Source organism: Macadamia integrifolia, unplaced genomic scaffold, assembly GCF_013358625.1.
Source record: "Macadamia integrifolia cultivar HAES 741 unplaced genomic scaffold, SCU_Mint_v3 scaffold812, whole genome shotgun sequence".
NCBI lineage: Eukaryota > Viridiplantae > Streptophyta > Magnoliopsida > Proteales > Proteaceae > Macadamia > Macadamia integrifolia.
In genome coordinates this window covers 231086-295405 of record NW_024870544.1, presented here as the reverse complement: position 1 = coordinate 295405, position 64320 = coordinate 231086, and the positions used below count along the sequence as shown (strand labels likewise).

At 41.4% G+C, this 64320-nt stretch overlaps 3 protein-coding genes across 3 annotated transcripts; all 3 read right to left on the bottom strand.

Moving 5' to 3' along the window:
* Window positions 1–7069: 7069 nt before the first annotated feature.
* Window positions 7070–7719, bottom strand: LOC122070043 (pentatricopeptide repeat-containing protein At2g13600-like). Its single transcript, XM_042634141.1, has 2 exons — window positions 7383–7719; window positions 7070–7311 (listed from the first exon to the last, which is right to left on the bottom strand). Exons 1-2 carry the CDS (start codon window positions 7717–7719, stop codon window positions 7070–7072), a joined length of 579 nt encoding a protein of 192 aa, XP_042490075.1.
* A 5451-nt stretch (window positions 7720–13170) lies between these two features.
* Window positions 13171–13629, bottom strand: LOC122070042 (proline-rich extensin-like protein EPR1). The gene has a single exon (XM_042634140.1). The coding sequence runs from the start codon at window positions 13627–13629 to the stop codon at window positions 13171–13173; it is 459 nt and encodes a 152-aa protein (XP_042490074.1).
* Window positions 13630–29358: 15729 nt separating this feature from the next.
* Window positions 29359–30811, bottom strand: LOC122070041. The gene is made up of 3 exons (XM_042634139.1): window positions 30491–30811; window positions 29612–29886; window positions 29359–29503 (listed from the first exon to the last, which is right to left on the bottom strand). The coding sequence occupies exons 1-3, from the start codon at window positions 30809–30811 to the stop codon at window positions 29359–29361; spliced, it is 741 nt and encodes a 246-aa protein (XP_042490073.1).
* Window positions 30812–64320: the final 33509 nt, after the last annotated feature.

Sequence of the window (64320 nt, the reverse complement as noted above, 5' to 3'; positions counted from 1 at the left end):
TTTTTTTTTTCAAAGAAAGCTTACTTTTCACTATTACACTTGGCAAATAATCAATGCTTGTTGAAAATACCAAGGTAAATTATGTGAGATATAAACTGGCCATTGGGAAAAAGAGGGAAAAAGAAGCCTGAAAGGCAGTGTGGTACATGTTAGGGATATGCCCACACTCCAATAGTTGGTTTTGGTTTTGGTTTTGATGATAACAAACATATGAAGGTATTTCACAATTTGCCTTCAAGTATTATTTTGTAGAGACTTTATGTCATAGATCAAATTTGATGAATAAAATGAAGAAATAAAGATTGAAGTCATCAAATGAAGAGTATCAACAAGTTGGTATCAATGCTTGAAGAAGGTATCAGAAGAATTCAAGCTTCAAGATGTCAAGATATGAAGCTCAAAGACATGGAATTTCAAACAAGAAGAATGAAAGAAGAAGTGCCATGAGTGGAAGTAAAGATAAAGACTTCAAGGTTCAAGAGGAGAAGAAGACTTCTAGGATAGAATGGTTGTTTATATGTAATCTGTAAACTTTCATATATACACGCACGCACCTCATGCATTGCATAATATCATACTAGAATGACCTTAGGATATACCTTGAGCAAGTATGAAAGTCCTTATGTGGTATGGAACATACTAGGAAAAATGTGTTCTAGTAATATTCTGTGAAAACCATAATGATCTGACTCAAGTGCATTTTGGATAACCATAGAGTTAGTATCAGGAGATGGACCATCATTAAAGTTATAGAAAGTCGAATCACAATTCCGACGCAATTGGCTTTGGATCAATCCAAGGTCGGACAAAAAAATTATGGTCAAAACACTAATGACTGGTCAGTATGATAGTATTTTGTCAAAACAGAGTCTGTCATGTTGGCGATCGATCGGCTGGAAGCCCTGGTCGACTGGCACTGTCTGAGACCATATCCAGTCGACCGGATGGAAGTCCCAATTGACTGCTGACTGATTGGAAGTGCCCCAAAGGCTATATTTTTCTTCAACAGCTCTTGGCAGTCAATCGACTATTGATGGTGATGGACCGGTGGACCAAGAATATGACCTTTTTGAGTGAGATTTACTGCATAAAATGACCACCTAATTTCATCTATAAATACCTCTAATGCTATTCATTAATTAAAAATTAATCTCAACTTTGAAAGAGCATTAGAAGTAAGAATTGGTCTATACCATCTATTGAGTTCAAGTTCTTCATTTTCCATTCAAGAGGAACTCAAGGCCATTTTACAAGTCTTCATTTACATCTTGGCATTTGTATTGCAAGTATTAAGAAGACTTCAAAGGTGCATTATATCATCATTGCATATTTCATTTGCACTACACCGGAGGTAATCCTTTATTATTCCACTTCTTTTATTTCTCTATTTTTACATTGAGTCTAGACTATACTTAGGCTTTTGTAAAGGATTGCTTTTGTAAAGGATTCTCTTATCCTTAAAGGAGATTGTAAGGTGTCTCTCTATCTGTAAAGGGGATTGTACAGATACTCTTATCCTTAAAAGATTGTAAAGGTTTTCCTCCCTACCTACTGTACTGAAAGGGAAGAGTTAGTGGAATACCTTACAAGAGAATCTTGTAGGGAGTGGACTAGACTCGGATTGAGTCGAACCACTATAAATCTTAGTGTTATGTGATTGTGTTTATTTTACTTATTTCACAATATTTTAATTTGCAACCACATTTGGGGATATTATTTCGAAAAAATTAAATTTCCACTAGCATAACCTATTCACCCCCTCTAGGTTATTTCAGTACCTGCATCAAGACACAAGTAGGGGGTGTGGGGAAGAAATAACTACCTCATCCCTTATGAAACACAGAAATCTACCCCTATTGATGTTTCTGAGTGTGTTTTCATTGGCCCTTGTGCTAGAGTAGGAGCCACACTGCCTTTCAAGGAACGCTCTACCAAAAAAAAAAAATATTAGGATGGGACATTATAGTTGCTTTGGTGCTTCATGCCTCCCTTGTCAAAGGTTGACCTTAGGTTGTGGTCTCGAGTTCAAGATCCCCACCATATGTAATTGTGGTGGTGTTGCACTTTTGGTCCCACTTTTCTTTTGCTGTGAATAAGTGTGGTCCTTTGTGGGTCTCACCTGGCCCCTATATGGGTTGTTGTCTTGACCCCTTGGTGGGTCTCTCTTTGGCCCCATTGTGCGTCTTCTGTGACCCCTCAACGTGCCCCCTTCCCTTGCACACACACACACACACACACACACACACACACACACACACACACACATATATATATCAATTTTTGATTAATAAAATTTTCTTCTGCTTGCTTATTGTCAATGTGTGGATTCACTGGGTTGTTGTGAGGTGGATTCCCATTGATTTTTAAATTATTGTTTTCTATATAGTATATTCAGGAGCTTCACAGGTTGCAACATCTATTAAATTATTTAAAACATATCAGTTTTATGGGAGAGGGATAGGTATGCTAGTGCAGTACCTAGGAATTAGGAATGCTAGCAAGATTTTGACCGTAGTATTTGATCAACTTGAATTAAACCATTGGATGAAGAGAAGATATACAAACCTCCAATCCACTGCTGCAACACCTTTCCTCTCCCTCTTTCTCTCTCTTCCCTTTCTTCTCTCTCTCTCTCTCTCTGGGTCAGAAAAATAATTCGTTTTACCAGATCCAGCCGGAGAAAGTGAACTCCTGTGGGATCTCCACACAAAATGCATGCGAGATGCCCTGTTGCTTCAAAGAGAATACAAATCAGTTGAACTTAAAGTCGGTAAGAAAATCACGAAATCGATCATTAATCGGAGTTAATTGGACGGATTCTAGTGAATTGTCTTATTCCCAAGTTGCGTAATAAATTAGTATTAATTAGTTGTCTACAACTCCATCTTCCTCCCATGTTCATCTTAAAGTCTGAAGACTAAGGGCCCGTTTGATAACGTTTCAAGAAACGCGTTTCTGCCGTTTCTGGAGACAGGAACGGTAGAAATGGAACAAAATGCGTTTGATAAAACTATTTCATTTCACTTGTTTTCAGAAATAGAAATTGAAATTTCTACCTATTTATGGTTCAAGAAACGACCCAGGCAAAACAAGTTCTACTTGTTTCGCCATTTCTGGAAAAGACTCGTGGCCATTCTTTTGCTAGTTACTATCGATTTCCAGAAACATAACTCATCAAACACCTTCAATTCTGTTTCTGCTTCTAGAAACGGAAATTTATGTACAGAAACGGCAGAAACATTATCAAATGGGCCCTAAGTACTTCTTTCTTCCTTCCTCGTGAAACCCTTTACACAACTTTGAATTTTAGGTGAAAATTTGTCGTTTTTCCCGATTCACCAATTTTTTAAACCCTGATCTCGATGGAGAGGGTTTCGGAGGTTTGGTGATGTCCAGGTGGTGCGAGCTCTGAAATATCGGATATGTTGGCTGGAGCATAGTGATGTGCACGATTTACTGGTGTGCAGCCAATCTTTTGTGAGTAATCAAAAGGCCAGGTTTGTCCCGAAGCTCAGAAATAATTTCATGGAGTTGAATCTAAAAGTCGTTAGTGGAGAGGCTCCAATCTCTTTAAGTCTTTCCATCGTTCAAGAATAATGAGGCTTCTGGTGACTGACTAGGGTCGCTCATGCAAAAAGTTTTGAAGGTCCAAAGCATGTTGATGTTGGGTATTCCAAGCAGTGATTAAGGCTTCACATATCGCTTGCTAGAATAAACCAGATTTCTGGGGAGTAGAATAGAGTATTTTTTTGACTCCCTACTTTAATGCAATTGAATCCTAAGAAGAGCTTTTCCTTTGTCTCCAAATCCCTGACTACAACCATAGCTATAGAATTTTAATCTTTATACTTTATATTTTTGTCCAAAGGGAGATGGAATCCCAACAGTGAACTAGAAATCAGTTCTAAATCTGGTCTTTTGTCTTCTCTGTTCAAAGGATTAGTCCGGGTTGCGGGGAAAGAGAGAGGGGGGGTTGCAGAGGAAAGGAGATGTCACGCTTGAATGGAAGCCATTGCGAGAACGTTCGAGCTCCTCTGCGGTGTGCTCTAGCCCCGACCGGCTTCCCTACATTGAATTTGGCAAGTGAGAAAGTCTGAGCTTTCTTCTTATTGGACTTGGGGGCGTCAGCGGCAGCGGCTGCGAGGGATGGGAATTCGCCAGAGATAGTAAGGGAGAAGAAGAGTGACGGTAGAGCATCGGGGCTGGGTAGGTTATTTATGACAACAAGTACCCAATGGAATCGATGTAATTTATCTAATCCAACGGTATACATTTGCTAGCAAACCCAATTTCTGGGTAACTTGCTAGCATTCTTGTCCTTTTCCCCAAGTTTTATACCTTCTTTCATAACTTACAGAGACTTTGTTCTGAGCTTCAACTTCAATCTCCATGTTTAGTCCATACCTCTTAAATCAAAGTCCTGTTTATTCTCAATTTTTATATCCCACAAAATATTTCTCCTCTAATGTTTGTTAATATCTCTATCTTGCTATCATGCTCTGCTTCTGTTAGAGGCCAAACAAAGCCTATCAAACCCCTTGTGGCTGAGAGATTTCAGTCACATTAAAACCATTATTAGAACTATCTGAAAGGGCAACTCAATTTGAGTTAACCATATTTGACCACTACAGTTACAAGTAGGGGTGAAACAGGGTCGGGATGGGCCAAGTTTCTTAAGACCCTAACCCAATCCTATGTCCTCAAAATTCAACCCAGGCCCAATCCAACCTTGCCGAGTTCATACCAACCCAACCCTGGCCTAATTGACCTTATCAAGGCCGGGTTGGGTTGACCTTGGCTTCTATAATTGTTGGATTAACCTTGATTGACATGTTTTTTCCATTCATTTCTCATTTATTAAAAAATTATAGAAAAATAAAATACCTATTGGAGCCTTGATTTCTATTATAAAGATGCAAGGTTAAATTTCGGGCTGGGTTGGGCAGGGTTGAGGGCCTCAACCCTGACCTAGGGTTGGGGTTTTTTAACCCTAACCCGCCCTCAGGGTCAAAAAACTTGGCCCAAACCCTGTTCGGGGTCAGGGCAGGTCAGGGCGGGTTCAGGTTGTCAGGGCCAAACTTTCACCCCTAGTTACAAGTATAAATTCTATCTTATTTTTTCCTATTGAGTTTGCTCTAATCTAATTGCCATAATCCCTCTCTTGAGCCTCTTTGTCTGAAATTAGGGTTGGGATATCTTGTATTGCATAAAAAAATCTAACAAGATGATGTGCATCAATCAAGACTAGGAGCCCAAGCATGCTCATAGGTTAAGAACATTACTTGAAGTTACATAAACAACAAAAACAATGAGCACTCTGAGTGCATTAAAAAAGAAGGCAAAATGTTTTCTGGTGGAGTGTGGTCCCTGTGCCCAGACACATGGACGCTTATGAATGCTTCATTGTGTGCTACCATTGGTCCTCGCGCATGTGCAGGAATGACACTACCCCACAGAAAACACTTCCTCTAAAAAAGAGGGACAGGTTTTTGTTCGAAAGTGGCCCATGTGCCATAGACACAGGGGGAGCACAATGTGCCTCTTCTAGGGGTAGGAGCCCCTATATCAAGGTGCAAGAGCCGCTCTCGAACAAAAAGCACTTGCCCCTAAAAAAAATTAGTAAACCAAATTTGTAAGATATATATGTTCAAAATTAGTTCTAAGGGTAAACAATTCTAACATAGTCCAGGTAGTGGTGGTCAAAAGGGTCCATGATGAATAAGGAAATTATAATCCTGCATTTTCTCATTTGTATAGTTCTTTCACTAATACCGCTGCAGAACTTTTCACTTCTAGAGATTGCTTGCAATTGGGTCATTCCCTTGCATGAAACAAATCGATGTTGAACCAGTTTTATAATCTATATGTTTTTTGGAATCCCTTATCTTCTAAGGAATGTATTTATGAGAGATTCTGTTATGAACTGACTAGGTAGATAGCTGCTATGTTTGCCAAGAAAGCAATGAAATGTCATATCCCATTGCAACTAAGGCCCCTTTATTTCAAGCATCTAAGGAATTCCTTAGAGATTGTCTTTCTCATAAGAAGTTAGAATTATTTGATTCTTTTCTAATTTTTTAGGGGATTTCCGGCTTCTATTATTTACTTTACTATCTTGTAGATGGTTCCACACTGATGCTATTAGATCTTCACATGTTTCTTTTGCTAGTCATCAACATTCCCTTGTTTTCAAGATGATCTTTGAAGAACAAAAGTACAGTAAGCACAATGTATGTAACCAAAAAAAGAAAATTGCGTTAGATGACAAAAAAAAAATGGAACCTCACTTATGCATTAATTCTCTGCAACTTGTTATATAATACTAATATACATTTTCTCTTATCTATTCATAGTTAAGAGAAATTTTCTGTTAAGTTTATCTCGAATTCTTGACCCGTTTTGCAGAATGACCCACTTCGTCATACTTTGGTGGTGACCTTAATGAGATTTTTTTCTGAGATTTGTAATGGTAGCAGAGGGGGTCTGGAGCCCAGCATTGATCTCGGTATGGTTCGACTTGACTGACCGCGACCCAATGGACCGACTCGAGATTTGAAGGAGTACATAATATACTATTGTCTTGTCGAGCAATTATTGTAATTTGGGGGGTTTTCGAGCTGGGGTTTCTAGTAGAGTTTTGTTGCCATAGTTTGGGTGTATTTGAGTGATCTCCATTGTAACCTCTCTTCCATAGTAAGAAACATCTTCTTCTTTTCCCGAGGATGTAGCACAGCACATCGGTGTGTGAACCTCGTTAAATCTGTGTTGTATGTGAATCTGTCTCTATTTTTATTCGTATTTGTTGGTGTTTTCTCTAACATTTTCTGTAGGGAAATCTATGGGCCTGTTACTATACTGTATTCTCTGGATATATATGGATTTGCTTCAGAGTCATAGAATTATGCAGCACCAAGCTGTACATAGTTTTGGATACCCCCAAACTCACCAGGAATGGTACCTTCTCTCCTCCGTTTCTCTCTTTGTATGCTTTATCCCACAAACCCGCAGCAGCATAAACATTAGAAAGTGTAATGTAGGTTGAAGATGCTTGTTGTTTCTTCTCTAGCATCTACTGGGCTACCTTGCTTCCCATTTCCACATCTCCATGCAACCTGCAAGCCCCCAGAAATGCACCCAAAATTGTTTCACCAGATGAATCATCACTAATGACTCCATCCCCAACTTCATCCAATAAATTCCTTGCTTCAGTGAGCCTCCCATCTCTTTCCAACAAATCAACCACACAAGTATAATGATCAACTATTGGGAATATCCCATATTTGTCCCTCTTTTGTTTGAAGTATCCCATCCCTTTTTCAACAAAATCACAATGGATGCATTCTGTTAAAACTAAACAAATGCGACTTCATTCGGTTTCACACCTGTTTCCAACATTTGCCGGAAAATCTCAAGGGCCTGTGAACCAATACCATGAATGGCATAGCCAGTTATCATCAATGTCCATGCGATTACATTCTTTTCCAACATCCGGTCAAATACTCTTTGTGCATAGTTTAAACTACCAGACTTCGAGTACATGTTGATCAGAGCTGTCCCAACAACCACATTGTTGATATCAATATTGACTCTCGACCGAATCAATTTAACATGTACTTGTTTTCCCAGCCCCAATGCTGACAAAAGAGTACATGCTTCAAGAGCAGTGGCAAAATTGAAGCAGTTACCTTCCATCATAACCCCATCTTCATTGTTGTACATCTTAGTTAATAGACTTGGCCCCCACTAAGGCAACCCATGCTGAACATATTCTAAAATCATTGTTGTCCATGAAATTAGATCTCTCTCAGGCAATTCTGCAAAACAACTCCTAGCATCATCTAGCGAACCTGCATATATATATATATATATATACTGAGATCATTGCATTCCAATGAGAAATATGCTCGGCAGGGTGAAACCGTTCAAAAACTTGTTGAGCTTTTTTGACACGAGCAATTGTAGTACATGTCAATTAGATTACTTCTAATCATTACAACATCTTCCTCATCTAAAATCCAATTCAGTTGGGAACCAATGAAAGTAATGATAAGACCATGCACCTGCTTTCCAACTCCAAGCAACGAGTGATTTACGCTTGCAGTGAGGATGAAGACAATCCCACTATGATCTATTGCTGCAATTTTGATGAAATTACTGTTCTGTAGAACATGCATTATCGCATCATATTATGTTACGATCCCATATCAGCTTATGGGGGCTGATCTCACATCGGTTTCCTATAGGAATTGATGTGGGTTGATATGGTATTGGGTACCCTCACCTTGTAAGCCGGTTTATGGGGTTGAGTTCTCCCAGGATCATAACAGTGGTATCGGAGCAGTTGCCAGAGTGAGAGCCACAAGGAAAGGGCTACCTGGAGCAGAGTGAGAGCCGCCTAGAAAGGGCTACCTGACCAGTAGTGGGCCGCTGTGGACGTTGGGTTTAGAGCTGATCCCACATTGGTTTCCTATGGGAATTGATGTGAGTTAATATGGTCTTGGGTCCCCTCACCTTGTAAGCCGGTTTATGAGGTTGAGTTCCTCCAAGATCAAAACATATTATCTGCCATTTCATCGAACACTTTAAGAGAGAACTCGATGACACCACATTTGGCATATATATCCAAGAAAACTGTTTCAAAGACGAAACTAGGTAGAAACCCAAATTTTATCACACGGGCATAAACGCATTTGCTTAATTGAAGGTAGTGCCCCAGCAGCAGAACCACATGGTCAAGCGACGAAAGGATTGGATTGAATTGAGGGAATTGAAGGTTCATTTGAGAGAGTTGGAGAGTTTTGTGGCGATTGCCAGCTCGAGTGTAGGCTGAGATAATGGAAGTCCATAGCACAATATCTTTGGAAGGAACCAGATCGAACAACTGGTGGGCGTGTCATAATGCGTTTCAAGATGGACAAGATGTGTACGCGTTGAGAAGTGAGGTTGCAACTATCGTGTTCGTGTGGAGACCAAGCTTGATGAACCGGTCGTGCGAATTCATACATGCTCTCTCTCTCTCTCTCTTAAATGTTTCCAACTATTTCAATGTATTCACAATGCATTTTGGTGATAGGAACCGTAGATCTTTCACTCTTTGTAATGATATTGAAATTAAGGTTTCGCTTAGGGTAACCATGGTTTCAAGTATCAGTATTCTACCGGTTATATCGGCCATATTGTATTGATATCGGTTGAGATTGATGTTAATACCTGATCAATCCTAATCGATTACCTATATTGTTTTAGGGGTGAAACAGTAAAAAAATTTACCTTTGTTAAAAAACAAGAGGCGTATCAATACCTAAATCCATGTAGGTAACTCCTATTTGAACAATGAGGCAAGATTTTTATAAATGAAATGGGATCCACTAGATTGGTCACTTCCATTTGTCAATTTGTGATCCAATTGAATGAAATTTTATCTAAACATATGGTTTTAAAAATCTACCATATGATAGATCAGGATATCACATTATATAGTAATGAAAAAAAATCCAACAGTGCATAGTAGTGATTGAAGTGTCATAGGTACCTGAAAAGCAAGCGACGGAATACATGATATCATACCCCTAATATTAAATTTGCACTAAATTACATATAAGGTTAAAAATCAAGAACTGGGATTTGGATTGGTCATGGCTGACTTCGATTCAGATCATATTAAAATTATCCAAAATGAGTGCACAAAATTGATGGAGATTGGTTAGAAAAATCCTAAGCTTTAGTTTTCATACATGATCAATCTATATGAATTGATCAGAACTAGGGTCTGTCGATCAACTTTTTCAAACCCTTCTACATTTACACACTTTAGAGAAACCTCAGAGTGTAAGATGAGGTAAGCATTATAATAGCTCTGAAGCTTATATAGATGGTAACTCTTCTTGGGACCTAACTATCATCAGGTAAACAAAAGAACATGTTAGGAGAGGGAGAAATCAGTAGTTCATGAATTCCGCTAGCGTACGTCTTGAATTTACAATATCCAGAATTATTATATTAAAGGCTTTAGAACTTATTGGTCTATATCAATATTTGACTTTGATTCTCCCCAGCTTTAGCACCTACGTTTTCCCGTCAAAATAAAAGCAAATGTAGAGGCAAAATTATTTGAGTTTGAAAGCAAAGGTTTGGACTTAATTAATTTGGCTCTAGTGAGTCTTCATTTCTCCATTGAATGTGGATGGGGTCAGATTAATTTGGGTCCCATACGTTGAAACTTATGTTAAGCCACCTTAACCGCAAATTACGGGGTAGACCATTCATTGGTCAGGTGACACAAATAACACATCGATAAGCTAGATCTTCTCCTACTTTTGTTTTTTATGGTGTTGGCTGTTAATTTATTTGTAAAAGTTAATTAATTTTTTGATAAACATTGTTTTATTATTTGTTGTGGCAAGAAATCGTTCTAGTCTTCTTGTGTGACCTATAAAGAGAAACAGACAGAGGAGAATGAACATCGGGCTAATCTAGTGGGGGACTCTTCATTGCCTAAATTAGATCAGATCTCTACGCAAACAGTGTAGTTCAAGAATAATGAAAAAGTATCGATCCCTTTGAAGGGGGTTTACCTAAGTATTAATAGTTGTGGCAAGGTTGTTGTTGTGGAAAGTCCAAACTTGGTAGCTGCCCTAGGATTAATAGGAATCCAGTTATGGTAGGAGTCCATATATGGTTAGGGTCCAAATATAATTGGAATCGTGTTTGGAATGTGTGTGGATAGGTGGTATCCCTGTTGGTGAGGGATTCACTTTCCTCCTAAGGACTCCTTGGAGTCGGGTGATTCTTTATTGTTGGGGAAAGATCTGCTCCTTGCTTGGAGGTTACGTATTTGATTAGGAATGAGCTTCCTTATAGTGAGCAAGTTTCATTTGTCTATGAATTCTTCAAGTAACGACAACTTAGTAGCTCAATTAACGAGCTGCAGATGTGGATTCCCTTTAGATCTTTAGCTAGAGTTCTCCCGAGCATCCTTGAGCAGCTTGGTCTCTTGGTTACACCTATGAGTAGCTCGGTCACGTGGTAGCCAAGCTAGGTATCCGATGATCTGGGGATAATTGATCTTTAGGCTACTTCTGGTCCAACTTTCCTGATCTCTGACTCCAGTCCAATGATTTGGGTCCAACAACTCGACCTGCTCTATACGGTTCGGACCTTGATTCCATATGTGGAGATGTCACTGATGCGTATATTTTCACCATAACACTGTTGTTGACATGTATTACACATGAATTCTTAATTACAGCCTTCAAGAAGCCATGAAGTGGAAAGATGTCGATCAATCCTACATGTTATGAACCAGGCTTTCCTGTAAGGGAATCAACCAATTTATTTTCCACCCTTGGAACAAAAGCAAAGGACAATGATTCTAAATAAGATGTAATCTGAATGATATCTTGGTAAATTTGACATTCCCACAACTTTGTTATAAAGCTAGAGACATAACAGTTCTCCAATGGAGGTTGGTCAACAAGCACAAAGGGCTTTATTTAAGTTCAGTGATGCCTTTGTCCTGCCCCACCAACCAAATAATGTACAACCAACATCACTGTAGCAGAGGGACGTGCATTCCCAATAGACACTTCCACTAGAAAGGCATCTTAAATTAAATTATCATGCATTTCTACTTTTGGACAACAGTGTGGCTACCGCCTTGCCTGCTTTAGCCCCTCCTTCAGCCCAATGTCCCAAAACAAACTCTTCTAATGTTTTGCCATGTTTTCATGTCAAATCATTGGGGTGTTCTGTTTCTTTTTGTTTACTTTTGTACTTTGGCTTGTTCATTGTCCACTTGTAAACTCTTCATAGATAGTATTACTTTTTGGTTCTTTTGATAAAAAAAAGGTCCTTGGTTTCAATTTTTTAGAGAAGTATAACGTTTCCCTATTCACCATTTGACAGTATATGGGTTAGTCCACTTAATAGAGAATGCACCTCACATACTTTTCAGTACCCAAATTTTAGTCCAAATTAAGCAAGGAAAATTTTTAGAACTCTAATTCAAAGTTTTAGTAAAATAACCAAATTTTTAGAACTCTAATATATAATATAAGGGCAAGATTGTCTTGTCTGCTTGTACCCACTTTGCCAACACACAGGACTCAATGGGAGGAAGTGTGGAGGCATATGGGGGGAAACATTGTCTTTTTGCATCCGCCTATGTTTGAGTATAGACACGTAAATGGACAAGATTCTTTTTTCAAAAATATAAATGACAACTTTTATAATTTTAGTTATAAATTGCAATTGTGCTGATGAAATAATTCACGAATCATTTACATACCAAAAGACAAGAAAAGAAAATCAAAAAGCCTTGGTATCCCACAAACCTTGCATACTATTATAGCTTTACCGTATGGTTCTGACTTTGCCACATGTGTTCTAAATATTGGATTTTCAATTTTGACTCAGGTCGATCTAACCAATTCAGTCCGACTTTGAAATGATTCAAATCAAAATCAAATTGGAATGGATGGAAACCTTTGGTTTGGTGCAACCTAATCTAATTAAGTGCTTTACCACCTAACCTCTGCTTTCACATTCAAACCTACCGGTTTCCACTTTCCATCTGGCAAAACTAGAGAGTACATGCTTGTTGGTCTAGAGAAAATTAATTCCAAATCGCTGTTTCTGTAGTTTCATATATTTCTTAACCAGAAAGAAAATGCTATCCGTGGTACGATCCCAAACAGAGATTCAAATCTTGGGTATCGGATTGGTATCAGTGTCAGTTGATATTAATTTGATATTGATTATGATTGGTCTGTATCGATTTGGATCGGCCAATTTTACCATTTTTTTAACGATTTAAACCCTGATCCGATATTGATACGCAATCCAAGATTGGCCAGTATCAGTATTGACCGATACAGATACGAATTAGCCGACACAACTTAGAAGATACGAAAATGCAGATTTCATATAAAAACTTGGGCTCCACTGGTTTACATTACGTACAAGGCACATGACATTTCTCAGCTCCATTGTCACATACAAATAGAACATTATTCCTCCACACACTACAGTAAGCAGTGGAAGTTTCAACTCGATAATATATTCACCTCTCATGTTAGAAACCAAAGGTAACACCTCTTATTCATATCTAATACCTCTCTACGACCGATCTATCTATGATTACCCATGTCAAGTAACCTAGTAACAATTCACTTAGTTGGGGTGGCCAGAGGGTGGAGGCTTGTAGTATGGAGGGTGACCATATGGAGGACCTGCCTTAGGTGGTGGTGGTTTCTCCCCCTTGGGTGGTGGTGGTTTCTCCAACTTGGGCGGAGTGTAAACAGGAGTTGGTGGTGGTTTCTCCCCCTTGGGTGGTGTGTACACAGGACTTGGTGGTGGTTTTTCTCCCTTGGGTGGTGAGTACAAAGGAGTCGGTGGCTTGTACTTTGGTGGTGGTGGTTTCTCCCCCTTGGGCGGTGAGTACACAGGAGTTGGTGGTGGCTTCTCTTTCTCCGGTGGACTATAAACTGGAGTGGGTGGCTTCTCTACTGGAGGAGGCTTGTGCAAAGGTGTTGGTGGCTTTGCATAGTAGGGAGGCTTATGGTAATCGGCCAAGGTAGTGGGGGTGGTGAGAGTCACCACTCCAAGGAGGAGCAACACTAGGAAAGACATCTTTCTGTTTTTTCACTGCATAAACTATAGATAAAGAGGGCATACCTAGGATATCAGTGATTTTGGCATTCTTCAACCAGCGATCTTGCCAAAATTGAATGGAACTGCTATCCCCTATAATCCAGCATTCAGATTCACCAATAAAGTCCCATATTTTACGAAGACCAGGAAGAATTAATGAAGATATAGCATTCTTTAAAGTCCCCTTCTTAGTAACCAAGCGGCCTCTGAGAAATTTTCCAAATAAAGATTAGTTAGTCTTTATAAACCATCCCAACTTTGCTAACAAGGAAAAATTGATATCCTTAAGCCGTCTAACTCCCAATCCTCCTTCCTTTTTAGGTTTGTACAGAAAATCCCATTTGACAGTTATTGCTTTGGTGGTAGAAGCCTCTCCAGTCCATATAAAAGTAAATTTCCGTTTGATTTCCTTGGATGCTTTGAGACCAGAGGCCCGGGAGAAATGGAATTTAAGCCAAGGAGTGACAACGCATCCTCTGGGAAAGGGTTTTTTTATTTTTTCAGTTCCAGTGCAAGGGAGATAAGGTAGTGGTGTGGATGAGAACCCCTCTTAGGGTTGGAGAACAAGTGATTCGCTTCCAACTTTGGAAGCCTGATTTTAATATCCACGAAAAGCAATCTTTCACAAAGTTGGTCTAAATCCGTTTCCCTGATCTGCCATTGGAATATTGGCATGAACACATTCTTCTATCTATTGCAGAGACAGTGGGGCACCCGGTTGCCTTAGATAGGAGGACGAGACAAGGTCTTCTTGGTTACTTTGCAAGGGTGCTGGTCGAGATCGATATATCTGATTCGGCAGTGAGGGTGGATGAAGTTCAAGTTGAAAGGTTTGAACCTGGTACAACCCAAGTTTTTGGGTTCTGTCAGAAGGTGGTTTATGAAGCTAATGTGGAATGGTGTGGTTATTGTAAGCGAGTAGGACATCAGGTCTCTAATTGCAGGCAGCGTAAGTTCGATGATGAGAAGCAATGTGAGGTTGAAAAATCTGCAAAGGTACCAGGGGCGTTTATGTTGAAGATGGAGTTGACTCAGTAAGAGCTAACTCAGTTGAGGAAAGTCCTGTTAGGGGGCAATCTGCCACATCAGCCGATAGTATCTGAATTCCTATCATAATCAAATCTTCCAAATTTAAACTTGCCAAATGTTGAGGGAGGAATTCGAGTTGAATTGGAATCTTCCATTCATAGTCCGATTGGGTTAGGCAAGGACAGTTATGGTTTTTATTTATGTCATCTAAAAATGGAAAGTGAGGTAGATGGGTCGGATGAGGGGTCAGTTGATGGGTTTTTCCCACATCCATGTGAAAACCTGACCTAGGGGAATATCCAAGAAACGCAAGGGTAGGAGGAAACCAGTTCAAGGCCGACTGTTGTAGGCGTGGCTATTCAAGAGTCGAGGTACCCTTCCCAAAGATTGGGTAGGGGTAGAGGTGGAATTTGTGGAAGCTCTTAACGTGACCATGTCAACACTGGGGAGGAGCACATGGTGTTCTCTATGCCAGAGGTTCAATGCACAGGGGGAGCAGTTTCTATCATCCACTCAAAGGTTCTAGCTGTGGATAGGGCGGCAACAATGAAGGAAAAGGATCTTAGAGGTTTGGTGGTGGGAGGAAAGCAGAAGAAGAAAAAAGCAGGATAAGCCAAAAAGTTTGACAAAAATTATTCATCTAATCTGTGATCCATGAGGGTCATATATTGGAATATTCGAGAACATGCTTAATTTAGAGTGTCTGGAGATTTGGGGGAGATATTGGTGGTTGAGGAGGAGGAGGATGATGGTGGTGGAACAGAAGCCCTGGATTCTGTTCCTGCGTTCCAAGCCCCTATTAGGGAATCAGAAGCTATTGCACCAAAGTGCTCTTATGCGAAGGCTATGGGAATTTCCAATTGGCCGGCTATTGATTCCCTTCCTGAACCTATTCAGACTGGGAACATCCGTCGTATTGTTGTTCCACAGAAAGGCTATGAATCAAAGAGGAAAAACTTCCGATTTGCCTTAATCGGTAGGGTGGATTTTCGTCGGATTTCCTTGGACGCTTTGAGAAAGGAGGCTCGGGAGAAAAGGAATCTTAGCCAAGGAGTAACAATGCATCCCTTGGGAAAGGGTTTTGTTATCTTTCAGTTCCAGTGTGAGGGGGACAAGGCAACGGTATGGAGGAGGAGCCCGCTCAGGGTAGGAGAGCAGCTGATCCGTTTTCAGCACTGGAAGCCAGACTTCAACATTCATGAGAAGTAGTCTTTTACAAAGTTGATTTGGGTTCGTTTCCAGACTTGCCGCTCGAGTACTGGCATGAGAACGTATTGCTTTCAATAGCAAAGGCAGTGGGACGCCCTGTGGCATTAGACAAGCACACAAGGCAAGGCCTCCTAGGGTATTTTGCTAGGATTCTAGTGGAGATTGATATCTCCGACATGGCTGAGGGTTGACGAAGTCTAGGTAGAGAGGCTTGAACCAGGTACGACCCAGGAGTATGGCTTTCGTCAAAAAGTCTTATATGAAGATAGTGTGAGTCGCTGTGGCTATTGCAAGCGATATGGTCATCAGGTTTCTGCTTGTAGGCAGAAAAAATTGGATGATGCAAGGCAGAGCGCTAAGGATAATGCTGCTAAGGTTCCTGGGGTGGTGTACGAGGAAGAGAGAGAGTTAACTCAGACGGGGAGAACTCGGTGGGTGGAGCTCAATTGGAGGGGCAAAATCTGCCACATCAACTAAATATGGAAGTTACCAACCGTGGTGTAATCTCTCGAACTTCAAGTTTAAATTCTATTAGAGGACAGCAATATAAGGAAGTTTCCAACCGTGGTGCAAACTCTCAATCTTCAAATTCAAATTCTATTGAGAGGCGTCCTTTGCCACATCAGCAGAATTTAGTAGTTACCAAAAGTGCTACTAATTCTCCTATCCCAAATTTTCAAAACGGTTTGGTGGAACGGAGCAGAATCCATATAGTTTTGGAACCTGCCGTTATGAATTCCTCTTGTTTAGGAAAGGAAAAGGTGGGTGCTGATAGGTCTCCATGTAATATAGTGGACAGTGAGGAATAGGTTGGTTCGGATGAGGGCTCTGAAAAGGGGTCTGACCCAAACCCGGAGGAGCCCATGGTCCGGCCAGTGGATCTCTCTGACCCGTCTGAGGCCCATTTGGTGGAGGGGACGTCCAGGTTGGAGGTTGAAGACGAGGGCAGTCCTGTAATTTCAGAGCCTCGGTACCCTTCCCGCTCAACAAGGAGATTGGGTGTGGGACAAGGTCGAGGTCGTGGGGGAGGCTCTCTGCGCCTTAGGTTGTCTAAATTAAGGGAGGAGCATAGTCTCTTCATTACCTATGGTGGAGTGCACAAGGGGCATGGTTTCAGTTGTTCACTCCGAAGTCTCTATGGTGGATAAGGCGGTATCGGTAAGGAAAAAGCAGGGAGGCAGTATGGTGGTGGGTGCCAAGATGAAGAATAAGGCAGTAGGTCAGACCAAGAAGTCTGACAAAGGTTTTTCATCAAATAAGTGATCAATGCATGTTCTGTATTGGAACATAAGGGGTGTAAGGAAGTTGGCTGGAACTGAAGCTTTAAAGTCGATGTTGAAGGAGCATCTTCCAGACGTGTTGTGCTTGGCTGAACCTATGGTCAAGGTATGTAGTTTTCTTCATTATATTTTAGTAAGTTGGGGTATGCAGTGGATTTTATTTATAATGAAAGACAGGATAAAGTCCACAATTTATGGATTATTTGGAAGTTTGGGATCCAAAGACCTGTAGTCACAGCAATGTCCGATCAACACATCTCTCTTGTGTTCGATTGGGCAGGAAGTAAGGTGGGAATGTCGTTTGTGCATGCTAGCTCATTCAAAATTTTTCGTCGTCAATTGTGGTTGGATTTAGAGATGCATGTGTCTGCGGTGATCCCTTGGGCAGTGATTGGGGATTTTAATGCGACCCTGTTCTCTCATGAAAAGAGAGGTCCTGGTGCTTTTAATCTGGGCTCGGCTGCTGAATTTCAGGCCATGGTTGATGCTTGTTCCTTGCTTCCTGTTCCCTCTCAGGGAAAGAATTATACTTGGACGAATAATAGAAGAAGGGGTCATGTGGCAGCAGTATTGGATCATAGTTTTTGAAATGAAAAATGGTTGGATATTTTCAAGAATATTCAGCAACGTGTTTTGTTGTCCATGGCTTCGGACTATGCGCCTTTGTTAGTTGTGTTTGATTCAGTCCGTAAGCCAAAAAATATCCCTTTTAGACTTCATGGGTTCTGGATGGAAAATTCTAATTTTTAGTCAATTGCGGAGGAGGCTTGGATTGCTTAGGTTAGGGGTGACCCCATTTTTGTTCTTGCTCAGAAGTTAAAGCGGGTCAAGGAAAAGCTTAAGGTTTGGTCGAGAGCTACTTTCCCAAATATGAGGTTGAAAAGGCAAAGATGGAGCTCGAAAAGGTGTAAGATGAGATAGAGGTGGCTGGTATGTCTGATGAATTGTTTGGAAAAGAAGCTGATGTGAAGATAATATTATTGAAGGCTACTCAGATGCAAGAAAAACTTTGGTCTGAGAAAGCTAAATTGAGGTGGATTAAGAATTGTGACTGTAACTCTAAGTTCTTTCATCTTTCAGTAAAGTTGAGAAGGGCTAAAAACCAGATTTCATCTATGAAAAAAGAGGACGGTTCCTGGGTCTCTGATCATTAGGGTTTTCTTTCCTATGTGTTTGAATGCTTTCAAAAGTTTCATGAAGCTTCTCCTATCTCTGTTCACAATGATTTTTTGGAGTGTATTCCAAGGGCGTTAGTGGATGAGGATGTGGAAGCTTTGGAGGTTGTCCCAGGTTGGGAAGAAATAAAAAAGGCAGCTTGGGACCCGGACCTTGCGAGCTTGCCAAGTCTTGATGGTTTTTCAGGTAGTTTTTTTAGGAACTGTTGGGAGATTATTGAAGGTGATTTCTACATAGCTGTGAAAAAGCTTTTTTGTTTCAGGGTATCTGCCTAAAGGGATAAACAATTGCTTTATCTCCTTGATTCCTAAGGTGGAGGGTGCCTCCTCTTTAAATAGGTTATGGCCTATCTGTATGGGAAATTTCTACTGTAAAGTTTTAACAAAAATCACGTCTTCAAGGCTTCTTTCCTTGCTGCCTAGGTTGATTTCAGAAGAACACGGTGCCTTCAAGAAGGGGAAGGTTATTTCAACAAACATCAGTTTAGCTTCTGAGTTGTCAAACCTGATGCACGCAACGGTCAGGGGTAGTGGTATGAAGCTGGATGTTCAGAAAGCTTACGGCTCCCTAAAGTGGGACTTTTTATTTGCTACCCTAGAAAATTTTGGCTTTTCAACAGTGTGGATTTCTTAGATTCACCATCTTTTTATTTCATCTAGAATCTCAGTGTTGGTGAATGGAGGGCCAATGGGATTTTTTGAGGTTGGTAGAAGGCTGCGGCAAGGTGACCCCTTATCTCCTATATTGTTAATTTTGGTGGAAGAGGTGTTGTGCAGAGGTTTAAGATGTATGGTGTGTGACAGGCTAATTAAGCCGCTTCTTGGTCCTCGAGGTGTGTCTACTCCTTCCCACTTACTGTTTTCCAATGTTATTTTTATTTTTATGAATGCCTCTGTGAAGTATGGAAAAATCTTCAGACCTTTCTTGCTAAATATCAGGCTTTCTCAGGCCAAAAATTTAGCTTAGAAAAAAGTAGTTTATCTTTTGGGAGTGTGGCCCCCCATAGGAAGCATTTTATAAGCGACTATTTGGGTATCCAGTCTGCGAGGCTGCCTACAAAATATTTGGTGTGAAGCTATTTAAAGGGAGAGTAAAGAAAGACCATTTGTTACCTCTACTGGATAAAATAAAGAAAAGACTCTCAGGTTGGAAGGGGAGGCTTCTCTCTATAGCTGGTAGAGTGGAGCTTGTGAGGTCGGTGATTTATAGTATCCCTATCCATAATTTTGGGATTTATTGGTGGCCAAGGAGCTCTATTAAAGTGGTGGAAAAGTAGATGCATAATTTCATTTGGTCAGGTGATTTGGAGAGAGGCAAGAAGATTGTGGTGAAGTGGGAAGAAGCTTGTAAACCTTTGAAGGAGGGCGGTTTAGGTATCAAAAGGCTACGTCATGTGAATTTTTCCTATTTAGCCAAATTAGTATGGCAGATAAAGCATGAAAATTCTTTAGAGAACAATTTCCTTCGTGCTTGTTTTTTAAAGCCTGATGAGTCGCTGAAAACTAGCCACATTCCCTCATCGATTTGGCTAAGCCTTAAGAAGGTTTGGCGATGGATGGAGTCTCATGAGTAGTGGACTATTGGGAATGGTCGGAAGATTAACTTTTGGAGGGATAGCTGGTTGGGAAGTAATTCTATTGAAGTCCTTTCAGATTTGTAGTTGGACCAACTTGGATGCAAGCAAAATTCTCGGATTTTATCTCTCAAGGTGAGTGGAACTTTCCCATGGTGGAGTCACTTTTTATGAATAATATTTTTCAGCAGGAAAAAAGGGGGCCAACCTCTTTTGGAGTGTTTACCATTAAATCATCTTGGGAAAGTGTGAGATGGGAGTTTTCTAAGGTGGGGTGGTTCTCCTTGACTTGGAAAGCTCAACTCCAACCTAGGCAATCTGTTTTTTGCTGGCAAATAATGAAAAATAAATTTCCTACGGATGACAATGTTAAAAAACGAGGGGTTACAGTCCATTCACGATGTGTTTTGTGTGATCGCTCTGAGGAATCTAAGAATCACTCTTTTTATGAGTGTTCTTTTGCGATTTCCTTGTGGTAGATATTCTGTGGTTGTTTTTGTTTACATTGGCCAATATTTGATGGGGTTGATAGGTTAACTACTTAGTGGAAGGCTCAGGCGAAGAAGACGTCTTTCAAAGGGGTTTGGATGAAGGGTTTTATTCTGATTCCATATTTTATCTAGCTGGAGAGGAATGGAAAAAAGTATGATGACCCTATTCATTTAGTTGATCAGTGTTTTGGTTCTTCGAGAAACGAAATAAGCTCTCAATCTCTAATTCTCACAGGTTCGCTCATCTCGGTATTGGATCTACTGAGTGCTAGAGGATTGGGTTTTTCAGGGGTGAGGGGAAGACCTCAAGAAATTTTTGAAATTTTTTGGTGTCCTCCTCAGGCTGGCTGGTTAAAGCTGAATATAGATGGATGCACATTTGGTAAGCCAGGGAAGTTTGGAGTAGGTGGTTTGCTCAGGAACGAAAAAGCAGAGGTGGTTGCTGATTTCATAAATTTCCTAGGCATTAAATCAAATTTTGAGGTGGAGTTCTTTGCACTTATGATTGGGTGTAGGCCCGACCAAGCCTGACGCGTTTATGACCCGACCTAGACCGGCCCGATTAATAAACGTGTCGGGTTCAAGCCCGACCCCTTTAATATTAGTTCTATGTTTTTTTAAATACTATTTGTATTTAGTTCTAAGGGTATGCAATATGTACAATTGAGATGGTGGTAATTGTTATATGAACATTCATCTTTTTTATGCATAGTTTAATTGATTTGAACTTACTAAACTTGCGTTATATAGGTATAGTTTAATTGATTTGAGTTTCGTGGATTAAAGATCGAGAACTTTAGTAATTTAGTTACTTTGCGCATCTTTGGCTTAATTCATTTTAACTATTGGATCTTTTTCTTTGCTATGCCCATCTTTGCCTCATTTTTTTGGTATTCCTCTTCAAACACATTTAATGGACCAATTTTAAAGAGGACTCGTTTAAAGCCCGTTTAAAGTTAAAAAGGTCTATAGCCCAATTAAGGCCCGTTGAAGGATTCCCTTTCCCACTAGGGATGCCTTGGAGTCCTGTTGGGTGATTCTTTCCTGTTTGGGAAAAATCTGCTCCTAGCTTAAGGTTACATATTTGATTAAGAGTGAGCTTCCTTACAATAAGCAAGTTTCATGTGTCTATGGATTCTCTGAGTAACGGTGGCTCAATTGCTCGATTTATGAGCTACGGATGTAGATTCCCTTTTGATCTTTAGCTGGAGGTCTCCTGAGCTCCCTCGAGTAGCTTGGTCGCTTCGTTACTACTATAAGTGGCTCGGTCACGCTATAGCTGAGCGATGGATCCAATGATCTGGGGATAAGCGATCTACAAGTTACTCTTGGTCCAACTTTCTTGATCACTAACTCTGGTCCAATGGTTTGGGTCCAGCAACTTGGCACTATCCCGTACGGTTTGGACCTTGGTTCCACATGTCGAGATGTCAATGTTGTATATATTTTCACCATAACACTGTTGATGACATGTATTACACATGGATTATTAATTGCAGGCTTCAAGAAGCCATGAAGTGGAAAGAGGTCAATCAATCTTACACGTTACTAACCGGGCCTACCTGGCAAGAGAGTCTATCAATTTGTTTTCCTCCTTTGGAACAAAAGTAAAAGAAAATGATTCTAGATAAGATGCAATGTGGATATCTTGGTATATTTGGCATGCCTGCAACGACTTTGTTATAAAGCTAGAGACATAACAGTTCTCCAATGGAGGTTGTTCAAGAAGCTCAAGGGGCTTTATTTAAGTTCAGTGGTGCCTTTGTCCTACCCCACCAACTAAATAATGTGCAACCGACATCACTGTAGCAGTGGGAGGAGCATTCCAATGGACACTTCCACTAGAAGGGCATCTTAAATTAAATTGTCATGCAATTCTACTTTGGGATGCCAATGTGTCTACTGCCTTGCCTCCTTCAGCACCACCTACAGCCCAATGTCCCAAAACAAACTCTTGTTGCAATCATGTCAACTTGGGATTGGGAGCATTGACTGGTTGGCTAGTGTTGCCAATCGGCCTGGGCAAGGCATAAACCGCGTTGGCCCCTTTTCTGGATGCAAACTAGGATCTCAAGCAAGCAATGATAAGCGAGATAGTGGGAACGATTATTGCTAGTCATATGCTCTCTAAGGGCCCGTTTGATAACGTTTCTGCCGTTTCTGTTTCAAGAAACGGCAAAAACATAAATTTCCATTTCTAGAAACAGAAACAGAATTGAAGGTGTTTGATAAGTCATGTTTCTAGAAGTCCATAGTGACCACGAGTAGTTTCCAGAAATGGAAAAACAAGTAGATGGGTCGTTTCTTGAACCATAAATAGGTAGAAATTTCAATTTCTATTTCTGAAAACAAGTGAAACGAAACAGTTTTATCAAATGTTTTTTGTTCCGTTTCTGTCGTTTCTTGCCACAGAAACGGAAAAAACGCGTTTCTTGAAGTGTTATCAAATGGGCCCTAATGTTTTGCCATATTTTCATATCTATTTATTGAGGTGTTCAGTTTCTTTTAGTTTGCTTTCAGTTTGCTTTCATACTCTGGCTTGTTCATGGTTCATTTGTAAATTCTTCATAAATAATATTACTTTCCGTTTCTTTTGACAAAAAAATAGGTCCTTTTTTTTTTTAAGTGAAGTATAACGTTTCATTTTCCACCACTTGACAATACATGGGTTAGTCAAGGTAATAGAAGAGCTCACATACTTTCAATAGCCAAATTTTAGTCCAAAGTAAGCAAGGAAAATTTGTCTCACTCGAATTCGAAGTTTTAGTAAAATTACAAATATACCATCAATGAAGATGAATATAAGATATAAGGGTGAGAAAATCTTGTCCGCATGTATCCACTACGTTAGCAAATAGGTCAATGGGGGACGTGCAGAGGCACATGGGGGTAAAGCCATCTATTTGCATCCACCTATCTTTGGGTCTAGAGACACATAAGTAGGCAGGATTTTTTTCTCAAAAATATAAAATAGTATCTTTCATAATTTTTAGTTACTTGCCCTAGTCATTTTATGTTCGAATTGTGCTAATAAAATAATTCTCCAGTCCTTTACATAGCAAAAGGCAACAAAAGAAAATAAAAAAGCCTTGGTATCCCACATACCTTACATACTATTATAGCTTTACTGTATGGTTCTGACTTTGCCACATGTGTTCTACATATTGGATTTTCAATTTTGACTCAGGTCGATCTAACCAATTCCATACGACTTTGAAATGACTCAAGTCAAAATAAAATTGGAATGGATGGAAACTTTTGGGTTGGTGCAACCTCTACTCTAAAGTCTAAACCAAAGAATGGCTTAGAAATCATTCGAGCTTGAAGCTTCAAAACTAGACACAAACTCCACTTAATTAAGTGCTTTACCACCTTAGCTCTGCTTTCACAGTCAAGCCTACCGGTTTCCATTTTCCATGTGGCAAAACTAGAGAGTACATGCTTTTTGGTTTAGAGAAAATTAATTCCAAATCGCTGTGTGTAGATTATTCATATATTTCTTAACCAGAAAGAAAATGCTATCCGTGATACGATCCCAAACAGGGATTCAAAGCTTGGGTATCGGATTGGTATTGATCTCAGTTGATATCGATTTGATACTGATTTTAATTGGTCTGTATCGATTTGAATCGACCAATTTTATCATTTTTTTTTTTAATAATTTTAACCCTGATCCGATATTGATACCCAATCCAAGATTGGCGAGTATCAATATTGACCGATATCAATACGAGCTGATACAACATAGAAGATACGAAAATGCAGATTTGATATAAAAACTGGAGCTCCACTGGTTTACATTACATACATGGCACATGACATTTCTCAGCTCCATTGTCACATACAAATAGAACATTATTCCTCCACACACTACAGTAAGCAGTGGAAGTTTCAACTCGATAATATATTCACCTCTCATGTAAGAAACCTCTTATTCATATCTAGTACCTCTATACGACCGATCTATCTATGATTACCCATTTCAAGTAACCTACTAACAAATCACTTAGTTGGGGTGGCCAGGGGGTGGAGACTTGTAGTATGGAGGGTGACCATATGGAGGACCTGCCTTAGGTGGTGGTGGTTTCTCCCCCTTGGGTGGTTTGTACACAGGATTTGGTGGTGGCTTCTCCCCCTTGGGTGGTGGTGGTTTCTCCAACTTGGGCGGAGTGTAAACAGGAGTTGGTGGTGGTTTCTCCCCGTACACAGGACTTGGTGGTGGTTTCTCTCCCTTGGGTGGTGTGTACACAGGAGTCGGTGGCTTGTACTTTGGTGGTGGCGGTTTCTCCCCCTTGGGTGGTGAGTACATAGGAGTTGGTGGTGGCTTCTCTTTCTCCGGTGGACTATAAACTGGAGTGGGTGGCTTCTCTACTGGAGGAGGCTTGTGCAAAGGTGTTGGTGGCTTTGCATAGTAGGGAGGCTTGTGGTAATCGGCCAAGGTAGTGGGGGTGGTGAGAGTCACCACTCCAAGGAGGAGAAACACTAGGAGGGACATCTTTCTGTTTTTTTCCTGCATAAACTATGAGGACCGGGGGTGCCCATTTATATAGATAATGGGGCTGTATCAGACTGACACGTGTCAATCAGATATGCATAATTCTTTGTTTCAGACCTATGTAATTTGAAGCCAAAGCTTAGCGAATGTGGGTGGGGCCCATTTTGGCACCATATGTTGAAACTTGGGCTATGCCACCTTAAGCGTAAATCATGGGGTCGGCATATGTTGAATCATGGGCTATGCCACCTAAAGCGTAAATTATGGGGTCGGCAGCCATGGATTACCATCACACCTTTGACATACATGTTCTTCTCCGACTTTGTTTACTTATGTTATCAAATGTTTATTTGCAAGAAATTTTTATATACTGTTCATAGAGTAGTTATGAATGATTCATTTGAAAATAATCTAAGAGAAATAAGTTCTCTGACCTGTCTGGGAAGGGTACCCTAGTATTCTCTCTTTATATCTCTCATTTTGGTATGAAAAGATCTTCATACCATTTTATTTATGCAATCGTTTTGCATCCTATTGATGCACTCCTTCTATGTCGCTTGCTCAAAAAGTCATTTTTATCAATTTTATATTTTTTAAAGTTTCATTTTAGTGCCTTGCCAATTGCAATTTATTTAAACTTGACATGTGAATACCAAACACTTTTAATTTCCTAATTTCTAGAAAATTCAGCCCTAAACAAACTTGTTTTATGCTACAAATAGGTGAGCCATCCATATGTACACAATATTAGGTTTCTCCTGACGTTGAAAAAGATAGACCCAAATGTTGTTCATTCTCACCTTTTTTCTTATAGAAAAAGAAAAGTAAGAAGCAGTGGGTTCTTGTGTGGAACCATTTCTTTCTCTTGTTCAGGTTTTCATGGGAATGAATAGGATTTTTCCACGATTGTTTGTGAGAACTTGATTTCTCCTTTTTTGTTGAATGAGCTTGAATAGATAGGAAAAGATAAAGGAAATGTGCTTTCTTATACTTCTCTCGTATGTGATTGTAGTGTGAGGATGTTCTCCTTGTCAAAGAAAGAAGGTAAGGTGATGTAGATAGAATAGTAATACCTAATCTATGAAATTAATTTTGCGTAGATAATTATTCCATGGCTGCCAATCAACTCTAACTTAATGTACTCTCTTTTTTTTTCCCCGTTGCTTATTGATGTAATTGTATACATCCACAATTGATCAAATATAAGCAGCTGCACTAAAGTACCAAATCTAACCACTACTTGAAAATTGTATTTCCAATCGATGATTTTCAATTAAACTTGAACATCAGTTGCTAATGACAACTTATATTTTTTCAATAAAGATAGATTAATTTTTTTTTTCTTCTTCTTCTTCTAAAGATCAACAAATTATTGTAAAGAAAAATCTAAATCTGATGTACATGATTATAGCTGGGGCATACCTGGATTGAGAAAAAATGGAAAACCCAAAATTTGGAAAGAAGTCCACCTTTGTCATCGCCATTAGTAGACACTCTAACCCAAAAACACAAATAATTGCTTTCCTGCACTACATAAACATGTATCTATGCCTATCTTGGGCATCCCAATTGATTTTGAAGAATATAAAAATTAGAGAATTAGGCCAAACGGTGGACATATGAGAAGCTGCCCCCTTTTAGGCCAAACGGTGTCATCCTATTATCCTAATACCTCTTGTCACTCTTCTCCGCACCAATTGGCCCAGCCATTCCACTGCCTACTTTTTTTTTGCTAACAACCGATTTCTAGGCCTTCGGCCTGACTAGTCCCGTGGGTCCACACTGATCCCACAACCGAATGGATAGGGTCATACCTGGGTTGAATGAAAACCATTTAAATTTCACTGAAAGCAGTGAAAAGCACTAAACACCCCCATGTGAGTGGCCCAAGGTGTGCCTATTGGGAATCAAACTTAGGAAGTTTGAGTTTACGGCTCGTACCAAGTTCGTAGCTCACCAACTGCTACCCCTCACACCTTTTCTCCTTCATTCCCTGGGTTCATGTGGAATGTTTCCTATTATTATTTTCCTGCTTATTTCCTCTCACCTGTTTGCCTTGCAGGGTGATTTTTGGAGTCGCCATCTAGGATTTAGGGCCTAGAACCTTGTTGTGGAGCCCAATTCCGGTTAGGGGATTGAGCTCAGATTGGGGGTTTGATTCCAATTGAAGGATCGAACCACCGAGTTTGACTTCATATGGTCTGCTATCAGGGAGATAGGTCCATATCAAGTTACGAGAGTGGCGGGAAGGTGATAGGCATCCACCTTGCCCGATAAATCAATTTGTCTACCAGCTACTTGGATTTCGAATATTCTCCCCCGAGAATTTTAACAACTAAGCCAATATGGAAGCTTTGTCACATGAGATAATGTAACACATGTATACTATTGCACGAAATAATTGCAAAACTATTAAGACATCACATGGAATAATACATAACCTATATTGAAACCACATAAAATGATAAGTACAAAATTCAAATTAAAATCATATATGATAATGATAAATTATTATTTTTTTTTTCGCTAGAAAATCATTATATTAAAATGAAGAAAAATGGGAAAAATTAACAGAGTTACATCCAACTGAAAAAATTGATTGAAGCAAAAATAAAATCGGTTCCCTGACCCCCACCTTCGGCATTGCCATCAGCAGAGGAAAGAGAAGCGCACTAATCAAATCTGTAGTTTGGCCTGCCCTCGGCATCTCTTCTTATAAGATCCTTAATGTGGGCAGGGAAATCGATATTTGTGGTTGATATCCCTGTCTTCGCCTCATCTCTAGCCAGGTGGTCGGCAATTGAGTTCGCTTCTCTGAAGTTGTGAGTTATTTTCCATGTGATACTCTCCAAATATGGTTGCAAAAAGATCCATCTCTGCAATGCAAACCATGGAATTTTCTTTTGCTGGATAGAGATTGCAACAACACTAGAATCCGTCTCTACCCACAGACATGTAATGCCTAGCTCCCGAGCTCGCATCAGCCCCACCATAAGGCCTTCGACTTCAGCTTCGAAGACTTCCAAGACTCCCATAAAAATTTTATAGGATTGAAGAACGCCTCCCTTGTGATCACGAAAAATCCCGCCTGCACCTGCGCGACCTGGGTTCCCCCTTGAGCTTCCGTCAAAATTCAATTTAATCCAATTTACCTCGGGCCTGCACCAGAAAACCTCTAAGATCGATTGAGGGGGAGAACACTGAATCGGAATACCAAGCTTCCTGCAGCAAATGAGATCAGTCGTTGTCTTAACTTCATCTTTGGTGCGAGGCTTAGCAGACTGTATATCCTCTAGAATCATCTGCTTCAGGTATCTTGCCGGTCTTGCCTTGCCATCATGCCTTCTACTATTTCTTTCGCACCAAATATGATCAGCCACTGTTAGTAACCCCATGATCCACGCCTCTTTGCAGCAAACAGATATCTGTTTTCTTCTCCACCATTTGAGGAAATCGGCCATGGTTTCAGCTTTCTTCCATGGCACATTGAAGCACTCACAAAAAAAGAGCCATATATCCTCTGAGTAGGAGCATTGAAGGAAAACATGAGTCGATGTCTCAGCCTCCATTCCACATAAGCTGCATTTAGAGACAAGGGCTATGCCCCTCTTCTGAACAGCGTCATCTGTAGGGAGCTTGTCGTGCACCATTCTCCAACCAAAGATAGACACCCTGGGCTACACCTTTTTGCCCCAAATCAGAGAGAACCATGGCACTTTCGGGTTACGGATCCTAATATCTTCCTAGGCAGAATTAGAGTTGAAAATCCCATCAGAAGATAGACTCCACAGGCACATATCTTCACAGGTATAAGAGGGAATTTTAATAGTTCGAATTTTCTCAAAAATATCATGCAGCAAAGGGGAAATAACATTTGGCAATTTCCATTTGAAATTGTCAATGAAGTCACTGACCTTTCCCTTGCAGTGAAGACTCGACTCTCCCTCCAGGCCAACTAGCTCTAGGATGGACTTTCCGCCCAACCATTTATCCGACCAGAAATTAATGTTTTTCCCATTTCCAATCGTCCAGGCTTCTTTGGAGGCCACGAACTCCCACATCTTCCTAAAGCTAGGCCAAATCGAAGAAGGCTTATAGGACTTTTTGAAGGAACCATCACCCCTCAGAAAATCTCGCCCTTAAAAAATTGCATGCTATGGATTTCTCAAGCTTGACCCTCCAGACCATATTACAGAGCATGGCTTTGTTTATGTCTCTGAGCCTTCGCAGCCCCAACCCACCTTCATCCTTAGGCCTACAACACAGATCCCATCTGACTGATATTTTTTTTGCAGTATCAATCTCACCTGTCCAGATGAAATTCCTCATCCACCTCTCCATTGTTGCAATAAGGGATGAAGGCCACCAATATACGGCTGAACTATGGTTCATCATTCCCAAGATCACAGAGCGGGCCAATTCCACTCATCCAGCCATGGACAAAATCTTCCCTTTTCATCCTGCTAGCCGTCCTTTAACTTTATCCATAATGGGGATTAGCGACTCCTTTTTCACCCTTCCCTTAAAGATCTCGACCCCCAAATAGCGGGTGGGGAAGTGACAAATGGAGATACCAAGCTCTTCTGCAATGGCTTGCTTTCTAGGGGCATGAACAGATCCCAAGAAAAGCTTGCTTTTGTCTAAATTTATTTTTTGGCCGAAGAAGCTCTGGTATTTAGAGAGAAAAATATGGAGATTTTTAACATACCTGATGGATGCATTTGAGAAGATAAATACGTCATCGGCAAATAGAATATGTGTAGGGATAATAGCACCACGGGGACTCGATAGAGCTTTAATGCTATTATTGGCTAGGAGCTCAGATAAGCCTCTACAAAGAACCTCTTCAGCAATTATAAACAGCATCGACGAGATCGGATCTCCTTGTCTCAGACCCTTCTCCACACCAAAGTATCCAACAGGGCCACCATTTAGCAGAACTGATATTCTGGCAGAAGTAAGGATTTGATGGATCCAAGAGATCTATTTTTCAGAGAAGCCCAATCTCCTCAGAACATGGAAAATAAAATTCCAAGAGATGGTGTCGAACGCCTTCTGGATATCAATTTTTAAACCCATACCTCCTCCTCTTGTGGATGCAAACATCATGTTGGCCAGCTCCGAGGCCAAAGATATGTTAGAATGAATGATCTTCCCTTTCTGGAAGGCCCCTTGCTCCTCAGAAATAATTTTTGGAAGAACACACGATAATCGTATAGCCAGAACCTTTGATATTATTTTGCAAAAAAAAATTTCCCATGCACAATGGCCTGAATTTGTCCAGGGATAGTGCTCCTTCAAATTTAGGAATCAAGACCAGAAAATTATTATTAATTCCGTAAGGCATGAAACCGGTTCTGAAAAACCATCTGATAGCCTTGCACATCTGAAGATATGATGTCCCAACATGATTTATAAAAAGCTCCAGGAAATCCATCTGGACCAGGCACACTATCTGGATCAAGATCCCACACCGCACCCTTGATCTCAGTGTCAGATGGAATACCATCTAATCGACCTCTATCCCATTCTTCCAAAACATTTGGAATGCATTGCAATAAATCCATGTGATTGGTCAGGGGAATACCTTTGTGAAAAAGCTCATAATATCCGTGACGTATTCCTTGATCTGCGCTTTATCAGAGATCAGGGTCCCATCATCCATCTTCAGAGATTTAATAGAGTTCTTCATTCGCTGCATCTTCACTGAGATGTGAAAAAGTTTTGAGCATCTATCTCCTTGATCCCTCCATCTAGAACGAGATTTTTCAGCCCACAATTTCTCATAATTTTGCATGGCCTTCAGGTTTCTGGTCTTTGCATCAACTTCTTTTGCATAAATTGAGTCGCTTATCCGATCTCTGTCAATTTCAGCCTGGATCTCCTCCATGCATTTTTTTGCCTCCATCATCTCCAAATTAAAAGTTCATCTTGGTAGCCATTGATTATTTCACCAAGTGGGTAGAAGCTCAAACCTATGCGGTCCTCACATTTGCTAAGATGGCTGACTTCATTCAAGAAAACATCATTATTTAGTATGGAGTGCCTCAAGAATTAATATCAGATTAGGGATCCCATTTCTGGGGCAAGACCGATAAAATCTGTATAAAGTTCGGTATCAGAAGGCACCGCTCTACCGCTTAAAGGCCACAGACCAATGGGGCAATAGAAGCAGCCAACAAAAACATCAAAGTCATTCTACAAAAAATGGAGGAAACACACAAGGATTGGGCTGATAAGTTACACCATGCCTTATAGGCATACCAGACTTCTGTACGATCCTCGACAGGGGTAACCCCTTTCTCTTTGTTATGTGGGGTTGAGGCGGTGCTACCCATGGAAATCCTAGTACCATCCCTAAGGGTGCTTCTTGATAGTCAGCTACCTGAAGAAGAGTGGGTGAAAGCTAAAAATGACGAGCTAAATTTTCTCGATGAAAAGCGCATGAAAGCTATGGATAATCTGAAAAAATATTAACTGAGAATGGCCAAGGCCTTTAACAAGAATGTGAAGCACTGCCACATAGAAGAGTGTGAACTTGTTCTTTGAGAACAAAGAGCCCCAATTCATGACCCAAGAGGAAAATTTTTGCCCAATTGGAGTGGCCCTTTCATTGTCAAAGAGATTTTACTAGGCAAAGCTGTGTAACTCATAGACCACAATGGCAAAGAAATACCCAGACTGGTCAACATGGATCAACTCAAGAAATATTATGTCTAAAAGGGTGAATAGCCCAAACTACATCAGATTTGATTCCTTTTGAGGGATATGTAGGCAACTTGACATGTGCAAGTGCGGTCTCAACCATCTAAAGGCAATAAATTGGTTCTTAGATTAATAATTTAAGTATCTTATACGATCAACATAGTTTGTGTCCCCCAAGAATCGCCATTTGGCATGCAAGGCCATTAGATATCTATCATTCACCGATGGTCCGTCAAACGCTTATCCCAGATTCCATCCCCTAAAGGAAAATCGCCACCCGGCACCAGTTTATCAAGGCCAGTTTATTCCCCATCCTTGATTAGTAAAAAAAAAAAGAGCTTGATGCAACAGTGGTAATGGTTTGTTTGGGACATTAGCTAATGAGTAATGCTTTAATAAATCATCATATCTCTTTTGTTTGTGATGGTTTCAGGAAAATTCATGACCACGTTAGATGGGACGTTGAGGAAATGGACCTTGGATATGAACATGGGGGTACCAGGATTGCTGGAATCCATGAATGTGTCATTTCTCGGTAAAATTGGGTGTGAAATTGCATCAACAATTGCTCCGACAGGTGCCTCAACATTGGGATGCCAATCTATATGTATTTCGATTTGGATTAGTGGAGATCTACCCAACTCTCAAAGAATTCCGAGTTTGTATGTTATCTCCACCCAAAGGAAGTTTGTTTCAACCACCTTCGAAGAAAGATTATTTAGAGGAAATTCAAGAATTATTCGGATGGCAAGAAGAGGAAATGAAGCAATTCGTCATATATGGGAAGATCGACATTTTGAAGGTGGCCCAGATCTTTGTCCAATATCTACCACTGAGAGGAATCCATCAACAGAGATCACAGGATACTTATTTACTTTGCATGATAGCTTGCTATGTTCTCCGAACTCTTGGGCGTGGTGCACCGCCCATTTTGGTTGAGGTGGTAAAACAGTTGAAGAAAAGATGTGACATCATCCCTACAATTCTTGCAGAAATATTTAAGGGATTTGATGACATGAGCCGTGGACACAGATTCGAACTAGACCATTATCAAGGGAGTCCTAATATTTTTCAAATTTGGTTCCAAGAAACTGAAGTTAACCAAACCATTAAAAGGAGGCCCACTCGAAGCTCTTTACTAACAGGACAAGAGGGAAATTCTAGAATTTGACCTTATCACTGATTGGGAGTAGTACCTATAGGAAAGGACTATGTAAGATATCGTATGTAGGTGCCCCGGGAGGCCATAAGAAAATTTTCTAATGAAGACCCCTAGCTACAATTATGTCAAGTTGATAGGATTGACTCACACATCCTTTTATTTGCCTACGTACATCGACCGACATTATGGGCTCGAGACGATGGACCCAGAGGAGAAAGTGAACTTCCACCCACCCCAAGAGTTTTCTCCCCACCTTGTTACTTACCTATCTTGTCTATGGAAGGAAATATCTGACACTTGTGGCATTTCTTGACAAAGTCCATGCAATCTGCTTCTATTATGTTTCAGTAATATCCTAGCCAGAGGATCTTCTTAGATAACGTCTTAGCATTCATGTGGGGTCTATAGAGACCTTGATGAATTTCTTCCATGATAGTGGTAGCTTGTTCCTCATCTACACACAACAACTGTATTCTATCATAGGATATTTTCTATAACAAATCCTCCTGGAGAATAAACTGGGTGGCATATCTCCTCAGAAACTTCTTTTCTCTGTCAGTTGTTTCAACTGGATACTTCCTTTCCCTGATGAAATCCACTAAGTGGCAAACCAAGACCGACTATCCACGGTGAGAGAGTTCACTGTATTCTGATAAATGGGCTTGCTTCTTTGTTCTACCAAGAATGGTCGGACTCTAGCCATAGGGTTGCACTCTACCATAGAAGCCAAGGTTGCAAGGGAATCATCAAACCTGTTATTATCCCTCCGGAAGTATTCGAACGTAATCTTCTCAAAGTGTTGAATCACCTCTTCCAAATGTTCTTGATATGATTTCAGCTTCTTATCTCTAGTTTTCCACTTTCCCTGTTTCTAACAGATGACAATGGATGAATCACCGTAAACCTTAATCCTTTTCACCCCAATAGTTAAAGCAGTTTTGAGCCCTAAAGCACAAGCTTCATATTCAGAAATATTGTTGGTACAAGGAAAGTCGAGGAAAAATGATGAAGGCAAATAAAGGCCATCGGGAGTGATCCTACACCACATCCCTTCTGATTGGCCACTCCTTCAAAGAATAACTACCATTCATTAATCATATTTTCTTCCTCTACTACTACGATTCCTTCATCAGGAAAGGCATCATCATCTACAGATCTTCCATCTTCTGTGGGGTGAGCAGCCAAATGATCAGTTATAGCCTATTCCTTGATAGATTTTTGAGTAACATAGGTGATGTCAAACTCTGATAGCAAAAGCAACCAACGGACCATCCTTCCTGTTAAGGCCGGTTTCCGAAGAGATATTTGATGGGATCCATCTTTGAAATCAAATGCACTAGATAGGAAACCATATAGTGTCGTAATCTTTTAGTTGCCCAAATCAATGCATCACAAGATCTTTCCAAAGATATGTATCAAGTCTCATATTCCAGAAACTTCTTGCTGAGGTAATATATGGCATGGTTTGCCCCCTTTTCTGTTTCCTTCTGTGCTAGCAAGGAGTCCATGGAATATTCTCCCACGGACAAGTACAACAAAAGTGGTGCCCCTTTCACCAGCGGTGTCAATACTGGTGGGTTCATCAGGTATCCCTTGGTCTTACCAAAAGCTTGTTGGCATTGGTCATTCCATTCCGTTGGCTGATCCTTCTTCAAAAAATTGAAAATTAGTTCATAGATTGTTGTCAACTGAGATATAAATTTGCTAATATATTAGATGTGACCTAGAAATCCTCGTATTTGCTTCTCAGTCCGAGGTTTGCCTTGATCTTGATAGGGTTCACTTCAATGCTTCTTTCACTCACTAAGAAGCTTAACAAATTTCCTGCCATTTCCCTGAATACACACTTCTGAGGGTTCAACTTCAGCTGATACTTCTTGATTCTTTCGAAGAATCACCTTAGTGCGGGAATATGCCCCTGCTGATCTTTTGACTTTACTATCATGTCGTCCACATAAACTTCCACGTCTTTGTTCATCATGTTATGTAATATGGCCATGGCTGCTCTTTGATAAGTTTCCGTGGCATTCTTCAGTCCAAAAGGCATCACCTTATAACAATAGGTTCCCCACGGAGTGGTGAAGGCAGTTTTCTCATGATCCTCTGGGTGCATGCTTATTTGATTGTATCCTGAGAATCTATCCATAAATGACAACAAATCCTACCTCGTCGTATTATCCACCAATACATCAATGTGAGGTAATGGGAAATCATCCTTAGGGCTTACTTTGTTAATATCTCAGAAGTCTATGCACATTCGTACCTTTCCATCTTTCTTCGGTGCTGGTACAATATTGGCCAAACATTGGGGGTACTTCTCCACTTATAGAAACCCCGCATTCTATTGCTTCACAACTTTTTCTCTAATCTTCTCACTCCATTCTGGCTGCATTCTTTGGAGCTTCTGTTTTACCGGCTTTACCCCAGGATAAGTCGATAATTGATACTGCACAATATTGGGGTCGATACTAAGCATATCCTCATAAGACCAAGTGAAGACCTCTACGAATTCCTTCAAATGACTAATCATCTATTCTGCTTATTTTTCATCAAGGGTAGTGCCAATTTTTACCTCTGAAATGCATTGGTTGATTCCTAGATTAATAACCTGAGTATCCTCACGGATGGGTTGGGCTTTCTTTGGTTTGCATTGCTTCATTAATTCTTGATATTTATTAAGATCATCATAAAAAAAAAGGAGGCAAGTCATACTCGGAATCAGAAATTTCATTCATGAAAGAATAAGTAATAGACTTGACATACAAGGACTCTAAACTCTTCTCAAGAGGGGAGATTGATACAAAATCACAAATAACAGACTCGACTACCAACTCGATAATTGGTTTGATGCTTTCACCAGCGGTAATCAGGCTGGTTGACTCAATAGCATGAGCAAACTTGAAGTTTTCTCCAATGCTTGTCCAATTCAGAAGTGGTTCAGTGGTCTGATGGATGAGAAGGTGTGGCAAAGGGCCTTCTCCTTATGAGAAAGTTACTAATATTTCTTCAATGGTGTAAAGGTTCCTCTGGACAGGTACCCGCTTCTTCATGAATACCAGCTGATCAGTCTCTTGCTCTCAGAAGCCAAACTTTTTGAGGGGTGAAGATCAATGGAGATTGCTCAATCCTTTTTCTATAAAGTCTATCTTTTTGAGCCTGTTAAGGGATGCCATCCCGGTACTTCGGTTACATCTTTGACCACCTTCATGAGCCTTCCCATTGCAATTGGTTTGGGTACAGTACATACAAACCATCATCCTCTGCACTTTCCTCTATTTTGCATTCATACTTCTTCCTCTGAAAGGATGGGGCTTGAGCTCTTGCAACTCTTGGGTTCTTGGCTCTTATAGGAGGAAGCAAATGAAGGCTTTCAAATCAATGGGAAGTGGCAGACTCCAGGTGAGCCTTATCTTCTTCTCCCATTCTCTCTTCATGAGAACTTGAGGACTAGGTGCCTCCTTTGATTGGATCAATGTTGTAGGATCATCAGAGGAAGACCCAATCTCAATCAGTGCAATTTCTGCTATCCCAGTGATGCAACTGTCTTGGTTACCTTCTTTGATTAGTATTTTCTATTGTTCCACTTCATGAGTCACCCAATCGAACTCGTCTTGGAAGAAAATTTTAAGTCTTAGTTACATCTTGGTGGCGGTTTCATCAAACCACGGCTCCACATTTTCACAAAAGGGGAAATCCTCTCATTCTTTCACAAAGTATCCATTGAGAGTAGGGTAGTAAGTGACGGAGATCTTCCTAGCCATCCTCAGCACTTTGTGCCCTTTGACAGTTGGAGGAGTGTACCTGAGGCCATTCTTTCCTTTGTTCATCACCAAACTAGGCTGCTTTGGAACTCCTTAGTGATACTTACCCAGTCCCATGCCAGGAAAATACTATATGTTCTTCATCATCTGATTCACTGGCGGACTCCAGATGGCTTCATAGTTAGCGGGATTTTCTCCTTTGGAGCTTCTTTGGCAATGGCTGCTCAAGTGGTGTCTATTTCAAAACCACTCAGTTGCACCTCCTGGTCTTGTTCTTCCCCATTTTCAATGTTGGCCAGAGTGTTAACCACTTCAGGATCTTCAGGCACTAAGACCACCTTCCCCTTATGAATGAACTTCATTTTTTTATGGAGACTAGAGGACACTGCCTTCACAGGATGCAACCAAGGCCTTCCCAAGAGCATGTTAAAAGCTGCTAGTATATTAATGACTTAGAAATCAACATCAAACATCACCAGGCCAATCTTTACAGCAAGGGTAATGATGCCAAGGATCTTCCTCTTGGTATTATTGTATGCCCATATGGTTTGGGTGTTTGGCCTCATTTCTTCCAAGTTGATGCTAATACTCTTTGTTGATCTCAATGGTAGCACAGTCAAAGCGGACCCGTTGTCAATAAGAATCTGGGGAACTACTTTGTCAAGGCATTCTACTGTAATGTGGAGAGCCTGATTGTGTTGGGTTTCCCTAGGAAGCTCAGAATTTGAGAACATCAGGGACTACACTACATATGTTGCTCCTATTATATGTGCAAGTTGTGTCAAATTTATCTCGATCAACACTTGCACATTAGCTAGTGATCTCAAGACTGCTTCACGGTGCGAAGGGGATGCTATCAACAATCCCCAAATGGAGATATTTGCCTGGGATTTCTTGAGTTGAGTTAAGACTGGGTTCTCTAGCTCTTTTTTTAATCTTCTAGTTTCAGCTTCCTTAACCCTTAGTTGCTCTACTGCTAGAGCCTTGCCCTTGTAATATTTCCCACTTCTAGTTTCCATTATATTGATTGGTTTTTTCATAATAATCTCGGTGGGATAGCTATCTTCATCATCACTGTTGGTTAGGGTGATTATCCCCACCATAGAATCATCTTCTTCTAATTCTCCTTCCCTGCTTGGGGAGGGAAGTCAAGAACCTCCAAAAATATCCCCCGCCCTAGCTCGTAGCTTCTTAACTACATTAGAAAGTTATTGGAATGCAGCGTCTACCACCTCTGCGATTGTGTCATCTGGTCATATTTCCTCCAGATCATCCAATTGCTCTCGGAAGTAATGATAACTGACGGTTACTTCCCCTAACATTTTTCAATTTCTGCTACCCTTTCTTACATTCTCAATGTGCTAGAACACACTTCACATAGTTTTTCTTCCAACTCAAATGTGGAGTACTGTTTGTCTATATAAATTTGTGTCGGCTCTCTAGATTTCCCCTCATTTTTTAAATCTGATGTAGAGTCATCTCCCACCATGCATAGGGAATGGTAAATTCCACCTGTTGGATCGGCTATCAGGTCATCATTGCCAATGGCATAGACTGAGAAACATATCGGATGCTCTGGTGAGTAATATTCTGACTCATCATCATAATCATTGTACCAAACTGGTGAGTAATATTCTGGCTCATCATCATAATTATTGTACCAAGGACCTTGGTAGTCATCCTAGTCTGGATACCCATCATCCTCTCAAGAATCAGAGTCATCTCCATCCTTCTTATCTTCATTTTCATCCTGATCATCATCGTCATCATCCTCTTCTTTACTGATTTCACTCCCACTTAATTCTTCATCAGATTCCATAGGGTTGGTCCTATCATTACTGGCTCAAAGTTGGATCAGCCCTGACTCATCATCCTCTGTGTCACTCCCTATGTGATTAAGGAAATGTATTCTTTGATTTGCTCCCCTATAGCCAATGTGGTTAGTGCTCTGAGAAGATCAACTGTAATCTCTTCAATTACCTCTGGATTGTCTTCTGAAGTTACAACAGGCTGAATTAGAGAAGTGGGATCACTCTCCTGGTCTTCTCCCAATGCATTCACTGACCCTATTGATGAAGTCATCCTTGGGGAATCTGGTAGTGCAAGCATATCCTTCCAATCATACCCATTCTTCCATCCTTCTTTTAGGTTATACACCAAACCTTGAGAATGAGATTGGTATGAGGGTGATGAGGGATATGAAGTGGGATGGTATAAAGAAGATATAATGTGAGAGGTAGGATACGAAGATTGGGGGTGATAGGATGATGAGGTTCCTCCACTTTAATGGTGGGGGAAAGGTTGATGATATGGCAGAGGAAAATATGGTGAAGGCTGATAATGTGGCAGAGGTTGGTAATGTAGTACGGTGGATTCATCTGATAAGGAGGGATGGATGGGGGCACCCGATCTTCTGATTCTTCCTCTGATGATTCCCTTCTTCTGGGGGTTATTATGACTCCAGCCCTTTGACTTATGATTTTCCTATAAGCATGGGCATTCATATGGTTCTTCTGAGCTCTAGGTACAATGAGTTGAGTAGGGTCACTCTTTGCAGTTTCTTCATCCAGATTGTTCATATGATCGTGGAGTGGATTGGCATTGACATTGGGAGGCTGTTTGATCTTAACCTTAATGGTTTCATTGTCCACCAAGTCCTGGATTGCTTGTTGTAAACCCAAATATCTTTTAGTATTGTGCCCCTTTTGAGTGTGGTAGGCACAATACTCATGATCCCTATACCAAGCTGGAGGAAGGTTGATGATCAATCCTAGAGCCACTATACCTAGCAATCCTTGCTTCTTTAACTTCTCATATGCGGTCGTCATGGGCATTCCCAAATCAAAAAACTGCCTTCTTGGGTGAGGAGCCTTTTGGGTGGGTGCATCTGCTTGTATTATAAAGGGCTGTGAAGAAGTGGCTGGTGAGACTAACTGCTGAACTGCACTTACCATATTAGTTTCCAGACCCTTTCCCCATCTGACTTGGGTGTTCTTGTTTGCATCTTAGGAGGATCCTTGATACTGGGCCTCTCTGAAAATTCTATTCTCCACCCGTGTACCGGTGGTTATCAAGGCATCAAAAGTTTGCAAATACTGATAGTAAAGAACATCATAATAGGGCTTTGACAAGTTCTCTATTAACATCTCTACCTGCTCTGCTTCTGAAGGCCTATCTGCCATCTTGGCAGCCTTGTCTCTGAATCTCATTAAGAAGGTGGTGAATCCTTCTTTAGGCTATTGCCTCAACATCTCAAGCTCCCGATGTTTCACATCCACCTCAGTATTGTAGGAGTCCTGTTTGGTGAAGGCCTTTACTACCGTCGCCCAATTCTGAGTTTGTGATGAATCCAACTATATGAGCCACCTCAGTGCTAGTCCTAATAGGGTTAACATGAATGCTTGCCCCATCTGGTTATCTGCAAGTTACCATGACTTGGCGATGCTGACGAAGACCTTGAGATGAGCCCAAATCTATTAGTCTGCCATTTAAATTTTTTTGGAACATAAAATCTATCAGTCTGCCATTTAAATTTTTCTGGAATTCTTTCTCCGGAGAAGAAACTCATTTCCTCAGAATCCAATACTTGGCCTTCTAATCCTTTTCCTACTCGAATCATGTTCTCCAACTTCTCTAATTTCTATCTGAGCTTCCTTTCTTTCTCCATCTCTAAAGGCTCAAAGTGGACATGTGCTGCAAATTCCTCTTCTTCATCTTCGATCACTACCCTAGGATGAGGGACCCTAGAATAGGCCCTTCATTGATCATTCAGCCGGGTAGGTGAAGATCCTCTCCGATCGATTGGCTAGACATGCTCTAGTTCCCTTGAGTTGACTCGGGAAGAATTCCCACGATGTCCTATACCTCCATTCTGGTCTACATCTCCTATTGCTAGTGCTAGCTCATTCCTGGGATTAGCTTTGGGAGGGTTCTGAAGTGTATGCAATATCTGAGCTATCCTTCTTTTGACTTCAACCATCTTTATCTGCAAGGTCTCCACGGGACAGACCCAGGCCTGTTTGGGTGTTTCCATGTTAGGTGGATCCAAGCTTACTGGGTTGTAATCACCTGGTAGTAGACAACCTCGAAGAGATGATGACGGTGATTCTAGATTTAGGCGAGTTAACCGATTACCCTTATGCGTCCAAAGGGACCACGGTGAATACTTGAGATGTGGAATTATGCTTGAACCAAAAGTGGTTTATTTTAGGATTCTTGAATTCCTAATCCCTTGTTTATGCATTCATCAAACTAATAACGAATGATTCATCCAAAGTCAGTCCACTAAATGGTAGGGGTGGATAGGGTTTGATGTCCTTGGTCCACCCAATGTCATAAGTGGGAAGTCCATACAAATGGCTTATTAAGAATATTTCCATAAGACATTCTATGTAATAAAGTCATGCTCTCCTTACTCTTTTTCCCACTAGGTGTCCTTTCTCCGATTTTCTCGAGACTTGACATAACTCTAACGGGATTGCCCCTGAGTCATGTATCTGGACATTCTTCTTAAGGAGGAGGGACACCTTTTATCCGAAACCCACTTAGAAAAGCAATTCTTTATGATGGGAATATCATGTAGGAACCTTTCTTTTCAAGACCATAAACAAGTTCTACAGTTAGCTTGTGGCTCTTCTAGCTTCTTCATCTATTTTCTACAGGATGTGAGCATGCGGTGGATGCAATAGGATTGACAAGGCTTCCTTGACAGGATCTATATACATAAGGTACGTGATGCTTTTGATATACCAATAGGTACGAGATCAAGGGGGTGACTTCCTCGCCCATTACTTGTGACTACACACGTGGTTAAGCAATTGGCCACGGGGTAGTGGAACTATGAGTGATTGTGTGAAAAAGTGTAATGTAAGGTAATCATCATTCGATCTCAGAATGCCGTAAAGTGCTCGAACCTTCCCAAGGGTGCTGGCATAAATACAGGCTTCCTCCTCATTTGATAACACATTCGATCTCAGAATGCTATAAAGTGCATGGACCTCCCCGAGGGTGCTAGCACAAATACAACATTCTCGTCGTTTAACGATACCTTCCACTCTTATACAAGAAGCGGGTATCATTTGCTCTCAGAGTACTCTCCATGACATGCACTGACCTCTCCTAGGATACGGGCATGATAGGAAGTCCCTCACAAAATGATTTCACTTCGAGCACAATACATGATGCAGTTAGCAAATACAATTACAAACATGGGGTTAGCCAAACACGTTTTCAAAAAAATGTGGTGGAAAATGTTCTTGTATTTAAAGGTAGCATCTAGTATTGGAAGCTTGACATTTATCCCCAGTGGAGTTGCCACTGTGAGGGTAGCTGCCGGAGATGGGCTATACATCTCCATCCTCTCTCCTCTCTTTCCCTTCACCTTCATGTGAGGGGCAGGGGTTCGAGTTGTGTGTGTTCGCTTACAGGCCCCACACCATCGTATTGCCACTTGGAGATACATAGAGGCCTATTTTGTAAGAGTGTAAAATTTATCATTAGAGATGGGGGTTTTGATGATGGTCCAATTCGAGGATCGGGATCATGCAAACGGGGTTTGGAGTCGCCACCTAGGGTTATGGGCCTACGACTTGGGGGTGGGGCAGATTCCTGAGAAAAGGGCCCAAAATTTGGTCTGGTCCAAAGATTTAAGGTAAATGTCAAGCTACAGAGTTGGGAAGGTATTAAGCACCCAATCTGCCTGGTTCAACCGGTCTTCTTACTAGATGCTTGAGAATGAGCATTTTTCACAATTATTACTATTCCACATATATGGCTAAGTGATTACATACATATACATAAATTAAATTCAAACTATTATATACAATAAAACAAGGCTTATTAAATAGTTACATTATGCTTAAATGAGGAGAGAGATTATACCTAAATTTGACCCCTGTTTCAGGTTAAGAGGGGTGGGTCCCTGATTGATACTGGCTTGGATTGTCTTTTGTGTTCTCCCAGCTCATGGAAAGATGGTCTTGACCACCAACTTCCATTCTTGAGAGATGCTGATTGTGATGGTATCCGGGTAGAGTTTCAGCTAGGAACGGTCTCCTTTGGATTTGGATTCATTCAGAGCTTCAGCTAGGGAAGGCTATTTCTGGCTTTAGATTTGGATAGAGCTTCGGCTAGGGAAGGCTATTTCCAGACTTGGGATGAGGTGGCACTCTGACAGAGCTGCCGTTGGGGATAGGCTAAGGGAGGGCTAGGTTGAGGTGGCACTTCAGTAGAGATTCCACTGGGAATGGTTATTTTTGAAAATATTCTAGGGACACTCGGACAGGGGTTCGGCTAGGAAAGGCTATTTCTGAAAAGAAATGGGCTGACCTAAAAAGGGATTGAAGAACTCTAAAGTCCCAAAGAACACTTTGAAGATCCGAACAGAGTTTCAAATCTTAACAAAGATTTCTTTGTAGACCCGAAGAACCTCAAAAGGGGGGTTTCTATCTCAAGAACGCTCAAGAACACTCAAGAGCACTCAAGAACACTTAAGGGAGGTGGCTCAAGAATATACTATTTTTGGCTAAAAACTAGATCTCACTAAGAATTTGGATTTGAGATCTTCAAGATGTCGAAGAACACTTAAAAGATCCGAATCATTCGGATCTTGGTGAAGATTGCTCCAAAGATCTGAAGAAAATCTAGAGGGGGGAGGGGAGGAATATTTCACTCTGAAAGGGGATTTTGGTGTGTTCTTTTCGAAGGAAGGGGGTATTTATAGTTTTTTCCATCCAAATAGGAGAGGGGGATTCCATTTATCCAGTGGATGAAAAGGGGGACACTTGCCTAAAGTGAAGAGAGAGGATTTTTTCCAATAGGTAAAGGGGGGATTGAAGGCCAAAATGGATGGGGAGGGCTTTTGTTCAGTGGGTAAAAAGGGGTTTTCAGAAAAAATGGGAGGAGAGAAATTTTAGCTGGAAAAAGGTGATTTTTGAAAAAATAGGAGGAGAGAGAAACTTTAACCGAAAAAAGGTGATTTTCAAAAAAGCAAGAGGAGAGAGAAGGTTTAGCCAAAAAAGGAAATTTTCAAATAAGCTGGAGGAGAGAGAAGGTTTAGTCAAAAAATGTGATTTTCATAAAAGCGGGAGGAGAGAGAAGGTTTAGCCAAAAAAAGGTGATTTTTAAAAAAGGGAGGAGAGAGAAACTTTAGCCCAGTGATTTTTAAAAAAGTAGGAGGAGAGAGAAGGTTTAGCCAGAAAAGTAGATTTTGAAAAAACGGGAGAAGAGAGAAAGTTTAGGCAGGTAATGCGAGTGATGTCATGGGTGCGCGAATGCATGGATGTGTGGACAATATGCATAGCGGGTGTGTGCACTCGTGGGTGTGCCGATAATGTGCATGGTGTGCGGGCCACCTACGTATGGTGCAGGCACAGTGTGCACAGCCATATAGGCAAGGTGTACACGGCATACAGCAGGGGCATGCACAGCGTGCGATGGGGGGCACACACTATGCCACAGGGGTACTCATGCATGGGGTAGGGGTGTCCAGGGATGTGCAGGGGTGTGTGCATGGTTGTGGGGCTATGTGCATGGTAGTGTGCATGGTTGTGTGCATGTCTATGTGCATGGTTGTGGGGCTGTATGCATGGCCGTGTGTATGGCTGTGGGGTTGTGTGCATGGCATGGATGCGTTCATGTGCTACTACCCGTGGGTAGCGAGCACATGCATGGGCTGGCCTGTTGGCCAGAGTGCACAGCGCGTAAGTGAATATGGGTTTTTTCGGTGATGATTACAAGAGATCCATCGGTCCAATTTTGGCGTATCATATATTGTCAGAATCATATTTTTGAGCACTATTCATCTGTACGATCATCTTGACTGGATTCATTTATATATGAAAAGCCAAAATTGCACCCCTTCTCTCTTGCATGGGGATTTCTAGAGTTTGGGTAGGGGAATGTTTCCATCAGCACCTCTGTCAGTTGAAAGTCGAAAGTCGCATCCAAGATCCAAATTTCATCATAGCTAAAGGAAGGTGACAAAATTGGTTGTCTATAGAATGTATCTCGGTTGGCGAGATATGTATGATGTGAGCAAATATCTGACACTTGTGGTATTTTCTGACAAAGTCCACGCAATCTGCTTCCATTGTGTTCCAGTAATATCCCAGCTTGAGGATCTTCTTAGATAACATCTTGGCATTCATGTGGGATCCACAAAGACCTTGATGAATTTCTTCCATGATAGTTGTAGCTTGTTCCTCATCTACACACAACAACTATATTCCATCATAGAATCTCTTGTATAACAAATCCTCTTGGAGAATAAACTGGGTGGCATATCTCCTTAGAAACTTCTTCTCTCTGTCAGTTGCTTCAACTGGGTACTTCCTTTCCCCAGTGAAATCCACCATGTGAGTGAACCAAGACAAACCATCCACAATGAGAGAGTTTATGGAATTCTGATAAATGTGCCTACTTCTATGTTCTACCAAAGATGGTCGGACTCTAGCTATAGGGTTGCACTCTACCATAGAAGCCAAGGTTGCAAGGGCATCAGAAAACTTGTTGTTATCCCTCTGGAAGTATTCGAACGAGATCTTCTCAAAGTGTTCAATCACCTTTTCCAGATGTTCTTGATATGGCTTCAACTTGTCATCTCTAGTTTTTCGCTTTCCTTGCATCTGACAAATGACAATGGATGAATCTCTGTAAGCCTTGATGCTTTTCACCCTAATGGTTAAAGCAGTTTTAAGCCCCAAAGCATAGGCTTCATATTTGGCAATATTTTTAGTACCGGGGAAGTCAAGGTGAAATGATGAAGGCAAATAAAGGCCGTCAGGAGTGACTAGCAATATTCCCATGCCACATCCCTTCTGATTGGCTGCTCCATCAAAGAATAACTACCATTCATTAACTGTATCTTCTTCCTCTACAACGGCGATTCCTTCATCAGGAAAGGCATCATCCAAGGATCTTCCATCTTCTATGGGGTGAGCAACCACATGATCATCTATGGCCAAGCCCTTAGTAGATTTCTGAGTAACATAGGTGATGTCAAACTTTGATAGCAAAAGTAACCAGCGGGCCATTGTTCCTGTTAAGGTCAGTTTCTCAAAGAGATATTTGATGGGATCCAACTTTGAGATCAAATACACCGGATAGGAAACCATGTAGTATCGCAACCTTTTAGTTGCCCAAATCAACGTAGCACAAGTTTTTTCCAAAGATGTGTACATGTCTCATATTCTAGAAACTTCTTGCTGAGGTAATATATGGCATGCTTTGCCCCCTTTTCTGTTTCCTTCTGTGCTAGCAAAGAGCCCATGGAATATTCCCCCATGGGCAAATACAACAGAAGTGGTTCTCCTTCCAGTGGTGGTGTCAATACTGGTGGGTTCATAAGGTACTCCTTGATCTTGTCAAAAGCTTGTTGGCATTGGTCATTCCATTTTGTGGGTTGATCCTTCTTCAACAGCTTGAAAATTGGTTCACAGATTGTAGTCAACTGAGCTATGAATCTACTAATATATTGGATGTGACCTAGAAATCCTCATATTTGCTTCTCAGTCTGAGGTGTGGGCATTTCCTGAATTGCCTTGATTTTGATAGGGTCAACTTTAATGCCTCTTTCACTCACCAAGAACCCTAACAACTTTCCTGCCATTGTCTTGAACACACACTTCTGAGGGTTCAACTTTAGCTAACACGTCTTGATTCTTTCGAACAATTGACTTAGTGCGGGAATATGCCCCTGTCGATCTTTTGACTTTACTATCATGTCGTCCACATAGACTTCTAAATCTTTGTTCACCATGTCATGCAATATGGCCATGGCTGCTCTTTGGTAAGTTGCCTCGGCATTCTTCAATCTAAAAGGCATCACCTTGTAACAATAGGTTCCCCACGGAGTGGTGAAGGCTGTTTTCTCCCGATCCTCTAGGTGCATACTTATTTGGTTGTATCCCGAGAATCCATCCATGAATGACAACAAAGCACACCCTACTATATTATCCACCAATATGTCAATGTAAGGTAATGGGAAGTCATCTTTAGGGCTCACTTTGTTAAGATCTCGGAAGTCCACGTACATCTATACCTTCCCATCTTTCTTTGGTACTGGTACAATATTGGCCAACCAATGGGGGTACTTCACCACCTATAGGAACCCTACGTTCAATTTCTTTACAACTTCTTCTCTAATCTTTTCACTCCATTTTTTCCATATTCTTTGGAGCCTCTGTTTTACCGGCTTTGCCTCAGGGTAAGTCGGCAATCGATGTTGCATGATGTTGAGGTCGATATCAAGCATATCCTCATAAGACCAAGCAAAGACCTCATTGAATTCCTTCAGAAGATTAATCATCTGCTCTGCTTCTTTGGATCAAGGGTAGTGCCAAATTTTACCTCTCAAAGGCATTGGTCGGTTCCTAGATTAATAACCCGAGTATCCTCATGGATGGGTTGGGCTTTCTTTGGTTTGCATTGTTTTATTAATTCTTGACATTTTTTAAGATCATCATCAAAAAAAGGAGGCAAGTCATACTTAGAATTAGAAATTTCATTCATAAAAGGAGTAACAGACTCGACATATAAGGAATCTGGACTCTTCTCAAGAGGGGAGGTTGACACAAAATCATAAACAACAAACTTGACTACAGACTCGATAACTGGCTTGATGCTTTCGCCAGAGGTAATCAGGCTGGTTGACTCAATAGCATGAGCGAACATAAAGTTTTCTCCAATGCTTATCCAGTTCAGAAGTGGTTCTGTGGTTGATGGATGAGGAGAAGTGGCAAAGGGCGTTCTTCTTATTCTGAGAATGTTGCTACTATTTCTTCAGGGGCACAATAGTTCCTCTGGACAAGTGCCCGCTTCTTTATGAATACCAGGTGATCAATCTCTTGCTCTTGGAAGTTGAACTTTCTGAGGGGTGAAGATTGGTGGAGACTACTCAATCCCTTTTTCTATGAAGTCCATCTTTTTGAGCTTGCTGAGAGATGCCATCCCTTTGCCTCGATCACATCTTTGACCACCTTCACGAGCCTTCCTGTTGCAATTTGTTTGGGCACAGTACATACAAGCCATCATCCTCTGTTCTCTCCTCTATTTTGTATATGTGCTTCTTCCTCCAAAAGGATGGGGTTTGAGCTCATGCAACTCTCGTGCCCTTAGCTTCTGTAGGAGGGAGCAAATGAAGCCTTTCACATCAAGGGAAAGTGGTAGACTCTAGGTAAGTATTATCTTCTTTTCTCACTCCCTTTTCAGGAGGACTCAAGGACTTGGCAATTCTTTAGATTGGATTAGTGTTATGGGGTTGCCGGAGGTGAACCCATCTTTAATCATTGTAACTTTCGCTATCCTAGTAATGTAGCTGTCTTGATCACTTTCCTTAACCAGCATTTGCTGTTGTTCCACTTCATGAGCCACCCAATTGAACTTATCTTGGAAAAAACATTTAAGTCCTGATTGCATCTTGGTGGCGGTTTCATCAAACCATGGCTCTACATTTCCGTAAAAGGGAAGTCCTCTCCTTCTTTTATGAAGTACCCATTAAGAGTAGGATAATAAGTGACGGAGATCTTCCTAGTCATCCTCAGCAATTTTTGCCCTTTGACAGTTGTGGGAGTGTACCCGAGACCATTCTTCCCTTTGTTCACTACCAAACTAAGCTGCTTTGGAACTCCTTGATGATATTTCCCTAGCCGTATGCTAGCAAAGCACTGCATAATCTTCATCATCTGATTCACTAGCAGACTCCAGATGGCTTCATAGTTAGCTAGGATTTTCTCCTTTGGAGCTTCTTTGGCAATGGCTGCGCAAGTGGTGTCTAATTTAAAACCATTCAGTTGCACCTCCTAGTCTTGTTCTTCTCCATTTTCAATGTTGGCCAAAGTGTTAACCACTTCAAGATCTCTGACCACTAAGATCACCTTCCCCTCATGAATGAACTTCATTTTTTTATAGAGACTAAAGGACACCAGCTTTGTAGTATGCAACCAAGGCCTCCCCCATTAGTATATCAATGACTTGGAAATCAACATCAAACTTCGCTGGGCCAATCTTTGTAGCAAGGGTAATGATACCAAGGATCTTCCTTTTGGTATTATTGTATGTCCTTATGGTTTGGGTGGTTGGCCTCATTACTTACAAGTTGATGCTGATACTCTTTGCTGATCTCAATGGTAGCACATTCAAAGCGGACCCATTGTCTACAAGAACCTGGGGAACTACTTTGTCAAGGCATTCAACTGTGATGTGGAGAGCCCGATTGTGTTGGGTTTCCTTAGGAAGCTCGAAATCTAATAATATCAGGGACTGCATTGCATATGTTGCCCCTAATATATGTGCGAGGTGTGTCAGATTTATCTCAATTGGCACTTGCACATTAGCAAGAGACCTCAAGACTGCGTCACGGTGCAAAGGGGATGCCATCAAAAATCCCCAAATGGAGATATTTTCCTGAGACTTCTTGAGTTGAGCCAAGACTGGGCTCTCTGGCTCTTTCTTCATGCTGCTAGTTCCGGCCTCATTAGCCCTTTGCTATTCTACTACTAGAGTCTTGCCTTGTAGTCTTTCCCACTTCTAGTTTCCATCACATTGATTGGTTTTTCACAATAATCTCTGTGAGTAACTATCTTCATCATCACTATTGGTTAGGGTGATTATCCCCACCATAGAATCATTTTCTTCTTCTGATTCTCCTTCCCTACATGGGATGGGAAATCGAGGACCTCCACAAATATCCACAGCCCTAGCTCGTAGCTTCTTAACTGCATTGGAAAGCTATTGGAATGTAGCATCTACTACCTCTGCGATTGTGTCATCAGGTCCAATTTCCTCCAGATCATCCAATTGCTCTCGGTAGTAAAGATCATTGACGGTTACTTCACCCAGCATTTTTTCAATTTCTTCTATCCTTTCCTACGTCTTTAAGGCAGTGGAGTATACTTCACACAACTTTTGTTTTGGCTTAACTGGGGAGTCTGGTTCATCCAAATAAACTTACACTGGCTCTCCAGATCCTTCATCACTTTCTAAATCTGACATAGAGTCATCTCATCCCTTGTAGAGGGAAGGGTAAATGCCACCTGTTGGACTAGCTATTAGATCATCACCACTAATAGCATAGACTGAGAAACATGTCAGATGTTCTGGTAAGTAATATTTTGACTCATCATCATAATCATTGTACTAAGGCCCTTGGTAGTCATCCCAGTCTGGATACCCATCATCCTCTTGAGAATCAGAGTCATCTCCATCTTTCTTATCTTTATTTTCGTCCTCATCATCATCGTCATCATCCTCTATGTCACTTCCTTTGTGGATTAAGGAAATGTATTCCTTGATCTGCTCCCCTATGGCCAATGTGGTTACTGCTCTAAGAAGATCAGCTATAATCTCTTCAATTACTTCTGAATTATCTTCTGAAGAGTGGACTGAATTAGAGAAGTGGTATCAATCTCCTGGCCTTCCCCAAATGCATTTATTGACCCTGTTAATAAAGTTATCTTTGGGGAATTTGGTAGTGCAAGCATATCCTTCCAATCATACTCATCTGTCCATCCTTCTTTTGGGTTATACACCAAACCCTGAGAATGGGATTGGTATAAGGGTGATGAGGAATATGAAGTGGGATGGTATGAAGATGATGTAACATGAGAGGTAAGATATGAAGACTGGGGGTGATAGGATGAAGAGATTCCTCCACTTTGATGGTGGGGGAAAAGTTGATGATATGGCAGAGGCTGATAATTTGGTGGAGGTTGATAATATGGTGGGGGTGGAAAATGTGGTGGGGGTTGGTAATGTGGTACGATGGACCCTTCTTTGGATGAGGAAGGATGAACGGTGGGTGTATGATCTTTTGATTCTTCTTCTATTGATTCTCTTCTTTAGGGGGACCTTATGACTCCAGCCCTTTGATTCATGACTCTTCTATAAGCACGGGCATTCATATGATTCTTTCAACTCTAGGTACAATGAGTTGAGTGGGGTCACTCTCTAGAGTTTCTTCATCCAAATTGTTCACATGATCAGGGAGTGGATTGGTATTGACATTAGGAGGTTGTTTGACCTTGACCTCGATGGTTCCATTGTCTACCAAGTCCTAAATTCAATGCTGTAAACCCAAGCATCTTTTAATATCATGCCCCTTCTAAGTGTGGTAGGCACAATAATCATGATCCCTATACCAAGTTAGAGGAGGGTTGCTGATCACTCTTAAAGCCACTGTCCCTAACAATCCTTGCTTCTTTAACTTCTCATATGCAGGCATTACGGGCATTCCCAAATCAAAAAACTGCCTTCTTGGGTGAGGGGCCCTTTGGTCAAATGCATCTGCTTGTATTATGAAGGGCTATGAAGAAGTGGCTAGTGAGACTGACTGCTGAATTTTACTCACCACATTAGTTTCCAAACCCTTTTCCCGTCCGACTCTATTGTTCTTGCTTGCATCTTAAGAGGATCCTTGATAGTAGGCCTCTCTTAAAATTCTATTCTCCACACGTGTTCTGGTGGCTATTAAGGCATTAAAAGTTTGTAAATACTGATAGTAAAGAACATCATAATAGGGTTTTGACAGGTTTTCTATCAACATCTCTACCTGCTCTGCTTCTGAAGGCCTATCTGCCATCTTGGCAGCCTTGTCTTTGAATCTCATTAAAAAGGAGGAAAATCCTTCTTTAGACTGATGCCTCAATGTCTCAAGCTCCCGACGTTTCACATCCACCTCTGCATTATAGGAGTATTGCTTGGTGAAGGCTTTCACTACCATTGCCCAGTTCTGAGTTTGTGATGGCTCCAACTGTGTGAGCCACCTCAGTGTTGATCCTGATAGTGTTAATATGAAGGCCTACCCCATCTAGTTATCTATAAGTTACCACGACTTGGCGATGCCAAGGAAGACTTTGAGATGAGCCTTGGCTTCTCCTGACCCATCAAACCTATCAATCTGCCACTTGAATTTTTTTGGAATTCTTACCCCAGAGAAGAAACTCATTTCCTCAGAATCCACTGTTTGGCCTTCTGAGCCTTTTCCTACTCGAATCATGTTCTACAACTTCTCTAACTGCTCTCTAAGTTTCCTTTCTTTCTCCATCTCTGGAGGCTCAAAGCAGACATGTGCAACAAAATTCCTCTTCTTCATCTTCAATCACTACCCTAGGAGGAGGGACCCTGGAATAGGACCCTCGTTGACCATTCAGATGGGCAGGTGAAGATCCTCTCTAACCAGTTGGTCAGACAAGCTCTGGTTCTCCTGAGTCAACTTGGGAAGAATTCCCACGATGACCTATAGCTCCATTCTATTCCACATCTCCCGTAGTCAGTGCCAACTCATTCCTGGGATCAACTCTGGGAGGGTTCTAAAGTGTATGTAATATCTAAGTTATCCCTCTCTTGACTTCAGCCATTTCTGTCTTCAAGGTCTCCATGGGACAGACCCAGGCCTATTTGGGTGTTTCCATATTAGGTGGATCTATGCTCACGGGGCTGTAATCACCTAGTAGTAGACAATCTTGAAGATTACCTTAGGCGAGTCAATAGATTACCTTGACATGTCCAAAGGGATCGCAGAGAATACATGAAGTGTGGAATTGTGCCTGAACGAAAAGTGGTTTATTTTAAGATTCTTGAATTCCCAACTCCTTGTTTATACATTCACTAAATTAAAAAACATTAATTCATCCAAGGTCAGTCCGCTAAATGGTAGGGGTGGATAGGGTTTGATGCCTTTGGTCCACCCAATGTCATAAGCAGGAAGTTCATACAAATGGCTTATTAAGAATATTCCCATAAGACATTCCATGTAATAAAGTCATGCTTTCGTTGCTCTTTTTCCACTCGGTGTCCTTCCTCCTGATTTCTCTTGCGACTTCTCAGGACTTGACATGACTCTGACGGGATTGCCCCTGAATCACATATCTGGACTTTTTCCTTAAGGAGGAGGGATACTAGTTCTACAATTAGCTTGTGACACTCCTAGCTTCTTCATCTATTTGCTACATGATGCGAGCATATGGTGGATGTAATAGGACCAACAAGGCTTCCTTGACAGGATCTATATATGTAAGGTACATGATCTATTTGATATACCCATAGGTATGAGATCAAGGGGGTGACTTTCTTGCCCATTACTCGTGACTACACACGAGGTTAAGTAATTGGCCACAAGCCGTGAGTGATTGTGTGCAAAAGTGTAATGTAGGGTAACCATCATTCGATCTCAAAATTTCGTAAAGTGCTCGGACCTCCCCAAGGGTGCTGACACAAATACGAAAATCCTCGTCGTTTGATGATGCATTCGATCTTAGAATATTATAAAGTACAAGGACCTCCCCTAGGGTGCTAGAACAAATATAATATCCTCGCCGTTTGATGATACCTTTTATTCTTGTACAGGAAGCGGGTATCATTTGCTCTCAGAGTACTCTCCATGACATGCACTGACCTCCTCGAGGGTGCGGGCATGACAGAGAGTCTCTTGCCAAATGATTTCACTTCAAGCACGATGTATGATGCAGATAGTGAATACAATTACAAACATAGGGTTAGCCATACATGTTTTCAAACAAATGTGGTGGAAAATGTTCTTACATTTAAAGGTAGCATCTAGTATCGGAAGCTTGACATTTATCCCCAATGGAGTCGCCACTGTGAGGGTCATGGGCATAGAAATGGACTATGCATCTCCCCCCGTCCTCCCTCCTCTCTCTTTCTTCACTTTCTTATAAGGGGAGGGGTTCGTGTCATGGTGTGCTTTGCTTACGGGCCCCGCACCACCGTATCATCACTTGGAGATACGTGGAGGCCTATTTTCACAAGAGGATAAAATTCATCATTTGCGACGGAGATTTGATGATGGTCCAATTCGGGATTGGGATCATACAAATGGGGTTTGGAGTCATCACCTAGGGTTATGGGCCTAGGACCCAGGGGTTGGCCCAATTCTAGAGAGAAGGGCCCAAAATTTGGTCTGGTCTAGAGATTTAGGATAAGTTTCAGGTTATAGAGTTGGGAAGGTGTTGAGCACCCAATCTGTCTAGTTCAACCAGTCTTCTTGTTAGATGCTTGGGAGCAAAAATTTTCTACAATTATTACTATTCCACATGTATGGCTAAGTTGTCACACATATATACATTAATTGAATTCAAACTACTATATATACTAGAACAAGGCATGTATAAAGTCTACATTATGACAAGGTGGTTGAGAAATTATGCCTGAACTTAACCCCTATTTCGGGTCAATAGGGGTGGGCCCCTGACTGGTACCGGTTTGGATTGTCTTTCGTGCTCTCCTGGCTCAGGGGAAGATGGCATTGACCTCCAACTTCCTTTCTTGAGAGATGCTGATTGTGATGGTATTCGGATAGAGTTTCGACTAGGAACGATCGCTTTCAAATTTGGATTCGGACAGTGCTTCGGCTAGGGAAGGCTATTTCCAGATTTGGGATGAGGTGGCACTCTGGCAGAGCTTCCACTGGGGATAGGGTAAGGGAGGGCTAGGTTGAGGTGGCACTTCGATAGAGCTTCCGCTGGGAATGGTTATTTCTGAAAAGATTCCAGGGACACTTATATAGGGGTTCGGCCAGGAATGGCAATTTTTGAAAAGAAATGGGCTGACCTAAAACTGGATTGAAGAACTCCAAAGTCCCGAAGAACACTTTGAAGATTCGAACAGAGTTTTAGATCTTAACAAAGATCTCTTCATAGAGCCGAAGAACCTCAAAAAGGGGGTGTTTCGATCTTAGGAATGCTTAAGAACACTCAAGAACACTCAAGGGAGGTGGCTTAAGAACATACTATTTTTGACTAAAAACTGGATCTAACTAAGAATTTGGATTGAAGATCTTCAAGATCCCAAAGAACACTTCGAAGATCTGAATGAGTTTTCAGATATTGACGAAGATTGCTCTGAAGATCAGAAGAAAATCAAGAGGGGGAGGGGAGGAAAATTTCACTATGAAAGTGGGAAAGGGGATTCTAGTCTCTTGGTCTATTTTTTCTAAGGGAAGGGGTATTTATAGTTTTTTCCGGCTAACTAGGAGAGGGAGAATCCCTTTATCCAGTGGATGAAAGGGGAGCTCTTACCTAAATTGAGGGGATATGATTTTCGTTCAATGGATAAAGGGGGCGGTTGAAGGCAAAAATGGGTGGGGAGGACTTTTGTCTAGTGGGTAAAAGGGGGCTTTTGAAAAAATGGGAGGAGAGGGAAATTTTAGTCAGAAAAAGGTAGTTTTTGAAAAAGCAGATGGAGAGGGAAATTTTAGCCAAAGAAGGTGGTTTTCAAAAAATCATAAGGAGAGAGAAAGTTTTGCTAAAAAAGGAAATTTTTAGAAATATAGGGGGAGAGAGAAAGTTTAGCCAAAAAAGGTAATTTTCAGAAAAGCGAGAGGAGAGAGAAACACCAATCCCAGCCACTGATGGCGGCACATAGGACTAGGCCGAAGTGCCCAAGGTATGGTTAGTTTAGGCAGGTAGTGCAAGTGATGTCACAGGTGTTTGACGGATGACGCGTGGGTAATGGCCGAGGTGGTGTGGGCATAGGCAGTAGGCGTGTGAATGTATGGGTGTGCAGGCAATATGCATAGCATGCAGATCAAGCTGGCATGGGTGTACTGGGAACATGTGCGTGATGTGATAGGGTGTTCGCGGCCATGTAGTAGGGGAACACATACTATGCGGTGGGGGCGCAGATGCTGTGCGGTGGGGTTGCACATGTTATACGATGGGGCGAGCAGCATGCGACGGAGGCACTCATGGTGTCCGGGCCTGGCTGGCTGGCTGGTTGGTGTGCATGACATGCGCGCAAAAAAAATATGATATTCCAAGGAAGATTGCGGGCAATCCAATGGTCTGATTTTGGCGTACCATATATCGTCAAAATCATATTTTTGAGCTATACAGATATCTTGACCAGATTCCTTCGTATATAAAAAACCAAAATTGGACCCCTTTCCCTCCCGTGTGAGGGTTTCTAGGGTTTCAGGCCCGGAAGTGTTTCCATTAGCATCTCTGTTGGTCGAAAGCCGAAAGTCACATCCAAGATCCATACTTCATCATAGCCAAGGGAGGGCGACAAAATTGGGTGTCTACATCTATGGGTTTCAAGGGTTGTCGCACATGCTAAGTGCAACCGTGATTCCTACTAAAGTGAGTTAGGTTTTTTGTTGTTTACTTTTTATTCTTTTTGTTTTGCTCAAGGACTAGCAAAGTCTAAGTGTGAGGGAATTCTGATGAGCACATTTATGTGTGAAATTTTAGGATGTAAGCATACGTTTTTACATACTTAGAATGAAACTACCTTGGGTTTTACTGTCTTTTTGCAGTTTTGTATTTTAAAAGCCTTAGGGACTATTGGGCACCATATCTCCAATCTTACATGAAAGAGGTCCTGTTTCTTTTCATGGCTGCAAAGAGGAGGAAATTCTAAGCAAGATCGACGTGTTGCATTAAAAGTACACATTCATTTTGGCACCCATATAAGTGATTATTCTTTTTGGGTTAGAAAAAGAATAATAGACCAGAACAGAACTGAGATGCAGGCCTAGCCATTCTGCAGTTGTCCCAGGGGTACAAGAGAATATTTCTGATGCCAACAAAGAAGGAGGTACCCACTTGGGCGATACACTCTCTCTCCTCCCCTTGCATTAAAGATTTTATCTCTTTTTAGAGATTTTGTGAGCATTTTCTCTCTCCTATTTTTCCACTTAAAGATCAAGGGGCATAGATGGAATTTCCAACTGAAACAGAAGATAGCCCAAAATCATGCAAAGCAAGGAGAGGAAAATCATCCAAGATGGTTTTTATGCAAGATAGAAGAGAGAGAAAAGAAATAAGGAGAAAAAATAAGAAAAAAAGGAAAAAAATCATGGGAGACTCTTTTGTCTCCAACGATTCTCTCCCTTTCTCTCTTCTCTCCCCTCCACCTCATTACTTTTGATCTCAAAAGATCCCATTAACCGATTTGAGTTTCCCCCCAATTAGGAAATCCAATTTGTTGGACTCTCTCTCCCCTATCTCCTTTCTATCCTTATCTCTTCTCTCTCCTACCATTCTCTCCCTTTCTCATTTTTTCCCCTCCACCTCATCACAACCCAAATCATTGGACTCTCTCTTCTCTATTCCCTATAAATAAAAATCATCCAACAGGGGGGAGTGTACACTTCTCTTTTAGGGTTTTCTCTCTTTCTCTAGCACTTCATTCTCTAGGGTTTTCTCTAGTTCTTCTTCTTACTTTTTGGTTTAAGCACTTATGTAATGGATGTTTATTTAATGAATACAAGTTTTTTTCTATGTTTATTGTTCATGGTATTCAGCTGTACTTTTACTTTCTAGTTCTAGGCTTATTTCTAAGTGACAAGAACGAAGTGTGGAGCATAAGTTTTCAAGTTCAAATTTGTCTTCTCCAGGCCTAGCAATTTCAGATTTTGTTTATTCCAGATCTGGTTTCTAGGGTTGTTAGTATTTCAAATTAAACAAGAAATAAAAAGTTTTAATTCAAGTATGACTTTAGGTAGGTAGGCTTCTTCATAAGTCTTCTCATCCCGCCTCTCATTCCCTCTTCTTGCTACCCATTCATTGTTAACTTAGGTTTTTAATTTCATTTTTACTTTATTGTTTTCCCTTTCCCCCAAGGTTCTTGGCTAGACGATGCATTAGCTTTGTCCCTCCTAGCCATATAACTATCATTTTATTGCCTTTACTTTCAGTTATTGACTTTGCCTCCTTTTTCCTAAAGCTAAGTAGTGAAGCCCTTATCAGAGTTACTCTCCAGTCAAGTAGGGAAGCTCGTGCTAATTGTGGTGCATCCCTCGGGCTAAGTAGAGAAACTCACTTGTATGCCTCTCTCTGGCTCTGTCTCCTGTATTTGCACTATTACTTTATTTATTTTAGTTCAGCACTTTTTTCTTTTACCTTTACTTTATTGCTTTTTATTTCAGCACTTTCAGTTATTTACTTTTTATCTATGTGGTTTAAATTATTTAAATTCCTAGATGTGTTGGTTATGATGCTTTTAGATGCATTTGTTTTAGGGTGGTAGTTAGAAGTAGATCACCATGATTAATCGATACACTTTCGTGTTACTAAAAGAATCCAAAATAAAGTGGTTTCTCTCCTTGTGTTTGACATGTAGCTACACTAATCCATACATTTGCGGTTAGTTTTAAATGTCAAACACGAATACAATTACAAACATGGGGTTAGCCAAACATATTTTCAAATAGATGTGATGAAAATGTTCTTGCATTTAATGGTAGCATCTAGTGTCAGAATCTTGAAAAGTCCCCAGTGGAGTCACCACTGTGAGGGTGGCGGAAATCCGTCCTGTTTTCTCCCCTTTGTGTGGGGGGGGGGAGAAAAGAGCTTTTGGGATTCGACCCTCTCTCTTCTCTTTCTCTTTCTTGGCAGGAGGTGTGTCGTGTCTGCCTCTACGAGCTTCGCACCACCATACCGCCGCTTAGAGATACACGGGGGCCTATTTTGCAGGAGTGTGAGAGTTGTAATTGAGACAAGTATTTGATGATGGTCCAATACGGGGGATTGAGATCATGCAGAAGGGCTTTGGAGTCACCACCTAGGGTTATGGGCCTAGGACCTGGGGGTGGGCCCAATTTATAAGAAAAAGGCCCAAAATTTGGTTTGGTCTAGAGAAAAGGGTAGTGTCAGGTTATAGAGTTGGGAAGATATTAGGCACCCAATCTACCTAGTTCAACCGGTCTTTCTACTAGATTCTTAAGAACGAACATTTTTCACAATTATTCCTATACTGCTTGCATAATATATATACATTAACTGAAAGAGTCTACATTATGCTAACTTAGGTGAGAGATTATACCTACGTTTGACCCCTATTTTGGATCAAGAGGGGTGGACCCCTGATTGGTGCTGGCATGAATTTTCTTATGGATTCTCTCATCTCAGGGGAAGATGGTTTTAACCTCCAATTTCCTTTCTCGAGAGATATTGACTGTGGTAATATTCAGGCAAAGTTCCAGCTAGAAAAGGTTACTTTTGGATTTGAGTTTTGACAGAGCTTCAGCTAGGGAAGGCTACTTCTGGGCTTAGGCTAAGGTGGCACTCGAGCAGAGCTTCTGCTAGGGACAAGCTATAGGAGGGCTTAAGCTAAGATGGCACTCCGGCAGAGCTTCCGCTAGGGATAGGCTATAGGAGAGCTTAGGCTGAGGTGGCAATCCGGCAGAGCTTCCGCTGGGGATAGGCTATAAGAGCCTAACGCTGAGGTGGCACTCCAATAGAGCTTCTATTGGGGATAAGCTATAGGAGGTCTTAGGCTAAGGTCGCATTTTGGTAAAGCTTCCACTGGGGATAGGCTATAGGAGGGCCTAGAGGTTTGGGAAGGCTTGGGAAGAACTTCAAAGATCTTCGAAGGAATTGGGAAGAACTTCAAAGGGGAGGGAGAGAAGGGCAAGGTGTCTCCAATAGGGTGCTCACCAAGTGGCTCAAGTGTCAAATTTCAAGTTAATGGGGGGTATTTATAGGTTTTATGGACCAATGGGGTGAAAAGGGGATTCTCTTAGCCAATAGGGTGAAAAAGATGATTTTCCATCCAGTGAGGTGCATTGGCATAGGGTACGCTAGCAGGATGGCATGGGGTACGAAAGCAAAGGGCAAAGATTTTTCAACCAAAAATCCACTTAGCCCGAAGGCGCGGGTAGACTTGGCAGGGCTACAGGGTAAGGGCACGGGGCCACAAGCAAGGTGGGTAGGGCCGCAGGGTGGTGACGCATGGCCATGGGTGTGCGCAACCACAGGCAGGGGGTGTGTGTACGGGTGTGTGAATAGGTGTGCATGGGTGTGTGTATATATAGCTATGTGCATGGGTGTGCATGAGTGTTGTGAGGGTGGCAGCCGAAAATGGGATCTCTCTCCTCCCTTTTTTTTTTGGGGGGGGGAAGGACTTACATTGATTCCATCCTCTCTCCTCTCTTTCTCTTTCATGAGGGAGGGGTGTGTCTTGTGTGCTTATCCTGCAAGCCCTACACCACCGTATCGCTGCTTAGAGATTCTTGGAGGCCTATTTCTCAAGAGTGTAAAGTTCATCTTTCAAGACAGGGATTTAATGATGGTCCAATATGGGATTAGGATCATACAAAAGGGTTTGGAGTCGTCACCTAGGATTATGGGCATAGGACCCAGGGGTGGGCCAATTCTTGAGAAAAGGGCCCGAAAGTTGGTTTGGTTCAAAGATTCAGGGTAAGTGTCAGGTTGTATAGTTGGTAAGGTGTTAGGCATCCAATTTACCTAGTTCAACCGGTCTTCCTACTAGATGCTTAAGAACGAACATTTTCCAAAATTATTCCTATTCGGCATGCATAGCTAAGTTATCACACATATTTACATTGACTGAATTTAAATTACTATGTACACTAACATAAGGTCTATATAGAGTCTACATTGTGCTAATTCTGTTGAGAAATTATACCTGAGCTTGACCCCTATTTCGGGTCAAGGGGGTGGATCCCCTGGTTAATGCTAGTATGAACTCACTTCTGGATTCTCCTGGCTTAGGGGAAGATGGTCTTGACCTCCAAATTCCTTTCTCAAGAGATGCTGACTGTGATGATATTTGGACAGAGTTCCAGCTAGGACCGGTTACTTTCGAATTTGGTTTCAGACAAAGCTTCAACTAGGGAAGGTTGTTTCTGGATTTGAACTCAGACAAGGCTTTGGCTAGGGATAGGATGGAACCTAAATGGTTGAAGAACTTTGAAGGCCCAAAGAACACTTCAAAGATTCAAAGGAATCTTACGAAGATCTCTTCGTAGACTGGAAGAACCTCAAAAGGGGGTGGGAGACTAAGGGGAAACTTTTCCTATACAAAAATCTCACTCAAAGAAGGCAAGGGATTGAAGAATTTCGAAGGCCCGAAGAACAGTTCAAATATATTCTTCGGATCTTATGAAGATCTCTCCAAAGACTATAAAAAATTCAAGGGGGAAAGGGGAGGAGAGAGGGCAGAGCTTCTCTCACTAAGAGGTTTGGAACCTTGTGGTTTTACTTTTTGGTTAAGGGAGGGGGTATTTATAGGATTTCTGGACCAACAGGGAGGAGAGAGAAAAATGCTTAACCAATGGTAGTAAAAAGTAATTTTTCTAAACCAATGAGGTGAAAGTAAGAAATTTTGGAGCAATGGGGTGAAGGTTAATTTTCTATAGCCAATGGGGTAAAAGGTAAACTTTTTTTACCAATAAGGTAAAAAGATTCCTTTTTGGACCAATAGGAGGCCACACTGTAGGGTATTCTAGTCGGGCAGTGTTGGGTACATAGGGTGGCCTATAGGGGTGTGGACAGGGCTCCAGGCAGTGCGAGTAGGGCTACAGGGGGTGCGAGCTGGGCTGCAGGGGAGCTGGCATGGATGTAGGGGCCAGAGCAAGGGCACGAGCATGGCTATGCAGGGGCGCTGGCATGGCAGTAGCGACACAGGTAGGGGCTGTAGGGGCACGGGCAGGGAGTGTAGGGGTGCTAGCATGGCTGCAGGGGGCATGGGAAGGGGCTGCAGGGGCACGAGAAGGGGCTATAGGGGCTCTGGCATGGCTGCAAGGGTGCAAGTCGAGGCTGCAAGGGCATGGGTAGGGGCTATAGGGGCGCTAGCATGGCTGCAAGGGGTGCGGGCAGGGGCTATAGGGGTGCTGACATGGCTACAGGGGGTAGGCATAGCTGTAGGGGTGTGGGCAAGGGCTGTAAGGGCGCGAGCAGGGGTTGTAGGGGCGTTACATGGTTGCAGGGGGCATAGGCAGGGGCTGCAAGGCCTCTAGGATGGCTATAGGAGGCACAGGTAGGGCTGTAGGGGTGCTGGAATGGCTGCAGGGGGCACAGGTTGTACCTACTAGCTAGGTGGCCAGTGCACACAGCATATGTGTGGGGCTGGCCTGCTGGCTGGCAGGTGGGCAGGCTAGCTGATGTTCGCGATATGCACGCAAAAAAATTTGATTTTTCAAGGAAGATTGTGGGAGATCCAACAGTCTGATTTTGACTTACCATATATCATTGGAATCGTATTTCCAAGTACTATCCATCCATATGGTCATCATGCTGGATTTTTTTATGTATAAAAAGTTAAAATTGGACTCTCTTTTCTCCTGCTTGGGGCTTCTCGGGTTTTTTTTGTAAGGGATGTTTCTGGGTTCTCCTAGTGATCCATCATCTCTTGTTGATCAAAATCAGGAAGTCATGTCCAAGATCCATATTTCATCATAGTCGGAGGGGGTGACAAAATTGGGTGTCTACAGAATGGCACTCTTTGGCTGAGGCCTCTGCCAAAGGCTGAAGGGCAAAGAAAAGAACTACCACATTTTATCACCCGGAGCATGTACTGCTATCATTTTGCTCATTAATTACATAGTTAAAAATGCAATAGGTAATATCTCCTAACTACTTTAAAGTTTTAGGACTTACCTGGGCTACCGATTGTAGGAAAGAAATTCGCTGCTCTTCCTTTCCTCAAAAGATGTTAGTATTTTCATCTTTGACTTTTCCTAGGCCGGGCTTCTTTGTGCTAGTTTAGGGAATTTGGTTTTCAGGTTGGATCTTTCGAATCAATTTGGGATTGTCGATTACAAGAAAGAAATTCACTGCTCTTTCAATCTTGCAAAAGATAGAAAATATTTGATTCTTGGATTTTCCTTAGCTGGGCTTCTATGTGCCAGTTTAGGGAATCAATAATGAGAACGGGCCACTCAGAACCAATGCAAAGAGATTGGGCCACTTGGGGCTGGGTTAACGACTTTGGGCCACCGGGTTAATGAAATTGGGCCACTGGGGTCACGTAGATGCAGTCGAGCCACCTGGGATTGGGTCAATAAAATTGGGCCACCTGGGGCTAAGTAAATGCAATTGGGCCACCTGGGGCTGGGTCAATGAAATCGAGCCACCTGGGGCCGGGTAACTGCAACTGGGCCACCTGGGGCCGAGTAACTGCAGCCGGGCCACCTGGGGCCAGGTAATTGTAATTGTTTCTTTTCCTGATTTTCCCTTTATTCTTGATTTTTGGCTCTTTGATTTGAGATCTTGCTCTTTGCTTTTTGCTTTGAATTTTGACCATGAAAAATTCTTTACCTACCAATAAAATTTTGACTTTTACCTTTCTCTTTTCCTTGTGATATAATTTTCACCTACCACATGAATTTGAATTTTACATTCCCTTTGATTTTTTGCCTTCCATGTCCATGTGATATAATTTTCACCTACTATAAAAATAATTTTGAACTTGGTTTTGGTGGTAAAAATTTTTTATTAGTACCTTGGAATTGGTATCTCAAAAGAAATTCTCTCTTTTTTTTTTATGAGAAAACAAATTTTTTACCCATAAAATGGTCCCCCCCTTTGTTTATTGCCCATTCTGACTTTTCTGATTTGGAAACGATTTGTGAGTGAGTGAGTTCGGGTTTTGGAATCTTCTTGAAGATTCGAACCCTTTTAGCATTTTCTCTAGTTTTTTCAAAAAATTTCGAAGATTTTTATGTTTTTCTTGAAGTTCTTCATCTTTCTCTTGAAGATCTTTATAGTTCTTAAGGAAGGAGTTCTTTGAAGAATTTGACATCTTTTTGGGCTTTTATGCAAATTGGGAACTTCTTGGGGTTTTTTTGTGATTTTAAAAAATATGGCTGAAATAAGAAAGAGAAAGACTTGTGGAGGAGTCCAACTGGGTGGTTGTAGTAGTTCTTCTCAAAGGGATGAGGGTCTTGTAGATTGGTACTCCGGATAGACTCTCCATAACACTTGGAACCACATCTGCAACTCAGTATGGGGCTTTTGGGTAAGTCTTTACATTTCATTCATTTTTTTTATCATTGATCATTTTTTTATATTTTTTTATTATTTTTATATTTTCATTTATCGTCTTTATGGTTATCTTCTTTATTATCCTGAAGGGGGGTTACCACCAACCTTGGCCCTATATGGCCATCCGAACATGGTTCGGGCATGGTACAAGATACTTCCCTACAGAGTAAAGGAGATGGTTGACTCATCTTGCCTGAGTTGATTAGCTTTCATAGAGACCAAGAAGTTCAGTCTGGCATTAGTAGGGGCCCCAATGGAGCGATGGTGGCCGAGTACCCACTCCTTTCATCTTTTTGTTCGCGAGATTTCCATCAAGCCCCTGTGCTTGTATGCCTTGATAGGCATACCATTTGGGGGGAGACCCTTAACCCTTCCTAAGATTCTGACAGTTAGGGAGTTTGCAGATTTGACAGGCATTGTCATTACAGCCGATCAGACACATGATCACCTTGGTGAGATCAGTACACGTTGGTGGAGTACTAGCCTGGGGGTAAACCCTAGTAGCATTGCATAGGTGACCCACTCTTTCCTACTGTTTGCTATGGGTTAGTGTCTCTTTAGTGACCTACGAGGAGGGGTGGATATTCTCTTGGTAGCTTTCCTCCGGAATATTCTAAAGGTAGACTCTTGGGATTGGGGTGAGGCCACCTGTACATATCTCTTACGGACCTTAGACTTGTTATCTTATAGAGACCGAGGTCTCAAGGGAGCGGGCTACGTCCTCCAGGTAATTTTTCATCCTTGTACTCATTTCTTTTCATCTGGTTGCATTTCCTTACTTTGATTTTTTTAAATCAGCCCTAATGCTTTGAGCATCTGGAGATTACAACTCCCAGACTGAGGGATCCTCGTGCATCGCCTTTTCCCATAGCTACACGATGGGGGAGCAGTTGGGTACTTAGGTGCCAGCGCCATCCTCCAAGGACCATTGCTCGTTCTCTTCTGAACGGCCTCATAGAGGTATGCCACATTTGTCATTAAATTTCCTTCTGTCCTGTGCTGTATTTACTTCTTCTTGGATTTGTAGGTCACTTGGAGGCCGTTC

Coding starts and splice junctions, on each gene's coding strand:
- LOC122070043 (XM_042634141.1), bottom strand. CDS start 7,719: ATGTACAACAATGAAGATGGGGTTATGATGGAAGGTAACTGCTTCAAT. Junction 7,312..7,382: donor CCGGCAAATGTTGGAAACAG/GTGTGAAACCGA, acceptor TTGTTGAAAAAG/GGATGGGATACTTCAAACAA.
- LOC122070041 (XM_042634139.1), bottom strand. CDS start 30,811: ATGGAGGCAAAAAAATGCATGGAGGAGATCCAGGCTGAAATTGACAGA. Junction 29,887..30,490: donor TTATGAGCTTTTTCACAAAG/GTATTCCCCTGA, acceptor TCTGAAAAATAG/ATCTCTTGGATCCATCAAAT. Junction 29,504..29,611: donor TTCTCAAATGCATCCATCAG/GTATGTTAAAAA, acceptor TCATGCCCCTAG/AAAGCAAGCCATTGCAGAAG.
- LOC122070042 (XM_042634140.1), bottom strand. CDS start 13,629: ATGTCTTTCCTAGTGTTGCTCCTCCTTGGAGTGGTGACTCTCACCACC.